General features: G+C 37.6%; 1 protein-coding gene across 1 annotated transcript; it reads left to right on the forward strand.

Annotated features, from left to right (window-relative positions):
• Nucleotides 1-1925: 1925 nt before the first annotated feature.
• Nucleotides 1926-47963, forward strand: Dthd1 (death domain containing 1). The gene is made up of 10 exons (XM_042678364.1): nt 1926-2196; nt 3984-4596; nt 8053-8383; nt 11111-11290; nt 12316-12566; nt 17428-17592; nt 20191-20480; nt 26178-26422; nt 42772-42829; nt 47329-47963. The coding sequence occupies exons 1-10, from the start codon at nt 1926-1928 to the stop codon at nt 47646-47648; spliced, it is 2724 nt and encodes a 907-aa protein (XP_042534298.1). The 3' UTR covers nt 47649-47963.
• The last annotated feature ends 24126 nt before the right edge of the window (nt 47964-72089 follow it).

Consider the following 72089-nt stretch of genomic DNA (forward strand, 5'->3'; position numbering starts at 1 on the left):
AACTTTTCCTTTCTGGATCCCACTGTGTAATTGTACACATCCATTCCTCTGGCCATATCATTACCTAGGATGAAATGGCTCTCCCTTGTATTCTCTTGCTCAAATCCTGTTCCTCTTAGAGCTTCAAACCTAAATATCTCCTAACCCATTAATGAGACTGAAGTTTTTTTCTCTTCTTAAGGCTTTCATGGTTCTCTTTTTAGACTTCTTTTCTAGTTCTCAATAGTTTAAGCTGTATGCTAATGGTCTGTTCATTCATCTGTGTTTTTTGGAAGCTTTAAAACACCCCACCCTAGCCCATAAATAGTGCCAGTCCCACAGTGAAAGCTATAGAAAAATTTTAGGATTGGCATGGAATTAAAGCCATATGCAGATTATTTTTGAAAATTACACATATGTTTCAGGAGTCAGAGAACGTAACAGAATAAAATGAGATCAGAAGTTTTGAAAATAGAGTAAGACTTTAAATACTAAAAAAAATGTGTTCCTTCATGTGATAATGATTCATATTTCAAAAGAAATACCATTTTCAGGGACAGAACTTCCCTGAAAAACAAGGTCTTTGGTAGTGGAATCCTTACAACATTCTGGAGCCACCAGTGCTTTCTTTGCCTTTCGGATTCTCTGTACCAGAAGCAGCATGCGCACTTTGTAGGCCTGTAGCATTCATTCTCTCTTCCACATTCACTAGGCTTATTTTTCCTACTGTGTTCCAGGTGTAGTCCTTAGAGCTCCGGTGCTTAAGAGGAGATCATGTGCTGCCCATGGAAAGGAGGCATTGCAGCTCCCCTTCAGAAAGCTCTCATTTCTTTCCATGACCTCGGTGGGAACATGAGCCTCTCTGGAATGTACAGCCGTGTGTGTGTGTGTGTGTGTGTGTGTGTGTGTGTGTGTGGTGTGTATTCCCCCTTCTTGGAAGCAGAGAATTGGATAGGAGAAAGCAGGCTATCTGCTACACTACCCCAGGTTGCCTCTGTGTCTCAATCCTTCAATGGCTGCACTTTCAGTGTGCTCACCGAGCAGGCAGCAATGGCGAGAGCTTGCTCTATCTGAATTTTAATTAGATGTGGTAAAAACTCCTTGCCAGTTCACAGAAAGCCACTCTTCAGGTTTGCTTTCTTTTAGTGAAGGGCATTTTACCCAATTAGAGGGAAATTATCAAAGCATAAAGAGGCCAAGTTCCTATCTTTGTCTTACTACAGATTTACCACAGAAGAAAGTATTAATTATATTCACTGAACAATAGGCGCTGTCCCTGTGGAGGAAGCTTTTCTCTTTTAACTCTTTATTATCAAAACATGATGGTTTGTATAGACTGATTAGAGTGAATTGTGAAGGCCCAATATGTAACCATATCCAGATTGAATAATTATGAATTGTACAGCCTGATTTATTTATGTGTATTCCCTTCTAATATGCTCAGATTATTTTGAAGCAAACCAGACACCATATTTTTTCTTGTATGATTATTTGAAGTATGTATATAGGAATTCTGTTAGCAATATTATAAGCACAATTTATATCTACTTAATATATTACTCAATCTACTTGAAATCCATACTTTGATGCTTCAAAACTTAAAAATCATTTGGTCTTCAGTAGTACATAGAATATGTAAAAAAAAAAAAAAAAAGATAAAAACATACATAGAGTATTGGATTGTGTGAACTAGTTCTACCCCTGAGATTAATCTGTTCTGTACACAATAGCTCTCAGGGTTCAGAAATGCCCCTCCTTCGGTCACCTAGTAACGTTTCCCTGGTCAACAACAAGCTGAATAAACTTTTACGTTGCATGAAAGTGCTTAGCTAGCTGACTTGGGTCATCTCCTAGATTTTAGGAGAAATAACCATTGCCAGGTTTGAATTTGCTAAACTTTTGAGGTTCTGCTGACAGGAAAGAAGCTTATAATTTGGGAGCATACAATGGGTACAGAAGATCTAGGTTCAGGTAAACTAGGCCACATATTGAAGCAGATTTGGAAACAAAACCACATGCTCAAACAGGCGCTCCTGGGTGATGATCTTCATGAGAGGGTTGGTGGGGCCACTTGGGTAACCACGGTGGTCTTTTTGGGTCAAGAGCTCAATGAAGCCCTTTGCCAACTGTTGGAACACACCGCAGGGACCCTGCGCTCAACCTGCCAACAGCTGCATGCTCTGCTTGACAAAGAAAATCAATGTTTCTGGAGACAAGGCAAGTATTTGCTTATTTATTTGACTTATTCTTTTTCTGAGAAATATCGATTGGAACAGTATCTGTGAGGGATAATGAGCATACAAGCATGGCTAGGATCAAATCTCTGTTTACAAAGGGGCTAACCGTGTGGCAGAGGAAATAAGATTATACAAATACAAGGGACTTGGAAGTCAGTCCCATCAGATACGCACAAACGAAATGCTTTTGGCTTGGGAGAGTCCCATTTTTAAGGCAAGACATTTAGAATTCTGCTAGAACCAAATACAACACTTACACTAAAGCTGATAGCATTAATTGGATTTATGCAACTGGAAATTTGGGAGTCGTCAGGTACTATTAAGCTCAAAGACAGGCAAATACAGGCCTGGTGTAGGCAGAGCATGCAGTTTCTCTATTTTGGAGGAGCATATTCTATCTCTAGTGTCATTTGAGCCTAGACCTATTAATTACAAATGCACTGGGAAGACTGGATAGGCTGGAATAGAAAGTTGGATCCCTTCCACACTGAAGGGAGGGAGAGCAAATTCTTGGGAGTAGATCCAGTTATAGATGCTGGAAAATGCAGGAAGTCAGGAAGAACATGGTATCTGATGAATATGATCCAGCACTTTGAAATCTAGCTAAAGTAAAACTCTGTCAGAGTAAGTGGGAAGGTCCTATCAATCAGGAATCCAGGGTAGATAATATTAAGAAATTTGAACTAGAAGACAAATAGCATGCATCAGAAAAATATGTCATCAGCTCCAGCTTACAACCAAGACTCCAGTCTCTGGGGAGAATTAAATAGGGAGCTAGGCAACATGTCAAGATGAGAACTCAGCTTTCAGAAAAAAAGAGTTCAAAACAAAGTAGGGTCTCAGGTATAATACAAATGGTAAGTTGCCAGAACTGAAACAAAAAAAAATGAACAGACTAGGAAAAGGAGAGATTGGTGATAATGTATGGAGCCTTAAAACACAAATTCCTTAGTCCAGACTGACCAAAAGGTTAGGGAGAAATTAAGCCCACAAGATGTCATCCGATGACACTAGTTGTGAGAAGAGAGATGTACAAAAAGAACCTGATATGAAATGAGGATGTAAGACATTATCAGATCCTGATGAGAGTTTATATTGCAGTGAAGAAACTTGACTTGACTTAGTTGTCCTTGAGTAACCATTACAGGATCTAGCTAGAGAATGGCATGATAAGAGCTACTGTGAAAGACTAATTTAAAATTATTTGATGATCACAAGTCCTTAGGAGGCATAGCATAAACTGAATTTAATTCTTACAACACCAAACTACTTCCTTCCCCAAATACAGCACGAACGAACATCTGTAGAAGTAAGGTAGCTGCAACTTTTCCTGCTAACCAAGCCTTTTCTGGAGTCTAGCTTATTTTAGGCCCAAATTTCTAAACAGATATCATATAATACCTATAAAGGCCAAGGAATAACTCAAAATTATACACATGAGGACTTAATGGAGATACTGGGTTCCATTTTTATCGAAGAGAATGGTGTCATAATGTTTGGTTTCAAAATTCAAAGTCTTTTTACAAATAAGAAGGATCAAATTTGCTTTTTTGAGACAACTACATGTAAAAGTAGTTTATTTCAAATTTGAAGTATTAGAATGCATAAAATATAAAATGCATAAAGTATAAAATGTTTTTCCTTCAGGAAGTTGACCTAAATGCCCAGTGGAGCTTTTGTAGGTTTCTAAGATTATCATGCTCTACCCTATCAGTATAGAAGCATAATTTGGCTTGTATTTATATATTTATTTATCTGTGTGTCTAGAAATTATTGCTTTCATAGACAGCCTCATGAAAATGAATGAATATTTGGGGAACACTTCAATGCTTCTAAAGAAAGAAGAAAAAGAGTTGTGTAATTTATGCAGCATGCATGATGAACATACTCCACAGCAGACAATATCGGCCATTCAAGACACCAAAGCAACAGACATTACTGCAAGAGGGGAACTAAATGTCATAGAAACAGCTAGTGTTTCTCCTACAAATGAAGAGGAAAGTCACGACACAAACCAGGTCCAGTTAAAAGAAAATAAAACACATGTAAATTCTGAATTAGTGGAAAAAGAATACAATGCATCATTGAGTGGAAATGTAATAGGTCAAGGGGAGTCACAGAACCCAGTGTTCCCAGATAATGCAGAGAGCAGAGACGATAAACAAATAGAACACGTGGCTGCTGAGAGCACAAATGGCAACAAGGAAGAGATTCATGACATAATCCAGACAACAGAAAGAGAAATTCAAAAGACTTCAGAAAGCCAAAGAGAAGAGATGACCACACGCTCAACAACATGCGATATCTCCAGTAATTATGTGACTCATCTTCCCAGTGACTCAGAAAGTCTAAAGCAAAAAAATAACATGATGGAAAAGGAGTAAGTTAATACAAAGTGAAAAGTGCTTATTGATGCTTCCTTATAAGTGTGTTTCTGTAGTTCATAAATGTTTTAGCCTATTCAGGCTGCTATCACAAAATACCATAAACTTGGGGTGGGGGTAGCTTCTAAGTAATTGAAACTTATTTTTCACAGTGCTGGAAGCTGAGAAGACTAATGTTAAGGCACTGGCAGATTCCATGCCTGGTAAGGCTTCCTAGTCTCCTACATAGGGGAAGACATGCAAAAGCTCCCTTTATACTCTTATAAATGGCAGTAATCTCATGCATAAGGACTCCACCCTTATGACCTAATCACCTCCCCAAAAAGCCTCACTCCCTAATATTCCCTACTACCAGTAAGATCTTCACACAAATTTTGGTAGAATGCGAACATTCATCCCACACCAGTGAACATAGCATTTGTATCTGAGCAATATTTTGTATTTCCATGTCACATCTCCAAGAGATTTTGAAATCAGTCATTCATATGGCTGTTATTACTAATATTTTATTTCTCCCAGTTTTAGAAAACAAGTATATTTAATTAGTTCTCCATGCTTTAGGAAGTTCTTGAAGTGTATCTGTTTGAGTGCTATTTTTTAAATTATCCAGAGGTCTGAAAAAGTGTCTATAGGTTGGGCTATGGAACAAAGGGTCTTTCAAAACACAGAAGTTGAAAAGAAAGGCATACTTCCTGAATTATGTTCTTCTATAAGGTGATATTGATTCTTTGTTTGTCCAGATAAAATTACACATTCCCAAATGTTTTCAAAGACAAATGTAATATCCTTGGAAGGCAATGAGGAAGAGTCTGGAAAAATCTTGTTTGGGGAAGTCAAAGAGATAATTTTCATTTTTAGCCTCACTTTCTTTTGGGGGGAAATAATACATATGCTTTCTGGGAGCTTTTGGTGAGGTCAAATGAGAATATCACAGAAGGCGCAAGCACTATGCAGGTGTTTATGCCCAACTAAGTGTGGGTGTCTTAGTTTATTTCACCCTAAACAACCCCCAATTTCCATGTCCCCCACTCACTGCTTTTCTTCACTTACCTCTCTCCCTTTATTTTAGCAATGATGTGATGAAGGTTTCTCAGGAAGATATGAACACCATTTCCATTTCCGGGACAACATCACTGAACGTGATCTTTACATGTGCTTTTGCTCTCACCAGCCGTTGTTATTTGTGCTACATGGAGAGATTGGGCTGGTTTAGCTGGGATGTCTCTGAAAGCAGAGAATCTAACACATGCATGCTGTGGATGAGTCTTTAAACACATGAAAGACCTGCATAACTAGTCACAATTACTGGTCCTGCAAAACAACTGCTAATGTAGTCAGTGTTCCCCATTGAAACTTCATAGCCTCATATTCAACATGACTCAAAACATCAGCTTGTGAGTCACTGTATAAACCACTCCCTCTAACACCTCTTTTAGGTGTTTCCTGGCTAACAATTTCCTCTTTTTGCAGCATCCAAACCAAAATGTGCTTGGTTTGCAGATTTAAGGCCTATTGTTCACTCCAGGCTAGGAAGCCATCATGCCACATAAAAGGTGTCTGTTGTAAACAAAACTCTGCTCAGAAATGGTTGTGGTTCTCCTATGGGTAACTTTCCAAAAGAGCCTTATGTTCTTTCTCAAAGCTATCCTAGTGCAAACAAACAAAAGGAGGGGGAAGACTAGAATAAATCAACATAGGCTAGATACATTTGGTGAGGACTAGGAAAAAGTGGAGTCATGAGTCTCCTAGAACTCGTTTATCTGTCATTTGGGAACAACCTTGTGAAGAAGGATGCGTTAAGATGGTCACCAGGACACAGGCGAGGCGTTCTTCATTACACAAGTTGTTCTTGGATCACAGTGTCCTCTACTGAACAATGTTTCTCATATTTTGAATTTCTACAATTATTACTAGAGAACACTCAAGCAGACCAATGTGTCGGCTTATTTTCTACTGGTAACAACTTTATGAGTTCAGTGTTATTTGTATAAATGAATAGCCCTCTTTATAGTTTCAGTGTTTTTAACGATTCCTATGCTAAAGTGGCACTTTGAAATTTTATTTACAAATGGTTGAAAACAGCTAAAACCCAATTCGAGTTGGGTACGAGTAAGAAAATAACATTGTCTATCATATACATTTTGTGTTTCGGCAACATTACATATATTTCAGTCATTTCCCTGATGTGCAATGATAAATGACAGGATGTGAAGATATACAAGTTGGTAATTTTAATGGAGAAATCTAAATGAGCAGTCATCTTATGCTGATGTAGTAGTACTAGATGTTAAGTGTTTTATCCTGAACAGTCCTCACAAATTACATAGTAACTATTAGTTTCAATTTGTACTGGGTCAACTAACAGGTACTTTGGATCTAACACTTGAGGAGATACAGCACTTGAGAGTATGAGTTTGTATGAATTTTCATATTAATGACAGATGGTACCAGTTATTAGTTTAAAATTTTAACAAGTTAAATTTTCTAAGCCTCAGTTTCCTTGTCTATAAAATGGTGTCAAAACAATGCCTGCTTGATATGAGAGTTGTAAAAACAATTAAAATTATGTGGTCGTAAAACCCGGCCTACAGAAAGCATTAAAACATCAGCTATTCTAAAAATAAGTGTCTTTGGTTAAACAGTGAGAAAATGATTGATTTCTAAAGAGGGCTAAGGATAAAAAATAAGCTTAGGATTAATTGTCAATCCTCAATATTTTTGCACCTTTCTGAATTTTTCAAATCAACAAATAAAAAATCCCCAAACATTGCATTTGATATTGTGTTAGAGTTCCAATATGTCATATTTGGTGATGTCCTCTCCTCCCAATTTAGCAACTTTCTTCAATTTTTTTATTTTGTTTATCAATAAGCATGAGAAATCCTTAAATTCTTGATTGTAGAGTGAATAATAAGTAATATAAACAATAATAGTAACAACAGTAATAGCTATATCTCATGTAATTAATATTGAGACTGCCTTTTATGTGCTAGGTACACCTTTTTGTCATTAACTATTACAGTTCATTTAGCTCCTATGAAGTAGATTCTGTGCTCATGTGTACGTGTGAGCATGCAAACGTGCACATCAGTGCTGAGGCTTAAACTCAGGGCCTCATGCTCTCATATGTTTTTCATTGGAGCTCTACCACTTGAGCCACAGCTCCACTTTAAGCTTTTTACTGGTTAGGGATTTTCTGCCTGGGATGGCTTCAGACCTCCATCCTCAAATCTCAGCCTCTTAAGGAACTGCAATTACAGGCCACTTTACCATTGAGGGAACAGAGTCCTGGAGAGATTAAGTATCTCTCTCAAAGAGCATAGGGTTGAGTAGTAGGAAAACAAAGGTTCACACAAGTCTAGTGTTCTTGAGCCTATTCTTTTCTGCATTTAGCTATGAGAAGTATATGAATAACATAATTGGTCAAATAATACTCTACTTTCATTTTGCAGGTATTACGACGTGCTGGGTGAAGGAACTGACCCTCAAGTGTCTTGTTACATTACAGCACCTTCGTATGCCCTTCAACAACTAGAATGCCGGATAGCTAACAACATGAGTTCTTTAATAGTGAGTGATAATGAAGAGTTGCTCAGCAATGTCATTACTGTTGAATGCTCAGACAAGGAAATGAGAATTCCATTCCCAATATGCATTGCCATCCCTTTTACTGCACGCTACAGAGGAAATTACAGAGACATCTTGGTGAAAGTGTCTGACAAAAACCTCCAATCAAGTTACCTAATGCCCAATCCACTGGAAGGAATGAGAGGAAGTTACAAGGTCAGAGAATCGTTGGCTATATCTCTAATTGTTGTTTGGCTCTTCCAAATAGTACTCAGCCCAGGAGATTGTAAGAATGACATAATTGCTTCATGGGATTAAAAAAAAAATAACAGGATGATTGATCTGTGCCAAGATACCCATACTTTTTTCCACCTGTAAAGATGACAGAGCAGAAATTATTTGATAAAGATAGAAAGGGAAAATTTGAGAGTCTAGAACCAGCAAGTGTTACAATGCAACCTAAACATGTAATCAAAATCATGGCTTCATTGGCTTCATGAATTGACTAGCTCTCTAGTAATGTAAAGGTGGCTCGGTGGTAGAGTGCTTGCCTTCCATGCATAAAGCCCTGGGTTCAATTCTTCAGCACCACATAAGCAGAAAAAGCTGGAAGTGGGGCTGTGGCTCAACTGGTAGAGCTCTAGCACTGAGCTGAAGAGCTGAGGGACAGTGCCCAGGCCCTGAGTTCAGGCCCCACAACAAACAACAACAACAACAACAAAAATCTGGAAACTATCATGTTGGAATTTAAGAATGTTAGAATCTCTGGATAATAGATAATAAATTTTCTTACCATTCATAGACTGGAAATTTCTGTGAAAAATGAAACATTGTGTATGTGTGTGTATGTGTGTATGTGCATTCCACAAATGAAATTCAGACTCTATATAGAAGATATTATTATGGTAGTTAGGATAAGGGCAGTGGAGAAGTTCTGATATCTGGTTCCTATATTTTCTTACTATGTGAACCTGCTTAAGAAATTTTACCACTTGAGCCACACCTCTGCACACTGTTGTGCCACATTCTTGCTTTAGTTATTTTTGGGTCAGGGTTTTACACTTTCTGTCTGGGTTAGGCCCAGATCATGATCTTCCTTCCTGCACTTCCTGTGTAGCTAGGGTAACAGGCGTGCACTACCCCATCTTTAACAAGCTTATTGTTTGAGAAGGAATCTCACTTTTTTTTTTTTTTTGCCTTAGCTGATTTTAAAACTACAATCCTGATTTGTCTCGCAAATTGCAAGGGCGAATGACTACTATCTCAAATTCTCATTATTTTTCCCCTCTGGAAAATAAATATAATAATTTTTACCTGATAAGGTTTTAGGGATCAAATTGACAAACACTTAAGAAGATAAATAGAAGCCTATGGAACCAGTTGTCACTGAATTGTCATTTTCATGATAGACTACTAGAATAACTCTGAGGCTCTCTATGGTCACAAATTCATGTTTTAAGAAAAGAATATGTGCTATTATTAAATTAAATATCATAGAGTTGTTTGGGGGACTAACATTTGTTGTTCTTCTGTGGGCTACTTAACTTAGTTTTAACCAATTAAAATATGACTTTTTCAGCATATGTAAGTTTTCCCTCTTGCATGAGGATGGCAGAAAATGAATAAAAAAAAAGATTATATAGTTGAATAAATGAGCTAAGACTGTCCTAATTACATATTCCAATCTATAAGCTAATATAGCTAGTTTTATCTAGCAAGTCTGCAGGTATAAAAGTCTGGTCAACACAGTCTTTGATTTGGCTTTTTAATTTTGGCCTGTTGGTGTTATTGCCACAGTAAAAGTAAGAATTTTCACAGCACATGTGCTTTTCACAAAATAGTTTTGTAAGATGTTTGTAAGTGGATAGATAATCAAAGCAAAAGAAAAATTAAGAGGATGGTCTATTGTAAAAAGAAAAAAAAGCATGGCTGTTTCCTTTTATAGAAGTCTTAGGGCTGTTTTCTCTAATTTTAGCCTAAGAAAAATTTGAATCTGGATTCCTTCCAGATTTTTATGTGGTCTTATGACATTTGAAATTCTAATTTTAAAAGCCCATTTTGTTTCCTAGTATCTGCCAACTGTGGTCTCAATATATGGCAAACACTAGTGGCTCCCAGGAGACCTTTCCTACTCCCCACTCCTTTCCCTCTGGCCAATGAAGAACTTTCATCATTCTCTGAATTTTCCCAGCCACAGATGTATGTGGTGATATTGTGAAATCTCCTCCTTAGTCAGCTTTCAAATGACAGATTTGTTTTCCATTGTGATTGACCCTGAAATGTCTGTGTTTGTGCATACGTGAATTTCCATCCGTGCTAGGGTGGAGTCCGCCTGTGTTTGGGGAAGCATGAATAGACCAAATAGCTTCTAAGTCTGCCTCCTAATTGTAATTAAGCTTTGCAGATTATATGAGTGAATCGTTTATGTGCACAGTTCACTTTTGTGTGATTAAAAATGGCTTGAATATATGCCTGCATGTATGATTATACATCTGAATGTCACTATATAAAAAAGAAACACAAATGTATCTGTGCCGGCATCTGCTTCCACTGCCCTAAGATGGATTCATTTTAGCATCCTGAAAGAGTAAGCTGTTACAGGAACAATTTTTTTCAATGTTCAGGTGCTAGTGCTAAATCATGAGTACCTATAGCATGATATTAAATTTCTTAGAATTTCCTAAATTAGACTTAAATATTCTGCATATATACCTGCATTTCAATTCCATGCTCGCAAAAGGAGTCTAGGATTCCCAAAGCAATTAATATTCACATAAACAATGGATATGTTTACCATTAGACTTATATACTTGTAGGGATTAGAGAGTTGAAACAATTTCTCTTTCATTCTGTTGTGCAGCCCATATTGCATGATGTAATATGCATAGCATGCATTTTCCTAAAGGTATTGTAGCTTGTTTTAATATCTTTTTCTATATACAGGGAACTTGTGCTGTAGTGAAAGCTTACAAGTTGGGTATATTTTCTGTGGTGTCTTGTTTAAAGAAAGAGTCATTCACAGTGACAAAGAAAGGCCTTACTCTGAAGTCAAGCCTGGATTCCCGAATCTCCTTTAGCTACCCTGCAGGAGTGTTCAGCTCACCAGTGCTTGTACAATTAAAGGTAAAAATTTAGAAAATCAATTTGTTCCTAGATTCTGCAGGTCACTGAAGCTAGGGTTCCAAAGGCTGGCGATGTCGCAGATGTTTTATATAACAGTAAATAAAAGCTTCTCTTGCATTTGTGGTAGGTCAACATAGGGTGAGCTCAGAGATGAAGTCATGATTTTGAGCATACTGAATCTCACTGCAAAATAATTCCTTGCTTTATTTGAACAGTTTCCAGTTGATCTTTCTTATAGGTCGATTTATGGTATGTATTGACATACACATATGTTGAGAATCTATGAAACAACTGATGATAGCATTCATGTACTTTGAATCCCAGAGAATGACAGAAGGTAATCAATTAAAATATTCACTGCTCTGCCTTATCAGTTATATTTAATTATGAAAATTAATATTTTTGGAGTAAGAATTTAACCTATTCAAATACTGTTTCCAAAGTGTGTAATGGGATGTCATTGTACATTTTAGAAGATTTATTTCCTCTAATAATATCTTTCACACTTCAACATTTCTAAGTGTTTTTTCTCTCTGGTTCTCCTAGCTATTGCTATCATAAATGGCACGTTAAGAGGAAAGAATAGGGAAAAATATATTAGATATACTATATTCGTAAATATTTTCCATGAACTTGAAAATTTTGGAATTATGGTAGTTACTTTTTGTTAATCATTGTTCTTATGTGAAAGAAAATGTGCAAATACAGTCTTGTTTTTCTAGTTTCTAAAGAACACTTGATCTAACAATAGATCTAATTAGAAGTTATATAAAATGTCTCTTGTGCTTTCTAGGTCATTTCATTGCTTACAGTTCAGTATTGTTTGGTTATTTATAACATCAGACAGAACCAGATTTCAGAATGACTTGTATGACGGGTCTCAAATATGGTGCCTTAGATAAATAATATAATTTTCAGCTAATGATGTACAGAGAAATATATAAGCAAAGTTCTATAAAATTTTCAAAATTGACTTATGATATGCAAATATTTTTCTACTAAACATCTTTTTCTTCTTTGTATAGATCCAACCAGTTGACCCATCTCTGCTGGTATATTTAAAAACACAGCAAGATTCTTCCTATTCAGTATTGTCCACAAGCCCTCTGATTCATGCTCTACACCCTTCAAACCATCCTTTTCAGAAGCCAGTCACTGTACTCCTACCTTGTACTCCACATCTTGATAAGAAGAGTCTTGGATTAGAGGAAGATCATGAAAGAAAAGCTAGTGCCACAGCAAACAAACTCACACCAACACCTTTACATTTCCATCGGTGGGTATGAACTTACCTACTCTTGTTAATTGAGTTAATGGTAACCAAAGAAACATATCTGGTTAAAAATGGTATTCGTGTGGCTTAAAGTATCAGTACTAAAACTGCATAAAATGTACTTAATTTAGGAATAAAATACTAATGACGAACCAAAGGGAGTAATTTTAATCTAATGGACTAACAAATTGTTCTTAGAAATAAGATGAAATAACAAATATAAGAATTAATCCTTTTGATATGGTTAGTTATTTTTCTTTTTCTTCTTCTTCTTTTTTTTTTTTTTTGGTCATGGGGCTTGAACTCTGGGCCTGGGCACTGTCCCTCAGCTCTTCAGCTCAAGGCAAGTGCTCTACCACGTGAGCCACAGTGCCACTTCTGGTTTTCTGGTGGTTTATTGGAGATAAGAGTCTCACAGACTTTCCTTCCAGGGCTAGCTTTGAACCATGATCTCAGCCTCCTGAATAGCTAGGATTAAAGGTGTGAACCACCTGGCCCAGCTTGATTAGTTATTTTTATACTTAAAAAGGATTTTAATTTCTTTACTTAATGTTAATTTTAATTTCTAGACTTAAAAGAATTTAATTACTTAAGAAGGTTCTGTTTTTGTAAGAAATTGAAACAAATTTAAATTTGAATTTATAGTTACCTTATTGGTGGATCCATTCTTCTTTCAATTTTAATTATTAAACAAAATCACCAATAAACCAAATTTACATTTTAGATTTTTCAGACATAAGCAAAATTAGAAATAAAATGTTAAGGACAAATAGAACTTATAAAATACATATGACATTAACAATAAGGACTTTAACTTCTATCCTTTCGTTTAAGATTTGTTTTCATTTATAATACTGAAAGCAGGAAAAGACCTTTCTATTCATTAACTCTAAAGGGATTTTTTCCTGTATAACCAGACTTAGAAACAACCATGGATACTTAATTGAATAGCCTCTGTTAAATGAGATATTGCTATATACCAGGTTCATTTTTTATAATATTACATGCAATATGATTGCCATGATTTTATCAGTGAGAAGACTTAAACTCAATGACAGTAAAACTTATATAAGTGCCTATCCCTAATGAGTGGTGCACTCTTGTCCCAAACTCAAAAATCTCTGTAATTATCATTTTCAAGGTTTGCAGTTAAGAGGCTTAAAATGATATGTGGATTATTTCTTCTTTCCTGATATTTGCAGTTTAAGAAACTGGCAACAGTAGGATGTTGGGTTATGGCTTGAGAATGTAAATCAAGCTTTCTCTAGTGAAAAAATAGCTAAAAGAGAACTAGACATATATAAGCATTATCCAATTATATGTATGCTTTTGCTATAAACAATTATATGTGTGCTTTTGCTATAAACATCATACATGCACATATTCTAGCCAACAATTTAATTAATCCATACTCCATATATTTGGCATAAATATTTTGGAATTCTCAACTCAAATTATTTTGAGTTCTCGATTAGTAGTCTAATAAATTGAGACTTATTTGCTCCCCAAAATACCACTTAAAGTACCTATACCATGATTATTTATGCAGTAAAACAGTCCTAAAAACAGATTCTGCCCTACAATTAATTATCAGACTTATATGTATATAATTTATATATAAACATATAGGTTTATGCATATTATGTATTTATATATGCACATATATAATCTGTATTTATACCATACATATCATATATATATATATATATTAAGATTCCTTGATAATTGTAATTCCAAATACTCTAAGTGCTGTAATTGGAATAAGTTCATTATGTTTAGTGTGTATTATTGACCTTCCCATTACTATAACTTTGATTACTTTAATCTTCTTGATGGTACTGAGGTTTGAATTCAGGGTCCTCAGCTTGCTAGGCAGATGATCTATCATTTCAGCCATGGACAAAGTGGTAGCATAAACAAGGAGGTACCTGTGTGCATCAAGAAGAACAAAATATGGGACTGTTCTAGCATTGTGGGTATTTCTCTGGGAAAATGACTATATATGAATTTGGGGTCCAGGATGAGAGTATTAATGAATGTAGTGTGTCATTGGAAGCTCAAACTTAGTATATAACAATGGTATTACACCTAAGCAGAAGAGTGAAGAGAGAGTTTTCTATTTCCTCTCTACACCTGGAAACACTACTGTTGAAATAGTGGCAAATGCTGGCCAACACCACCAATGGAGTAATATGGTATCAGATCCAGAGGGCTGCTCAGATTGAACCATCAGTCAGGCAAACTCCAGCAGTGGATGCGAGAATAGGGACCATGCATGGAGAGGGACTTCTTAGATAATGCAGTGTGGGAAGGTTGTAGCAGGGACTAATAACACGCTGGATTGTGTAAAGTACCAACATTCACAAGCCCATAACCCAACAAGCATAACTGAATCAGGAAAGAACATTTTCTCAGTTGTGTAATGAGAATGAACGCCCTTTGAATTGATATTCAAATGTCTCTACATTGGCAAACAGTGTTAAATTTAGGGTGCATAATTTGACACAGTATATGGTCCCCACTTTACAAACCAAATTAAAAACTCTGCAGGAAAAAAAGGCAACTGGAAATTCATCAGACTATTATAGTCTTTGGCTCTAGGCAATTTGACTTCTTATACTTTGTTTTTCTCCAATCTACATTTCTATTTTAAAATAGCACTATTGTCAATGTGAATAACTTAATGGGATGATTTTTAATTTTTGGAATGCAGCAATGCCATTTAGAATCAGTAGTTTAATGACTAAATTATAGTTTTCTGAAAAAAATGTTAATCCTAATGTTAACGACATTTATATGTAAATGTCTATGCATTATGCATACCACAAAGAAAAACGTCCTGAAAGTAAAATATGGGAATTTTGATGATATGATTGCATGCCAAATTATGGAGCACATTAATTTTATACAGATAAAGTTAGAGAAATATTTTAACCAGTATGTGAACAGAGAATGATACTTTTCAAGCAAAATTTGACCACTCCTGAATTGACTTTTTTTTTCTTGGTCCCAGTACCCCTGAGGTTTGAACTCACCGCCTAAGTGCTATCCCTGAGCTGTTTTTATTTGCTCACGGCTAGCCACTTGAGCCAAAGCTCCACTTCAGCTTTTTGGTGGTTAATTGGAGATCAAAGTGTCTCAAGGACTTTTCCTGTCCAGGCTGATTTCAATCTGTGATCCTCAGAGGTTAGTCTTCTGAGTAGTTAGAATTATAGTCATGAGCCCCTGATGCCTGGCTTGACGAGACAATTTTTTTTTTAAAAAATCAAGATTGCTGTAATTTGAAGAACTTCCATGACATAATAATATTGTCATATTGGACTCCTAACAATTTAATTTCTAAACAACACTAGTTGTCAAAGTTTCTCAATAATACATTTAAAGGGCCTAAGTTGGATGAAATGTTTCAGGCATACTATGAAATTATTTGGTTTGATATTAAACTCTAAATTTGATTTTTATATCATTAAGAACTCCTTAAAAGTGACAGAGAAGAAAACAAAAAAGTTAAGCAAAAAAATTGGATTCTTTGGTTCAGGTAAATAGAAAATCCAGCATCTATTTACCTGTAGAAATATCTTTAAATCAGAAAGAATCTATCTTTTCTTCCTTATCTGATTTCTCTGACATGTTTACCCTTGTGTGAGTAATATGGCTATACTACATCTTCACATCTTCAAGTTCAATAGAAAAGAGGAAGGCTCTCTGCCTTATACATATGAATAAACACCAAGGGCTTGAATCTCAGTCCAAATCTATTAGAAATCTATAAGGGAATATTTCACGGACCCCCAAAAAGAAGCAGTGTAGATCGGGCTATGAGATGATATTTGGTCTCCTGAATTTCAAGGGCATCTAACAACAGCCTTTATACCCCACAATATCTTATGGCATCAAAGTAGGGTGCTTCTTACATGTTCTGCCTCCAGGACTAAAGAAGGTAGAACAACCTTGACTTGGTTGTTGTCATGGTCACAGAGGAAAGAACTTTAGTTGATCCGTGAGGAATTGAATGCCTTAAAGGTACATATCTTTCATGAATTCCTAACTCATCCATCAGAACTAGTCACACAGTCCTACTCAGCCATAAGGGTCAGGGCGTCCATCACTATGATGTAGTCAGAACAATAGGATATTGGATATTTTGGTGAACAGCACTAATGGATACCAGATGACTGGAGTCACTATTCAAGTTCAGTTTCTATTTTTCCCCAGATCTGTGAGTAGCAATCACATTATATTTGAAAGACTATAAGTTGCCACTAAAATAAAAAAGGCTGTTAACAGAAAAAGTGAATAACTATTAGAAAACAAAACATTACAAATGATTGTCAGTTTCTAGTAAATGACCAAGATTCTGATTCAGCATGAGTATATCTCTATCTCTATCTATCTATCTATCTATCTATCTATCTATCTATCTATCTATCTATCTTTTATCTATCTATCTAGTTATCTATCTATCTGTCTGTCTGTCTGTCTGTCTGTCTGTGTGTCTGTCTGTCAGTCTGCCTGTGTCATAAACTAACTTTCAAAAGTTAATTTTACCCTATCAGTGTTAATAACCCAACAACCACACATTAAATGCCAGTATTTTTGCTTCACTTCCTGAACACATAGCTTCTTTCCCCAAATTACTCTATAGCTTCCTTCAGGTACTATACCTTATATTGTAATATGGTAAAGCTCTATTACCCAGTTTGTGCTTCTATAGGCAAAAGAAGCCAGTATTGCTTAGCTGAAATAATTACAAGCACATATTATATACTTAATGAATTGGTTATTGGAAAGTGCCTAATTCAAAAAAAGGGTGCAATATGCTATGTACATTTTTATCTGTTTCTTTTCCCTTACCCCTTTGTAGGACCAAAAGTGCTTCTGTCAGAAAACCTGGGAATAATGCCTGTGAAACCTTGAGGTTACTGGGATTTAGAAGTCGGGACAGTTGTTGGTTTGGATTTGATGATGTTGTGGTGAGAACCACCCAGAATGGCTTGGTTTCATTCGAACTCTGTGAACATTTAGAGAGGTAAGACAACAGTAAACACTCAGAGTTTTTTTCCTGATAACCCGTAGTTGATGCCTAGAGCTGAAATCACATGATTTCATTTTTGTTCCTCAACTAAGAATATATATTGTCTCTTAGGATATACTTAAAATGCAAGCCACAATTGATGTCAATAGGCCATTTATAAGTTTGCACGTGATAGTTTAACAAGTATTTTTGGAAAGCACTAGTAATGTAGACTTATTTTTACATGCTATTTTCTAACTCCAAAAAATAGTTTTAGAATAGCACCTTCCTTTTTGAAATTCCATGAGGATAGTAATTAGCTGTTTATATTATGCTCATCTCATAACTTTGTATATCTAAAGTGAATTTGTTATTTCAGTAGCCTCATTTTGCTTTCTCATTTCCATGTTTTCTAGACAGCCCATTATGAAGAGAGTTTTCAGGTTTGCGAGGAGTAGACACGCATGAAGACAGGCAATCACATGTCTAAAGATAGCCTTCATTTTGAAATGAAAATGTTGCCTCTATTAGTATTTTGATCAAGTTCTGCAGAAACTTAAGTCTGAGATGAGACTTAAGTGATTTTATCAAGAGTGGCTGCCCAGGTGGATGTGGAAGGCAACAAAAGAAACAAATAAAGTCAGGGAAGAAGATAGGAAAGTTCTGATTTGGGCTGAAGCTTTTCCCCAACTTGGTACCTCAGGGGAGCTCTGAAGTACCAGATGGGATAGTGTGGATTAAGACCTCCTCTAAGAGAACCTGCCCCTGGCCCCGGGGGGTGCGGGGGTGGAGGGGAGGAGGTGGTAGAAGTCTCTATTAATTTGCTAGAGCTATTTTAACAAAATATCACAAACTGAGTGGCTTGACAAAATAAATGTATTCTTTCACAGTTCTGCACACCGGAACCTCAAAGCAGGGTGTGAATGAGCTATGCTGCTCCTAGGAACTGTGAAGGGAGGACATGTAACAGCATCTCTTTGGTTAGTAGATGGGCACTATGTTCAGATGCTGTTCTCACTGTATGGATTCCTTCAGGTTGAAAGTCCCCCATTGTATGACACTAGTCTTAATCAATTTGAGCCCACTCTAATGACCTTGACTCAATGTCATCACCTTGGTTAACACCCTCTCTCCATATAACTTTACATTTTAAGTTACAGGGGGTTAGCATTTTAGGATATGAGTTTGGTGACGGGATGTCATTCAGCCCATAGCAAGATCCATCATAAAAATCCTTACCATACAGAGGTACAGATGAATATTTCAGTCCACATTTAATTATGGTATGTATTCTGAATCCCACTGGATATAAATGGATTCTCATGAACATCTTTCTCTTCTGTCATTTTTTTTTGGTTGGTTGCGGGGCTTGAACTCTAGGCCTAAATGCTGTCCCTCAGCTCTTCAGCTCAAGGTGAGCACACTACCACTTGAGCCACATCACCATTTCTGGTTTTCTGAGTGGTTTATTGGAGATATGAGTCTCACTTTCCTGGCCTGGCTGGCTTTGAACCTTGATCCTCAGATCTCAGCTTCCTGAGTAGCTAGGATTTCAGGTGTGAGCCACCAGCACCCCGCTCTTCTGTCATTTTTTAAGTAGTACTTTAGTGATGCTAGTTAAAATAAGCAGAGCCAAGCTCTGATTAATGATTGAATAATAGAAACCTCGTAACTGTGTGACCATCATAGTGAAGTCATATCAACCTATGTACATCATGTTATTGTATTTAGTCATTGTAATTGCAATTACATGAACTATACAACTTGCAGGTGGGATGGGGGACAGGAGGGGAAAACTGGGAGAGAATGAGGAAATGGGTGACAGTGTTGAAAAGGAAATGTACTCATTACCTGACTTATGTGACTGAAACCCCTCTGTACATCACCTTTACAAGAAAATTTTAATTAAAAATAAAACAATTGCAAATGAATTATAAGTAACAATTACAAGCTGAGAATCCTTTTGTATCTAAACCTATCCAATCACAGAAAAGGTACAGAAAAAAATGCACAAGACTAAATAAATAATACACCAAAGAGGGTACTTCCCACAAATGGTGTTTCTAGGATTACATGTTAACAACAAAAAAAATGGGCTGACGTATTTCTAGAGCTGAGCCCAGACTATGTGATTAGTTTAAGAATGTCTTTCAGAATTTAGTTTGATCTGAGCTGGTTTTATAATGGCCAAGCATGTCACCAATGCTTTTCATGAATATAAATCCAAGCTGGTCATCAGTATACTGTCTTTGAAAGAAAGCTTGAGGCCAGACACCAATGAGTCATGCCTATAATCCTTGCTACTCACTAGGCTGAGATCTAAGGATCACAGTTCAAAGCCAGCCTGGGCAATAAAGTTGGTGAGATTCTTGTCTCTAGTAAACTACTCAGAAAAAGCAGAGAAGTTGGTGCTATGGCTCAGGTGGTAGACTCTAGACTTGAGCATAACAAGGCTTAGGGACAGCACCTAGGCCTTGAGTTCAAGCCCCAGGACTGTCAAAAAACAAAAACAAAGCTTGGAAGATGATGACTCTTTGCTTGGGCATGACTAGCAATCAACAATATTTCTGAGGCAGCATTCCCCTCAGATCTTGCTTCTTTCCTTCCCTGCAGGTTTATTGTGCTTCACCTCTCTTCTATTGTGGACAATAGCTACTTGGTTTCTTTTGTGAAGTCGTTAGAGGAAGCCTCTCTCAGCACCACTGCCTGTGTGGTACTGTCTCACCAGAAGGACAGGCCACGTAGAATAGTCATTTTGGTGGTGCCTTTTAAAGATTTAAACTGCACACTTAAGAACTTGCGCCTGGAAGGGTTCGGGGGACTTTCAGAGTCATCTCGCCATTTCCAAGTAAGAGAAGGAGAACAACTGCTCCTAAGGTTTACTGGAAACATATTTGGTTCGAGTAAGTATGAAGACATCTCTTTTGTTTCCTATGACCCTGTGGGCTAGAAGCCACCCACTTTAGAAGGAGTTCCTGAAACTTGTGTCACTGAAGGAATCTTTGACTTAGAGAATGAAGAAGAAACTTCAGGGAAAAAATAGGAAGTGAAAAAGATACATTAATGATATCTTAATTTCATTCCCTACAGTCTCTCTCTTTTTTCCCCATATTGTGTGGATATATACTGTCCTCTGGGAAAGTAGTGAGTGATGTTCTTTTAGAATGGTCTCCATGATCACACCCTGAGTTGAAGCTAAGGAAATCCCTTTCCAGTTTAATGTACAAGCCATCTATGTGTTCCTTGATTCCATTCTTAGCCCCATGGGTATATTAAGCAGAAACATACAATATGTGCATATATCAGATAATTCCTGACTTGCAATATTTGACATAAAATTTTAACCTTTCTTTTCTCTTCTTTCCTTCTTTCTTTATTTCTTTCTCTTTCTTTTTCCTTCTCTCTCTCTCTCTTTCTTCCTTCTGTGGTAGGGTTTGAACTTGAGAATTTTCACCTGCTAGACAAGTTCTCTACAACTTGAAACTTACTCTCATCCTTTTTTTTGCCTCATTTATATTTTTCAGAAAAATGGAAATCTTATTTTACCCCACCCCTTACTCCGGGGGCCAACCTCAGACAATAATCCTCCTGTCTCTGCCTCTAGTGTGGCTGGGCTTATATGACAATACTCAAGGATGCAGTCAGGATAATGGCTATGACACATGATAGAAGGAAGTGGGAGATGATAGAGCATAGATGAGGTATGGGAGATACAAGAAGAGAGTTAAAGACAAAGTAAAGGAAGGTAAAGAACAAGCAGAAGTGCTGGGAAAGTGGCTTAGTGGTAAAGTGCTTGCCTAGCATTCTTTTTTTTTCCTTTAGTGATAATTATTTTTAATTTATTTTATTGTAAAGATGCTGTACAGAGGAATTACAGTTACATGAATAAGGCAATGAGTACATTACCTGTCAATCATTGTTACCCCTTCCTTTCCTTGTTGTCATCCCACTATCCCTTCCCTCCCCCACCTCCCACACTCCTCCCCACCCCATCCCCTACCCCTCACCTCCTCCTGAAGTTGTAAAGTGCATTTCCAATATACAGTCCAGTGGATATCCTTGTTGCAATGGGTCATCCTATGTCCTGGTTTCAGCGTTTTGTTATTCCCCTTCCCCTCCCCAGATTAGTCAAATGTATATATGAGATGCAGGGTACCAAAACCAAGTACAGTGACAACGGGGATATGCCATAGGGAAAAGAACATACAAAGCAAACAACAACAAAAAATAAAATCACATGGTACATTTAAAACAATAACAATGAAGTCAGACTTCTTGTGTCCCTATCTTGGGGTTCATTTCACTTAGCATCATCTTATATGGTCATTTGTACAAGGTTCTTGAGCTTTTCAGCTCATCTGACAAAATTATCCTATATGTATACTAATTATTGCAAATAAGGGAAACCAAATTTGTTTGTTAGGAAGTGGAAAGACTTACCTAGCATTCTTGAAGCCCTGGGTTCAATTCCTCAGTACCACATATACAGAAAAAGCCAGAAGTGGCGCTGTGACTCAAGTGTGTGCTAGCCTTCAGGGATGGTGTCCAGGCCCTGAGTTCAAGCCCCAGGATTGGGGGGAAAAAAAGAACACGGAGAAAAAGAGATGGTAGGAGGGAGAGCAAAGAAGTTACTATTAGAGCATTTCTTTGTCTTTGAGTTCTTTCCCTCTCTAATTCCTTTTCTGAGGTGGTATAGGAGGAAAAATTAATGGAGGAAAAATTAATGAATGGGTTTTATGGGGGTTTTTGGCCCAAGAGCCTGCTTCACACTTGACTTTGTATGTATGCATGCATGTATGTATGTATGTATGTATGTATGTATGTATGTATGTATATGTGTGTGCATGTGTGTGTGTTTGTATGTGTACTATTAAATTTAACAGCTATTTTCTCTCTGATTTAGGAAATAACTCAAAATCCCAGTGGCTCAAGGTTGCTTAAAGGAGACAATGAGGATTGAAACCAATATTAGTCATTTTTATATTATCACAGTAATAAGTGAGATCCATAGTATCTCATTTTGAAACATATCATCCACTTTCAAATACAGGGTCTCAGTTATCTGAGCCCCTGACAGGATTTAATGAGGATGTCAGAGAAGGAAGAGGGAAGGGAAAGGAAGGAAGGCAAGGAAGGAAGGGTGGAAGAGATTCCCTTCCTACTTGGCTTCTGGAGCAGAAAACACAGTGTCTATCTTGGGGAAATCTCTCTGATGATAGAATCAAAAACCAGAAGTGCCCTACCCAAACAAATGATGCAAATGATTTTCCTGTAATACTTTGAACAGCAGCTGTGTTTACCTACTGCCCTAAACAAGAGCCAGTTACTGTTCTTCTAATAGACAGTGGAACTGAGTGTACCATTGTCTCTCATGGAGATGAGGAGCCCAGGCTAAATTAAGACTGCCTGACGACAGATGGCATATGTGTTCAATTCCCATGGAAGGTGTAGAGAAGAGATCATTTTCACTTAAAGAAAGTCAGGCAGGATGCCCAGATTCTTTCTACTTTGCTTTTTCTAGAGACCAATGCTCAGACCTAGAGTCCTCTCTACTTAAGAAGAACAAGACTTAGAAAAAAATAACACTGTTCTTCCGTCAGAGCCTGGGACAGTCTCTATGAATCTCGAGGAGAGGAAGCCTGAAGTTCTATGCAAGGTTCTCTTTCCATTTCTTCTATCTCCGTTCCTCCCCTCTACTTCCAATTCTCTTGTGCTCTTATCTTCAGATACCTTAATGATCATGTTGAGAGAAAGCCTTCCCTCTGCTTGTGCTTGGGTCATACCTTATTCTGTTACAGACTGGCACTGTTCCTTTTTTGCTCCTTACCACAGATGCAGTTTTTTACTTGTTCATTTAATCGTAGGTTCACCATTAGTGTTTCTGCCTACAGTCTTGTGAGTAGAAATAACCGTGACTTACTTCTCCTCTGATATGTCAGTAAAATTGAAAACTCCAGTAGCACAATTTCTTTATACTAATTATCTCTTTTTTCCAGGGACCAGGGATCCTCAATTATATAATGTCACTTTTTAGCAGCAATAAAACTACAGTTTTAAAATGTATATATCGTTTTCTGTTTATAACAGTGATATCATGTTATTTCTTACTTGTAAGTCATCAATGATTAATTCTTATTGTGTATGTCAATGTGACTTTTAGATCTACATTTTAGATATTATTTTTTTTAAATTGGCAATAAGAGGTTTATAAAGTCTGTATTTGGATGTAAATATGACATTGTTTCAATTCTTGTTTTCTATCTATAAACTATTCCTTATAAGACTGTGTGTCTGGCAGGGAATACCTTTTTAAGAAAAGGGAGAAGTTTAATACCAAATAAAATTTATTAGAATAAAAGTCTTAATCTCTCTCTCTTGCATGCAAGTACATGTGTGCATACACAAGAAAGAAACACACACACACACACACACACACACACACACACACACCACCACCACACCACACCACACTGTTCTTTCCTCTCACTGGGCAAAACAAAAAGTTTTCATGAGAGTTAGAATTAGATAATCAATTTTACAATATCCTACCGAAGCAGAAGTAAGTTTTAATCAAATAATAAAGCTTCATAATGACATTTCTTTTTAAATAATTCAACATTCATATTATTCGCTGTCATTGCTATCATTTTTGTAGCATTTAATATGTAGCAGACCCCATGACAATCATTTCATTTTGGTTGGCATTCTTAAGAGATGAAAGTTATTTATCTTGATTTATGATAAATAAGGTAAGATTTCAAAAAGCTATTAAGTATGAAAGAACCAGATAAATATTACAGTATAGACAAATGATAGACAATGGGTGTGAATCCAGACCTTTATTGAACATAGATTACTGTATTCTACATTATTGCTTCTCTTTCCTTTCCTTTCCCTTCCTCCGTCCCTCCCTTCCTCTCCCTCTCCCTCTGTCTCTGTCGCTCTCTCTGTCTCTCTGTCTCTCTCTCTCTGTCTCTCTCTTTTTCTCTGTCTGTCTGTCTCTCTCACTGCTTCTGAGGCTTGAATTCTGGGCCTAGGTGCAATCCTTGACCTCCTTTTACCCAAAGCTAGCACTCTACCACTTGAACCACAGCTCTACTTCAGGATTTTTCTGTGATAACTTGGAAATAGGAATCTCTAGATCTTTCCTGTCTGGGCTGTCTTCAAATCATGATCCTCAGATCTCAGCCTCCTGAGTAGCTAGGGTTACAGGCATGAGCCACCAGTGCATAATTAAGGAATAATATAGATATATCTGTTTTAGAAAACAGTGATGCTTTTTCTACTGTTGTAATACCAGGGCAAAAGATCCTGTCATAAAGTTCATTTTTCAACATAGTGTCTTGTACACCTCATTGTTGCAATGGGTCAACCTGTATCACTATTTAAACAATTTGTTTTTTCCCTTCCCCTCCCCAAATTATACCAACATCAAACACAATGAAAACAGGTTATACCGTGGGGGAGGGGGGTGGTGGTGCGGGTGAGCGTAGTTGAGGAGGTGGGAGAGAAGCAAAGCAATAGTAGGGGAAAAACAAAGGAGGAGCAACAATGCTTGATAAATGTACTCATTACCTCTCTCATGTAACTGTAACCCCTCTGTACAGTATTTTCACAATAAAAAACTTGTTTTAAAAGAAGATCCTGTCATAGGAAGAACTGCAGAGATGAAAGCTTGTTTTTACAAAGGCTTCAGTATTTTCAGTAATGAATTGAAAACATCCCTCTATGTATCATTGTTTAAGGAGCTATCCACCACATTTTCTTAGGAATTTTTTTTTCCCAGTCCTGAGGCTTGAACTCAGGACCTGGGCACTGTCTCTGAGCCTCTTTTGCTCAAGGCTAACACTCTACCACTTGAGCCACAGTGCCACTTCTGACTTTTTCTGTGTATGTGGTACTGAGGAATTGAACCCAGGGTTTCATGCATGCTTACTCTACCACTAAGCCCCATTCTCAGCCCTTTCTTAGTTATTTGACATGGAAGTTTGAGAACAGCTCCAGCCATTTCTGCTGCAGTGGAAAAATGTTTTTTTTTTTTTTCTGGGCTATTCAAAAGGGTAGCCACTAGACTACTGTAGCTACTGGGCATTGTCAACTGTGGTTAAAGTGACTGAGGAATTGGCCTTTCAGTACTATTTAAATTTAATGAGTTTTCATTGAAACTTTAATATCCATGTGTTATAGGAGAGTTCAGTATTAGTGTGCCCTGTGAGCTCCTGATAATGTACAACATGATATTAGCAATTAGGAGAATGAGAAAAACATCATTACCAAAGGGTGAAGATAGTTTCTAAGTGTTGAAAAAGGTGAATGTTTTCAGTGGTTTCTTCTGGTACCAGAACAGAGAAAGAAAAGAATATCAAACCCTTTAGAAGGAGAGCACATGGCTCAGTTAAAGCTGAGGTGAGAAATCTTCCTAGTTCTCTGCCGTCTTAGCTCACTGCTGCTTTGTCAAGGTAGGTGAGGATAATGGATACCTGACATTCACTCAAAAAACTGAAGTAATCCTGCTTTGAATCCTTATTTTTAGACTAACATATATCAAAGGAAACATGGTATACTTCAATGGTAACAAATGTGTTTTTGCCTCTATTTAGGCAATGGGGGAGATTATGGAAAAGAATTCAAACTTATTTTTCACTTACAAAGAAGACCCAGGCTGGAACTCCAAATCAAAGAGGTGGATGCATTTGGGAACTACAGCTGTCCTCATTACAAGGGCACCATTGTAGTTTACAAAGTACCTAGAGAAAAGATAGTCCCCGACTTGGACCCATCTCCTGTACTTCAGGGAGACTATTGTCAGTTGCCGATCTGCAAATTACCACTGAGATTGCCAAAGGTGAGTGATTGTACTTTCCAGATTACCTCATTTTGTTCATTTTTTTTCTTTCTCCACAATAGTCACCTGTCGTTGCTAATTGATATATAAAGTCAGGAGCTTAGGTAATAATAAATTGAATAAGGAGCCTTTTGAGCCAATTTTAGAATGGCAGAGCATATATTAGGCCATCTTCTTCAGTTCACATTAGTTTTTATAATGAGAGCAATTTCAATTGATCTGTTCCACACAGTATGTTGTGAATAACTGTAAAAATACTGTCATTCCTTTTCTGTAGCTAAATCTGAATGAATGAAAACATGTTGGTGGAAGTATTGAATGCTTTTCAGAACATAGGAAAAAATCATATTGAATATCAACTCTTCTCATTGATCCTTAATAAATCCTGTGGGCTTGTTTTATGAGCTGATACTCCTATGGAATAACCTTACTTACAATCAGAAAGTAGTTTTAAAGTACTGTCTCAAACAATTAAACATAAAAATTAGCATATTTTATTGCTATATATAAAATTTCTATCCAGGATTTATCTCAACTTTATTCTTAATGAGAAATATAACACAAATCCTTTTGGTATTACCTAGGACAAACAAACATCTTATTCTTTAAAGAAATATAAAATTATTTTGCAAGCTTTTACTTTTTGTGTTGTAAGTAGAAAAAACATGTTTTTTAATACATAAATTTTGTGCTGATTTTAAGTAAATCAATAATATGTTATTAATAAAAGATCATTTGAGCTTCTGAAATAGGAAATGTATATACTAGGCATTATGATAAATACAGTTTTAGAGAATAATTTATAGTTTAATTCTGCATTTTTAGGAATGGTAGTTATTGTCCACATGGGACTATCAATAAATGTTAATAACATAATGGATTGAAATGAAATATAATATGCAGTGTCAGATTCTCACAGATTTTAAAAAATGGTAGAAATATATACAAACATATATATATATATATATACACATATACATTTATATATCTACAGATATATTTGTTTACATTGATTGCCTAGTAATACCTTAGTTTATACCTTAGTCATATTAGGTGAAATAAAGTTATTAACATTAATTTTGTTTGTTATTTAGCTTTATGTGACTAGTAGAATATTATAGGGCTCTTAATTATGTTTCTGTAGAGTAGTATTCTTCTAAATGAGTTTATAGCCCAGAAATTCATGTAAAACATGTACACAAAATTACAATTTTAAATAATAACTGATTTGACCAATGGTCTAAACAATATAATAATAGTGTTCAGAGGAGGGAAGTGGCTGTTCTAGAAGCTAAAACAACAGAAGTTTTGTGATGAATACAATATTTTTATCTGAACTTTGTAAGTTGGTAGGAATTTGGCCATTAAAAATGAAGGGAACAAAAAGCAAGTTAGGGTGAGGAAATGGAATGTGTTTGATTGCAATGACAGACATAGTTTCCCAGAAATTCATACTTCATATAAAAGCCCTTATAGTAATTATTTAATATGCCAAAGTTCTTTCATACTTTCGTAACATCAAATACTCACAAAAAATTCACTGAGTCATTATTACTATTCTCATTTCATAAGAAACTGAGACAAAGCCCTGTACCTAAGTGGCAAAGCTACAAATCAAACCTAGGAAATATTATTCCCATGTACTTAACAATAGCTCCTTAGCTGATAAAAGCTCTGATCTTGGAGGAAATAAGGTAGAGCTGAGGTATTCTTGCTGCCTTGTGAATCTTATGGAAAATACATATATATGAATTTTCTAATGGTAAAGTAGAAATATTTAGCAAATAATGTTCTATGGATACTGACCAATCAAAGTGGCTTTACTACATTGGAACAGACTTCTAGGGAAGTTCTTTACTTGCTGGCTTGAGGAGATCCAGGACTTCCTGCAAATCATGCATAGGTAGCATACTGAGTATGGCCCAAAGTGTACAACCACTATCGGCTGTGTTTCTCTGCTCTTAATTTTCATCTTGTCTCCTTTACTTCATATCTTCTCCTTCTCTTCTCTTAGAGTTTTTGTAGTTTACGTATTTATTCCGTTTCATTTTTCAAGTTACACTTAATGATTTTACATATTGACTGGAAATGTGCTCAGTGGTAGTGTACATGCTTAGCATGATGAAAGCCCTGAATACAATAATCAACATTGATAAAATAATTCTCTGTATCTTTGGGTGGATTTCACTGTTTCTATGCACATAGACGATAAACAAATTAATTTCATGTCTACCACCTGAAGAATTTATTTCAAAACAGATAAAAGATGTTAATATTCTTCCATGCTGATTCTTTATCATTCAAGTTTTTCTCATATTACTTGTTGTCTTTGTTCATATTTTTTTATTCTTATCCCCTGTTTCTTTAAAAGTTATTATTTTTGCTTTATTTGTTTTTCTGCCAGTCCAGGGCACTGGCCTTCAGCATTTTTGCTCAAAGCTAGCACTTGAGCCACAGCTCCACTTCCTGCTTTTTTGTGGTGCTTAGTTAGAGATAAAGAATCTAGTGGATTTTCCTGTACAGGCTGGCTTTGAACCATGATCCTTAGATCTCAGACTCCTGAGTAGCTAGGATTCTGGGCATGAACTATCAATACCTAGCTAAAAGTCACTTTTTAATCTATTACCCTCTTTTGATTTATTTTTGGCCATTCATCCTTAATTGAAACAATTACCAAACACAGAGCCTGGCCCATAGTAGGCATGTTAAGTATGTGTGACTGGATGAAAGAAGGTAGATCTATAGCCTTCATTAATTTGAGAACCATTGATGAAAAGGAATATTTTTATTTGCTTAGATCAGTGATTTGGTAGCTCGTTGACCAAACTGATCTATCAGGAGAAATAGCTGAGGATCAACATGAAGATTTGAAATGGAGAAGTACACATCAGGCCTACTCTCTAGGTGGTTTAATTGAGAACATTTTTTCCCCCCAGAGAGCTCTATGTTATTCTGCTCTAGTGTGATTAGAGGGAGACAAATTAGGGGCTGCTGTAGTTCCCTAGTAGGTTCTCTAGTAAGGTAAGATTCCCTTTTTATTCCTTTTCCTTATGTATGGTGTCACCTAGAGCTCTCCTCAAGGGCGTGAGCTCTCCATCTGAGGAGGGCCATGCTGGTGCTCACCTTGCTGTGCTCAAATTTCTAGTGCAGTGCCAGGGGGCTGATAGGTCCTTCCGGTTGTTTGTGAGCATGTGAGAGAGGAAATTTCAGCAAGCCTTAAAACTGTCAATTCTTGAAACAAGATTGGCTTGTTGGACATTTTAACCCCCTGCTATGTTTTCTGGTTTACTCGGTTGGCAATGTGTCATGTGTACTTTCCTATTTTCCCCCATGGGTTGCACGGGGCTTTCCAGGTTCACTCTCAAACCCTGTGTCATGCTTAAGGCCTTCACAAGTAAGTTCCTTGGGATTGAGAAAGAATGTGTGGTAGGAAATGCTTTTCCTCTTTTCTAAGTAACATACTTAAATGGGAATTGAAACCATGACTTTTTTTTGTCAGTTGTGGGGCTTGAACTCTGGGCCTGGACATTGTCCCTCATCTCTTCAGCTCAAGGCTAGTGCCTGACCACTTAAATCACATTGCCACTTCCAGTTTTCTGGTGGTTAATTGGAGATGAATCTCATATACTTCCCTGCTTGGTCTGGCTTTGAACTGATATCCTCAGATCTCAGCCTCCTGAGTAGCTAGGATTTCAGGCATGAGCTAATGATGGCCGGCACCATGACCTTTCTTTTTTGTCAGACTGTGAGAATAAAGTCCAGAACTACAAAACTCTATTTAAGCAGAGTTGAAATGGGCTTTTTTTTCAGGAAACACAAGTAGCTTTATTAGAATCTTTTGATATTAATGAACATGGCATTATTTGAAAATGTATACATGTAATTTATGTGAGGTTATTTATCAAAATTAAAGTGTATATATACAAGGCAAACAGTAAATAATGTTTGAAGAATAAATGTTATTGTTTATCTTTTCTGGAAATAGAAAGCATATTAGTGTTAAACATTAGATAAAGTAAACTCAATTTAAAAACATTTTTAAATAGTATCACTTTAAGTAATACTTGTGTTTAACTCCCTTTTCCCCAGGAGGGCAATCACTGTATTGGGAGAAGTCTAAAGAGTTTAATGGGTAGATAGGAGCTAAATATGTCTTATTTCTTTAAGTTCATTGAATATTTTTGAATGCATAATTGAACGCACAGAAGAAACTTGTGAAACAACTATCTCAAAGATAAAACTGTGGATATTCAGAAGTTAATGTGTATAGTATAAACATATAAAGAGAAACATATTCACACACAAATAATTTCAAGCTGTAACATTACTTTACTACTTCTAATTCCCAACAAATATGAAGATACTTTCACTTCATGCTTGAGGATCTCAGTGTTTTTTAATACTAATATTTTAATTCATTCAACAAACACATATTTTTTCCTATTTCCATTTCTTTCTTCCATTGTCTTTTTGAAGTCTGTCTCCCAATCAATTGGCAGACTTACACTTAAAGCCATCAGTGAAATCGTGCCGGCTATCCCTACAATGATTTAATGACACTCAAAAGTATAGCCTTCACTCAACCATAGATGCTTTGCTCCAAGAACGACAGTAGAGGCCTCATGTTATGCATGGTACCGAGACTTATGTATGATATTTTCTCTTAAACATAACCTTTCATTATGGTTAATTTATAAATTAGGTCTAGTAAGATATTAACAACCATATCCCACAATGAAATAAAACAATGATCATATGCTGCAATAAAAACATGCTGCCGCTTGAAGTGTTATGAGTCATTTATTTCTGGGAACTCTCATTGAGTATTTTTGAACCACAGTTGACCATGCATAACTGAACACACAGAGAACACCACAATGCCACAGAGAAAGGGGGACTGCTGCACTAGATGCTATGTGAAGTGTGAAGGTGATCACCATTGACTCTGCTTCCTACCTTCTACCCCCCTCTTTTCCCCTTCCCCTCCTCTCCCTTCCTCACGTATCCAGCTCTAACTGCAGTGATCATCTTTCTGTTTTTTTAAAGGTTCCACACACACTTTTGCTTTAGATTTTTGGCGTAAGTGATTCCCTCAGCCTAAAATGTCCCTTTATCAGGTCACCTGTATTTTTGACATTGTCACTTCCTTCGATCCTTTTCTGAACTTTTATTTTCTCTGCAAAGCCTATGTTGCATCTGTTTAATATGCGGTATACTTCTGTTTATTATTCTGATACTCTAGATCCTATTCAACTTATCCATCTTTCTTTTCCTCCAAGGTGTTGATATCTTCTAACACGTATTTCCTCATGAATTATATTTGCCATAGAAATGGCTTCTACCCCACAATTAGAATGGATGCTTCATGAAGTCAGGGAACTTGGTCCTGTTCTTTTCACGGCCAATCAGATCTCAAGTACTCAGGGCAGAACTTTGTCTTTTAGAATCTTTGTAATTATTTGATGCATGAATGAGTTCATAAACAGACTTTGCATTTTAAGTGACATAAAAGAAAAGAGTGAAATGAGAAGTGACAAGTAAGGAAATAAATTAGTATCAGTGGATGGAAAATGTTGGTGTGTGTGTGCACATGTGTATATGTATATGCATATATGAATGCGTATATGTGCACAAGCATGTGTGCCAATACTGGGGCTTGACCTCAAAGCCTTGTGCTCTTGCTTGGCTTTTTTACTCAAAGATGAAACTCTACCATTTGAGCCATACCTCTATTTTTTTGCTGTATAATTGCAGATAAGAGTCTCGGGGGCTTTTTGCATGGCCTGGCTTTGAGCCATAATCCTCAGATTTGAGCCTCCTAAGTAGATAGCATTACAAGAGTGAGCCACCAACACCCAGCTATGAGGCATGTTTTTGAGGTAGAATAGCCAGGGAGGGAACTTCTGCAATCAGAAGAAACCAGAAGTTTATCTGCTTGTATGACCAAGAAAGCATCATCATCAGGAGGAAAGCAGAGGGTACTTAGACTCTGTGAAGGGCAGGAACTTCAGGTCAAGGCCTTGAAGAACCATAGCTAGGATGCAGTGAGGAATTGTGGAATGGTAATGTGGCTTGAAAGATAGGGAGAGTCCTGGTTGTATTTTATAGCCAAGACTCTTCTGAAATTGTTCAAGTCATTATCTGTGAAAATATATGGCGTCATAGAATATTTTGGTTCTAATTCATTCAAAAACCTCTTACTTATCCCTATTTTTGACATATAATGCTATTCATAAATGTTAAAGAAATTCAGATTGAGCAAATGGAGTCATATTCAATGTACATTATGAAAAAAATTGAATTATGTAACTTGTAGGTAGGGATGGAAGGGAAAAAAACAAATTCATTCATACTGGGTACAGTTGTACATTTGGAAGAAAGCAAGTTTCAGAAAAAAAGATTGCCAAAAATTTTTAGGTGGAAGAAAGTAGGATGAATGTTTTATGTGTAAGGAGTTCTGAAATCAGGTTAGACAGGTGCCTGTCTTACTTTTGGGTGATTGGTGTCAGCTTGAGTTGTGAGGAGCTGTTATTCTATATACTTCCTCAGAAGGTTTGCTCTGAGCAAAAGAACACTTGAGATCTGCTGATTGGAGTTGATTTGAGGCTGGAATTTCCCGGTAATACCTAAAGTACAGATTTATGTAAGCCAGCTGTTGACCCAAGCTTTGTTAGTCTAAACTTCCTTTTTTTTTTTTTTTAAAGAAACTGAACTCATGACATGCCATTTCTAGTAAATAATGGTGCTGTTTCAACATTTGATTCTTTACCACGTGGACTGATATTTAGTGTGAGCAAGAGAGTATGTTCACGCCAGTGTAGGGGTCCATTTGTCACGTTCACTACTTTCTCAAATTTGTATGCTATCATTTCCATCATCCTGGGAGTCATGTGTTTTCCTAGTGACATGAACTATTAAAGTACTCTTGACCAATTTTAAAAAAATCTGAGGTATCATAAGCATTCATTTACAATCACAGGTTCTGCCATACTTAAATTTTTCAACTGTAATAATTTCCCAAAATTGGATTAGAGTTCAAAAGCAAAATGGAATTTATTTGCCTATGGATAGCTATTGGGAAAATAGATTAGAAAAGGCATATGGATTTTTAAATCCCTATTTTAAAAAAATCAAGGGTGTTTATTTTTGTGCTTGCAATTATTGTTTTTGTGTACTTCTGGGAGCTTATTTTTTTAACTCAAAATCATACTGTTCAAACTAGAGTTAATTTTGGTAACAGGTCCATCGCTTTATAATTTTACAGATAAAAATTATTGAAATCTTAGCAAGAAAAGCTATTGGGCTACCCATAATCTGTAAACTTTTTGTTTGTTTGTTTGTTTTTGGTAAACTTTCTCACTTGGTTTGACTGTCTTTGACATAATGATCTCTGCAGTGCCATTGGTCATTAAACCATCAGAGTAACGTCAGAGAAAGATAGTTGTGGCCATGTCACTGAATGAGGATGAAGGAAAGAGGAAGAAAGCTAATTTAGTCAGAAACAGGAATCTGTAATCTTTTCTTAGAAAATGCTTTTCCCACCAAGTTGATCAGAAGATATATTTTTCCCTTTTCATTCCCTACCCATTTCTTCTTCATTTCCCCCTCCCTGTTATTTTTTTTTTCAGTTGGTCATGGGGCTTGAACTCTGGGCCTGAGCTCTGTCCCACAGCTCTTCAGCTCAAGGCTAACGCTTTACCACTTGAGCCACGGCACCATTTTTGTTTTTCTGGTGGTTTATTGGAGATAAGAGTTTCACAGCCTTTCCTGCGTGGGCTGACCTGTGATCCTCAGATCTCAGCCTCTTGAGTAGCTAGGCTTACAGGCATGAGCCACTGGTACCCAGCTTCTCCCGGTTCTTTATTTTCCTCTCATTTCCTATTTCTCTTTCCCTTCCTTCTTCCCTCTCACACTACTCTTCCCTCTTCCTTCTTTAACTTCTCTCTATCAAAAAGGAGGGTTTATCTGCTCAGAAAGCAGAAAAACTAACTCAGGAATGAAGAACTAAGTTTTCGTGTGTCTTCTATAATTATTCAGAAATGGAAGAATGTATATTCTTCCCTGTTTGGAAAACATTTGATAATTTAAAAAGGAATTGATATTTTTGATTGTATACTCTAATGTAATAGGCTTTACTGTTATAGATGAGTAAACAATTGTTTATGAATTCAATCAGTTTTCATATATTTCACCTATCTTTGATTTTCTTTTGAAAAGAGATCAGTCCACCTGTCAGTTAGTAAACATTAAGTACCTAATAAATACAAAATTGTTTTGAAGGATTAGAAGTGTAATAGTAATAGATGTTAGAATCCTAGCCTCTTAAGGGAATTAAATCCAGTTAAGAAAATTAAACCTTAAAATACACAGAACAGGTTGAGATAACTAATAATGAAGTACCACGGTGTGGCAATATCTGAAGACAGGAACTGATGATTGCCAGTGAACTCCTGAGATGGCATGTACCAGCGCCTTTCGGATAAAGAGGTATTTCCTGTAGGCTGTGCTGACTCAAGGCTGCCTCAGAGAGCAAGGAAGGCAACCACATTATGTTAACACTGAAAGAGGAAGAGTCAGTGCGTTCCAACAAGGGGGATGGCCTGAACAGAAGCCTTGAACTGGATGAGCATTGGATCTATTTTCAGAAAGCATTATAAATAAAGCTGAGGCTTGTATGTAAGATCTGGATAAGTCATATTGAAAATGATGTGAGAAAAGATTCTGAAGGAGCTTTGGAAAACGTGGTTTAGGTCAACCAAATGTCTGTCAAAACTTATCAAAAGGGTATGACTGATTGTAAGATGTAGAGACTAGATGTCAGAGATTCAAGCCAGATATGCTTAGTTTACCAAAGCAAATAAATCACCCATTCACTAGTATTGTTTGGAATGAGCATGACCATAATTGAGGATAGAGCAGTAGGTATCTATTTTATACATAAATTGGTCTTTTATACGAAAAATAATGGGAGCCATTGGAAGTTTTTCACCAGAGGAATATGACTAAATGCTGTTTGCAGTGTCACTATGACAGCTGATAAAAATAAATTAGAAGAAGATGAGTCTTGCAACACTACATGAAAGAACAAATTAAGTAGTCCATGGAAAAGATAGTCGAGGCAGGCTGTCAGATCATGGAAATAAGATGTTGGAAGTAATGAAAATTTCTACGGTGTTATGAGTTTGATTTGTTTATTTTCTTTAAAAATTATCAGCACCTTTCATGTAGATACATTTTTTGAGTCCAATGTATCTGCTATTACTGGAATTACTTGAAATTCTAAATAATAATAGTAAGAAGAAGAATAGTAATAATATTGTGCTTGAACTCTGGGCCTAGGCTCTGTCCCAGAGCTCGAGGCTACTGTTCTACCACTTGAGCCATAGTGCCATTTACAGTTTTTCTGAGTAGTTTATTGGAGATAAGAGTGTCACAGACTTTCCTGCCTGGTTGGCTTTGAACCGCGACCCTCAGATCTCAGCCTCCTGAGTAGCTAGGATTACAGGCAAGAAGCACCAGCACCTGGCTCAAATAATGATTTTTAACTAAACATTTATGAAGTGCTGGCCTGTTTGAAGTGTTTTAAATATATTTTCGCATTGTTCTCATTGTAGAACATGTGGTGTATTTATTGCTTTGCCCATTTGTTTGATAATAAATGAAATCAGTGGCAACTGATTCAGAAATAAGATTTCTCTATTCTAGACTGATTCTGATTAAGTTTTCTTCACTTTCTTTGTATGTACTCCACATGTGTTTTCTGAATCCTTTCGATTCTTGCTCAGTTAATATGTGCAGCCATCGTTGGTGCACCTTCCTTCCATCTATCACAGAAGCTTTGATTCTTTGGGATTTTTCTGAATTAATTCATCTGGTTACTAGGATCCTAACGCTCATTTCATGAATGAATTTATCAAGCCCTCTAAAGGTGTTGATCTCTTCCTTCTGTCATAATCAGATAGAAGCCTTACAAAAATAATGATTCCCCATGGGACAAGCATTTAGAAAATAATGAAGAAGCAGTGATAAAGCAGGATGCATAAAAATTCCATAGGCTTAAAGAATGATTTAAACTACAAAGACATAGATCTACATGGATCCCATGACAGGAAGGATCCTGCTTTCAGTGTGGGACTCAATCGCTAGATTTTATCTGTAGGAAATTCTCTGTTAGCCCTCCATACTCTGAACTTGATTCTTACTATTCCACATTAATTTCTCTATGTGTTCATGTAGATCTGCAGACTCTTCATGAGGAGTTGCTTCCTGTCATTGTGAGGGCCAGACATTTTTGCCTCATGTTCCAGGAAGTTCTATACTGGCTGTGTGATTATTATGGTGCCCATAAGAGCAACAACAGTATAGTGGATGCTGAGAGTGCTCTTTAAATTTCTTTATTTAAAAATAGTTTTGTGTCTATGTGAGTTCTTGAATATGCACACAAAATTATGATATATAACAAACCTATGTGGATCTGTCTCCCATCAATTTCTGCCATCGCTGTCTTATCTGAGAACCTTGTTTCTTTTTGATGGAATTTTCTTTTAGCAAATCACAGATAAGCTATCATATTAACTATCAATAAATATCATGGAACACATTTCTAAAAGAGAAAGACTAAGAATGAGACAAATATCTTTTCCCTCATGAGCAATAACTACCTAATATCATCTACTACCCAGTCTATAATTTGTATTCAACCACTGACTCAATTTCTTTATTTCCAGGTTATTTAATTTTGAAAAGAATCCAAAGAGACCCAGACAATGCATATGGTTTAAGTGTGGCTCTGTGTAAACCTCCGTTGAATTCTCAATATATAACATGTTCTTTTTGTTGTTGTTGTTGGTGGTGGTGGTGGTGGAACTTGAACTCAGGGCCTGGGCACAGTCCCTGAACTTTTTTGCTCAAGGCTAGTGCTCTACCATTTTGAGCCACAGTTTCATTTTGTAGGCCAGGTACTTTTTTAAAATTGTCACTGTAAAGGTGATGTATGGAGGAGGTACAGTTGCCTAAGTCAGGTAATGAGTGCATTTATTTTTGAACAGTGTCACCTCTTCCCTCATTCTCTCCCAGTTTTCCCTCCTGACCCCCTTCTCAAGAAGATGTATAGTTCATTTTCAACATACTGTGTAGTGAGTATCACTGCTGCATTTGTTTACCCTTTGTCCGACCATTTCTGTACTCCTCCTTTCCCTCCCCCAAACAGATAAACTTACAAACAAGACAAAAGGCATCAAAACATAAAACAATGACAAAGGACAAAATAACCCACAAACGAAAAAACAAAAAGACAAAAGCAAAATTACAAAAATCCTCTTCTTTTCATTTCTTGGGGTTCATTTCCATAAACATCATTTGATATGATCATATGCACATAGTTGACAGGCATTATTTCCATCTACCCCCAATGCACACTGAAGGTGAGCCTACATCACCTTAGCTGCCCAGCAAGAGTGTTCAGGAAGAGTTTCAATGGTATGCCTCAGCTTGAAAGGTGTCTCACGAGTAGAATGTACTACAGAATACTTTGTGTCATTGTTTCCATTTCTTTCTATTCTCCTGACACACTATAATCCTGTGGCACAATCTACCTGCCATTTTTTCCCACTGTGTCAAGTTGCCTTTCAGATCCTTTGCTTCTTCAACATATTTGGCAAATCTAGATTTTTTTTCTCAAAGAGCCAGTTGGGAAGGATGATTACAGCTTCTGTTATTGTGCTTATAAATCTACAAGAAAATAAACTGAGTAGTAAGCAAGGGGTTACAAATAAATTAACTGAAGTGTAAAGGACTTGAGACAGAGTGCAAATAGTATATTCTTTAAAAAGTCTAAGTCAAAGCCCCACAAATGAAGTACTAGTTAATGAGTACTTGCAAGAGGGGAGGATGGGGTCAAGGGAAGAGGAACAGAAGAGTGAAGCAGAGCAGGGAAGACAATGCAGGCAAGAATTCATTGTTCATACCACAGAATTGAAAAATATGAGGGAAGGGGTGGGACGGGGAGTGGGTGTGTGAAGATGTTGAAGTGCTGACACCGATCCAGATGCACTGTATTCAGAAACTGCGTCAGCGAACGGCAATGCTTTTGAACTACTACTTAAAGATAATAAAAATATCTTTTTAAAAAAAAATGAGAAAGATTCAGAATAAAACCTTGAATGGTGCCTTCCCTGTTAACTTGGAACATTTGCCAGGACCGGAATCAGAAACAAGCTTCCCGAGTCATCTGTTTTGAATGCTTTGATGCTTCTGAACAACCTAATCTGTGTGTCTGTTCTGTTCAGTGACTGCAGTTTTTACTTCATGTTCATGACAGTCATCACCTTATCAGGACAGCTGCCACTTTCTCTGGGTTAGGTTATGGGTTCCAGTCCATTGCTTTTTGATGATGACATCACTCAGATGTCCTTAAAATTCGATGTAAAGTTTCTTTCTTCTGGTACTGGTGTTTAAAATCAAGGGCCTTTAACTTAATAGGCTTGTTTAGTTGCTCTCAGCTACTGCTCTACCACTTGAGCCATGCCTCCAGCTTTGCTGTTTGATGGTAAATTAGAGATGGAGTTCTAGAGATTATTCTGTCTGGGCTTTCCTTGAACTGTGATCCTCCCTGTGTAGTTAGATTTACCAGTGTGAGCCTACAGAACTCAGCTTTTTGTGTGGTGTACTGGAAGACAAAATTACTTTTTATCTATGTTCACACTGAAGGTTGCCACTTCCTGCAAACAGAATAGGTTGCTCAGTTATAGCCCTTTATTCAGAATTTTAGAATTTTAGGTGCTGAATTTAATTTTTAGGACAATACATATATGAGTTTAAAATAAAAATAGATTCACATGGTAGACAGTTCTTCTCTTTTGTAATTCTTTGTCGGATCTTGTGAGTAGATCTCAGGTTGGTTTTAACATCTTTCTAACACTTACAAAGCTCACTTTTAAATAGATAATTGCTCCATGGTTTAGAATCTTGACTGGCAACAGAATTTAATAATAACACTATTTTTTGTTGTTTTTAATGTTTCTTTAAATTTATACCAGTGAAGTTTTTTTTGAAACAGTATTTTATAGGCAATAAATAGGAATTCTAAAGAAAAACTATTAAATAATACCTTGAACACATTGAGTATTTAAACTATGCCCTGTTCTAAGTTCTATTATATAATTCAGTGCCTTTTTTTAATGGAATCAAGAAATAAGTACTATTATTCTTTTTTTTTTCTTTTTGATAGTATATTATGGTTTGAACTCATGGCCTCATGCTTGACAAACAGATGCTCTACCACATAGGCCCCACTTTAAAAAAGAAAAAAATGCTAGCATACATTAGTTGTACAAAAGATTGTTGTGACATTTCCATACAATGTATCTCAACCAAATTCATCCTATATGTCACTCTCCTTTGTGCCCTACCCCTTCTAAAACTATTTTAACAGGTTTCATTGTTCCTGTTTTCATTGCTATGCATGTAAGATGGCTCATCTATTTTCACCTTCTCTGTTGCTTTAGTTACTCTTTGAATAAGGTCTTGCTTTTTTACCCGAATCAGATGTTCATGTTTATATTGCCTGCAGAGTTGGGATGACAAGCATGTACCATTGTGCCCAGCTTCTGGGTAGCTGGGATTACAGGTGTGATCCACCCTACTAGCTAATGTTTGTCTTTTAAATGAGAGGACTGAAAACCAGGGAATATTTAGCTTATCATCATAGTTGAATGAGTGGCATGATCAGGAGGTAACTTCTTTCCCTCCATCTAATATTGTCTCCAAGTCTAGAGAATTCATATACTTACATAGTGAATGTAGTATAATTAGAAATAAGTTATTTGAATTGTTACACATAGTAGTTTATGTTTCTAGTCAAATTATTTTATTTCTCTAAATTTCTTCTCTCATTTGTAAAATAGGCATAAAAATGACCTTATCTGGGAAAATAATTAGCGCACATATACATATTATATGACCATAGTTATATCCTATACTCTTTTAGGGCAATATATTAATTAATAAAAAATGTAGTAGCTGATATTGCTATTTGGTATCAATATTACTTATTTGTTTGGGACTTTAAATAGATGAGTTACTTCAATACAATTTTTGCCTAGTTCTAGTTATTGTGCCTTGAAGAAGTTTCAACTGTGGAATGAAAATTAGGAATGTCATCACACATCTCAGTCAGAACTGAGATACACTCTTGTTTTATTGGTAGTGATGTTGCACTCATAATTACAGCATGATTTGTGTTAGTCTTGATTTTTTGTATCAGATTACCTCTTTGACTGATCGTCTCTTTTTAATTGATACACAGTTGTATTAAATATCAATCACAGTTCTATGCAAGCCAGGCATTATAAAACTGAAAATACATTTTATGGTTATGGTACATTCAATAAAGAGCACTATGTTAAAAAAAAAAAAAAAAACTGAGCGGAGAAAGCCAGGATTTACATAGACTTTATTCATTGTTTCTGGGGGGAGGGAAATCCATGCTAAAAATACAAAGAAAAAACTAATTATATGTGCTTTGTTAGTTTATGGCTAATCATGCCACTTTCACTTCTAATTACAAAAGAAATTACTTACTTGCTAGGAAAAAAATCTGTGGCATGTTTGTGGAGGTGGAGGAAGTCTGAGATAGGACTGGATGAAGGAGTTATTGCCACAGATATTATAATAATTACCTGTGAAAATGTTTAGGTGCCCTGAGGTACATGACTAAGATGCATAGCATTTTTGTGTTATTACTGGTTGTATAAAACTGTTGTTTATGAGGCAGCCATGTTAAATGGTGCTAAAGTATTAGGGTATTACCAACAGCAAAAAAGTGTTTCTGCAGTCGCAGACTTCAAGACTGGAAAACAACAGAAATGAAAGGACAAACTTGACCATTTATTACTTCTGTATCTGCTAAATAAGAATAGCATTACTCTGGTTGCCTTTGGAGTTAGTGTTAGAATTAACTGCGGATGTTGGGGTCGCATAAGATTAGGGACACCAACTCAAAAGGAACTGGGCAAGGAGAAGTTTAATTCTGCAGAATGGTGTGCCATTGACCAAAAATCTGTCAAGCAAGCACACAGAGCAATCAGGCTGCTCCCTGGTTATCCTTCACCCTGCAGGCCCCGCCCCTCTGCTCACATTGGCTGAGCTCAGGTTGACAATCTGCAAAAAGATGAGGCATAAGTAACAGGATATAGTTATAATTCTAACAGGATGTCATAATTAAAGTGCCACAGGAAAAAGATGTATGTAAGTAAATTGTAATTAACCAGGGCCATGTCACTTGGCCAAAATAGGAACCCTTCAGAAAAGTTTCTCAGGATGATCAGAAAGGGAGCAAACTACTTTGACAGAAAAGAGGCTTTTCTCCCGTGAATGACCACCTGATTAAAATAGGATATTACTCTAGGATTCAAAGATACCATCCTATTTCATTATTTCTTCTTACAACAGAAACATACCATGATAAGCCAACCCACAATGGCGCTTGTGTCTGCTTCAGTGTTTTTTCTTCTTGCTGTCACTCACCACATGATTCTACAGAGATGATACGTTTAGTTAGGGCCAACACCATCCTAAGCTTCCTGGAAACATATAACAATGAGGATCAGGTCCTGCCCAACACTGAGCTTTTTGCAGACTAGAGCACTGTCAGAGACTAGATGTTCAGTAGTAGCCGAGTCCTGGCTACTGGGAGACGACATGGAATTTTCTGAAATTAGAAAGCCTCTGTGGAATCAACAATGAGAACTACTTTTTCCAAAACGTGTGTGAATAAGGAAAAGTTGGTGACTTCCATGGCATAATCATTAAGTGCTGAAAACTGACCTGAACTATTTCATTTTACTTCAGGGTATGTTACAACCTCTCTTCCTGTGTCCTTCCCACAATACTAGGTACTGAAGTACAGTTACATAGGAGGAATTAGTTTTTGTGTCTCTAAAGCAGCAGGGTATAACTAGAGGCTACAATAAAGCTTCTACATTATAGGATCCTTTTTAATTTTTATTGCCTTATTAGTGATAAAGCTCCATGCTTTTGGCCTAGAAATAGCTTGCTCTGTGTTAGCTGACATTAACAGTTTTAAATTTTAATTGGAAAAGGATTGTTCAGAGTTCATGAGAGTGTAATAATAATTCCTGAATATGTATTCTCAAATTTAAATTAGCTAGAGGATTGAGTTGGTATGATTTGTATTGTTTTAGGAAAATAATTGCTGAGCATGCACAAATATGCTATAATTCTGTAAGTATAAAATTCAGTAGTTTTCCAAAGGGGTGAAGGTGAGTGGAAGATCTCTCTGTATCGTGAATGATTTCTTCTGCTTAATCTTTGTTTCTTTTCTTCAACAGCATGAAAAACTTACCAATCGTCCACAGAGTACTAAAAGAATTTTTACAGATCCTACAGGTAAGAAAGTTGTGCTCTGTTCTCCTTAAAGTACTTCTCCCCCTCTCTCCCTCCCTCCCTCTCTGTCTTTGTCTCTGTCTCTGTGTGTGTGTGTGTGTGTGTGTGTGTGTGTGTGTGTGTGTGTATTGGGGCTTGAACTCAGGACCTAAGTCTGCCCATGAGATTTTTTTTTTCCTCAAGGCTAGTATTCTACCTCTTAAGCCATAGATCCACTTCTGGCTATTTTGGTGGTTAATTAGTGTTAAGAGTCTTAGTGATTTTCCTGCTCACGCTGGCTTTGGACCATGATCTTCACATCTCCGTCAGCCTCCTGAGTGGTTAGGATTATAGATGTGAGCCCGTGGTGCCCAGCCTCTTACATTATTTGAATGTGTAAATCCTTTTATAAAAAGAATAAAGTGGGGCTGGGAAGGTGGCTCAGTGGTAGAGCACTTGCCTTGCATGCATGAGGCCCTGGGTTCGATTCCTCAGCACCACATAAGCAAAAAGAAAAAAGCCGGAAGTGGCGCTGTGGCTCAAGTGGTAGAGCGCTAGCCTTGAGCTGAAGAGCTGAGGGACAGCGCCCAGGCCCAGAGTTCAGGCCCCACAATCGGACCCCCCCCCAAAAAAAAAGAATAAAGTGACTTTTCAACTAGTTTTAAGCTTATCAGTCTAATAAAAGAATTTCATTTGGGACATAATAAAAATATAAGCAAATAATCATTTTCAGTTTATGTATCTAATTACATTTGTATTGAAATCCACAAGAAATATAAACCTCAATAAATAATATTTTACTCACACCATAGGTAATTTCTTAGTTTAGTAAATATATGTTTATAGTTTGCTTTTTCAGAAATGTTGACTTTAATTTATAAATATTGAGGTATGATTAGTTCAAATCAACATTTGAGGTCAATAAATTTGCAATAGTGGGTACACTGATATGAAATTGATATGAAACCACAAAGTAAACATTTACTATTTGGTTGTGGTTGTACATAATTAAATAAATATGTGAGTATATAACAATGATGCATATTTCAGGGTAGGATTTGATCGTTTTTTCTACTTAGCCCCTAAAGTGATTTATTTTAGCTATCAATAGCGATGACTACAGTAACTTATTGCTCTTGGAAGTCATCTTGAGTGTCTTTGTACTGCTTTGCTTACCATGGATGGCAGAGACTCCATACTATGGGTGATACAAAATCAGAGGTTTTCCTTTGAATTTGTGCTGAGTATGTTCAGCCTTTACTGAACTACATTACAAATAAGACAGGAATAAAGCTTAGTAAAATGCATCTTTTCAATTATAGATGCTTTTTTTTTTCTGAGAAAGCACGTGATACAGAAAAGATAACACCAGCAAAACATCAAAGCTCAGCAATGTTAACAATGTTAAGTAGATGTTTAAAGGAAAAGACAATAACTAGCGTTTTCAACAATCACCAGAGATGGCAAAAATATAATGATCTTCTTAAAAGTCCCAAGTTGATAGCCTATGTCATGGGGGCTGCTACAACAAGGAGAATGGAGGGCTGGGAAGGTGGCTCAGTGGTAGAGCGCTTGCCTCACAAGCATGAGGCCCTGGGTTCGATTCCTCAGCACCACATAAACAAAAAGCCAGAAGTGGCACTGTGGCTCAAATGGTAGGGCGCTAGCCTTGAGATGAAGAGAGCAGTGCAGGGAGAGTGTCCAGGCCTGGAGTTCAAGCCCCACGACTGACCAAAAAAAAAAAAAGGAGAATGGATCCAAGGGCTGGTGGCTCACGTGTATAATGCTAGCTACTCATAAGTCTGAAATCTGAGGATAACAGTTCAAAGCCAGCCCAGGCAGGAAAGTGCATGAGACTCTTATCTCCAACTAATCTTAACAAGAAAATTCAAAGTGGAACTGTGGTTCAAGTGGTGGATCATTCCTAGCCTTGAGGTGAAAAAGTTCAGGAACAGTGCTCAGACCCTGTTTGAACCCAGGACTGGCAAAAAGTTTAGTTATTTTGAATAAGGTAAAATTATTACAATCTGCAAGTGACAAGAAATTTAGACAATGGAAGGAGTTGTTTTTTTTTTGTTTTTTTTTTTTTTGGGTCCGGTCGTGGTGCCTGAACTCTGGGCCTGGGCACTGTCCCTCAGCTCTTTTAGCTCAAGGCTAGCGCTCTACCACTTGAGCCACAGCGCCACTTCCAGCTTTTTTCTTTTTGCTTATGTGGTGCTGGGGAATCGAACCCAGGGCCTCATGCATGCAAGGCAAGCACTCTACCACTGAGCCACCTCCCCAGCTCCAGGAGTTTTTTGTTTTTAACAGAATACTGACAAGATTAAGTAAGCCTCAAACCTTCAGTTAATTGTACAGAAGACCAAAATGAGTCGAAGGTGAGAGCAAGGACATGAGTTAGAATCCCGATTCCAACCATATTCTAGCAAAGAATGAATAATAGTAGGGCCTGGGATAGTCAGCTTTCGGTCACTGAGACAAAATATCTGAGCTAATCAACTTAAAGAGAAAAAAGGCTTATTTTAGCTCACAGCTCCTGAGGTGTTTGTTCATGGTGACTTGGTCCTTTTGCTTTGAGGTTTGTTCAAAGATTGGTTCAAACAAAGAGGTTTATTTATCTCACAGGTACTCAGAAGCAAAGAGAGAAACAAAAAGTGACCAGGACCCTAATACCTCCCTAAGGGGCAAATCAATGACCTAACCACCTCCCATTAGGCTTCATCTCCTGAACAAACATGCTACTACCTGCAAATAGTGCCACAGGCCTATGAACATTGACCTTTGAGGACATTCAAGGTCCAAGCTGGTAGAGGATTGTGCTGAGCATACAGTGTATATTCAGATGGCATGTTTGCTTTCAGTTACATGAGTAAGGCAATGAGTCCATTTCTTGTCAAGCATTGTTACCCCCTCTCTTGTTGTTCCCCCACTATCCATCTTTCCCCTCCCCTGAAGTTGTAAAGTTCATTTCCAATATGCTGTCTTGTGGGTATCATTGTTGCAATGGGTCATCCTGTGTCCTTGTTTCAGTGTTTTGTGATTCCCCTTCCCCTCCCCTAATTAGACAAATGTATATAAAAGATGCAAGCTACTAAAATCAAGTACAGTGACAACAGGGGATATGTTCATCCCCAGATACATATCTATCTTTGATTATTGGACCTTATCCTTCATACAAACTTAATTCAGGTATCAGTTACTTAATTTGTAATTTCTGAAACTTAATTCTTTTAATTGTAGTATTATTTAATTATGCATTATAATTTCTTTAAGCTTTTCATTTTTCATTTTAATTTTTTTCTTTTTTTGTCTCTTCTCCTTTCTTTCTCTCTTTTTCCACCCTCTGAATTTAGGTCTTAGTTATCTTCCCTCTCTTCCTTTCTCTCCCTACAATGCCCTAATCTTATTTCCTCCTCACAATTCTCCTTATACCTATAGATTTCTGGTCCCCTTCTTTGATTTTCTTAGTTCATTGATCCTTAGTTGTCTGTTGTTGAACGAGATTGTATTGATATTCATTTTGACTCTGTCCAAAACTATAAAACTACAGGGCTCTGGATTGATGCTTGCCTTAAAATAGTGTTCTAGCTTGGAATTGGTTTTGCTTACTCTAGCTTTAATGAAAAGAAATAAGTTTTTGGACTTATATCTTTGACATAGAGGTTCTCAAAGGATGGTTGTCGACTCTTAGCATCAGTATCCTCTGGAAGCTTGTTAAAACTATCAAGTGTTGCTCCTTCCTCAATCCTTTTCAATTAGACTATAGATACGTGACCCAGCAACAATTCAATAGAGCCCAGTTAATTCTCAGGGACATAACATTTCAGGAACATCTCTATCTTCTGCAATGGCTGGCACCCTCAGAAGATGACCTCAGTAATGGTGAAGTAAGGAGGTTGAATCTAAGTAACTTCTTGAAGCCATCCTGATACCTCTTGCCGGATAGAGTGAATTCTCCACCCAGTGCTAGAAAGCCTAGATGAGAGAGAAGCCATTTATTGAATGCAGATACCTACCAAGTTCAAGGAAAACTGGGAGAGTTGTGCTTCAGAGAAATGCACATGTCATAGCCTTAGGAAACTTTTGCATGTTCTGATTCTGCCTTGATTACCTCCCTACATGGCTTGAATCACCTGACTCTGACTGGCCTTTAAGATTTCCCCTATATGGAAAGTCTGAGGGCATATCCTCTCTATGGAAGGGTGAGGCTTATCTTCCCTAGATGGAAAAGTTCTGCTGGTACCTGAGCTTTTACCTGAGTATGTCCATAAAAGGTCTGCTTTGGTCTCCCCCCAAGCATGTAGTTGCTGTCTTTAAAAGCTTAGTGTGGGCTTTATTTGGGGCTGCAGATCTTGGAGCCAGAAGTCCATCTACAGATGCTTGCCTTATTATCCCAATTAGACCTCTCAAAATGTGGCTGCTCTGTTTTCTCACTGCATAATAATGGCAGTGCTTCAAAGGCTCTTGGCTGTCTACCTGGGTAGTCCTGTATTCCTCCTAACACTGTTGCTCCTGCACTGCAGAGGCCCTTTGGAATAACTTGCTGCACTGGCTGGCAGAGGAGCTCTCTGAAGAAGGTCCCGAGGCCCTCACCCTGTCTCTCCCTGTGCGCCGCAGCACTGTGCAACTCATCAAACTCAAGCATCCTAATGATCTGACAGAACAGATCCATGAACTTCTTTGCTTCTGGAAAAGATCACTCCCAACAGCCACCGACAAACTCCGCCTTCTGGCTCGTCATCTGCGCAAGATGGGCAGGAGCGATCTTGCAGAAGAGCTCAAATTCAAGTGGGAAAACAAAGTGTTCACTGAGCTCCAGCCCTGGTTCGATCTGGTGACTTGAGTAGAAGGCAAGATGTTGCTCTTATGAATTTTAAAGATTCTTTCTGTCAATTTTTTCCTAAGCAATTTCTAAGTAAGATTGTTTGAAATGAGTCTGTTTGGTTCAGAGGCTATGGAAAGCACTAATCAGACAATTGAAGACATTCCTGCCCATGCGTGCAACTTCCTGGCTGAGTAACAAGCTTTCTTACTCTCATAGTGCCTAGCTTTGAGTTCAGCCATACTTTATTATTTGTACAGGAGACCTTGCCTCCTTGACATCATCTTTTGTTTCTTTACTTTTCATGCCAGTCCTGAGGCTTGAACTCAGGCCTTAGCCCAGTGCCTGAGTTTCTTTTTGCTCAGAGCTAATGCTGTACCACTTGAGCAGCAGCTCCACTTTAGGTTTTTTTTGATGAGAGACGCACGGACTTTCTTGCCAAAGTTGGCTTTGAACCATGTTCCTCAGATCTCAGTCTCCTGAGTAAGTAGGATGATAGGCCTGAACCACCAGCACATGGCCTCCTGTACATGTCAGTAGCCAAGGATGTTTCCTAAGTGTAGAGGAGGCTATTATTAAATAGACATATTGTAATTAATTTCAGCATTACTTGTTTTTGGAAATCTTTAAAGTAGAATGATGAAGGAGACGCTCTTTTATGTTTAGCTTTTTAATTCTACTTTATTCTGCTGAAATCCATCCATACTAGCCTTTGTTCCTTCTCATTATTGTATAGTAACTATTCCATTACCAGCACATACTAAAAATTACATATCTATTATATTGTAGTTGGGTATTTGAATAGATTTCATCTATCATAAACACTCCTATTGTGAACTTTTTGCTGTTGTTGTTGTTGGTTATGGGGCTTGAACTCAGGGCCTGGCCACTGTCCCCAATGAACATTCTTTACCTATCTTTTAGCAAATACACATACTCCTTATTTTCAGATACATACATAACAATGATAGTGTGCCACAATTAAGCTAACCTTGAATATTCAAGACAATGTAGCAATTAAGCCTTGGAAATCATTACCAGAGAGGTGTAGGAATGATCTTCTATTTTAAAGCTAACCTATGCACAGTGTCACACTAATAAATACCCATCACTGTCATCATTCTGTTAATTATTAAGCCCCCTGCTTTATAAGTGGAAGAGTTCAAACATATATATTTGGAATTGACAAACCGATAACATTAAATCATAGTCATCTTAATTAACTACTGAACTGTACTTGGAGTGTAAATGTCTGATTTGACTGAGTGACTGTTTTTAATGTAGCTTAAGAGTACACAAAATAAAATCACATTGCATTCTTCTGAAGTTTTTTAGCATAATGTATAATATATATCTTAATAAAGGAAGATAAGCTTCAAGAGCATCAGAATCTGCAGAATGGCAAAATTTTGTAGGCCAAGTTCTGCTTATCTAACCCACAATTTCTCAGTAGGATGCTATTGAAACTTTGAATAGATTTTTTTTCTTTAGAAATTACAGTTGTTAACTTAAAGTGGCTCAAGATCTGCTGGCCATTCAACACAGACCTCAGAACACCAATGCAGCCTTCAAAGGGCTGACAAGCAAGAGTCTTTCCATACAGGTCTGCACAGAAGGTTAGGGGAAAAGTGAGGGTGGTGACAACTATTTCACTCAACTTTTGACTTAAAGTAGGACATGAAAGAAAATTAAATAAGCTAAAGGAAATTTCAGAATTTACAAGTCTAGGAAGGCTCTTGGTTAACTGTTTCCACTGCTAGTAATATTTGTGAGAAATGTTAACCTGCTTAAGTCTGATGGCTTGTTCTAAAATGTTCTCAGTGAAGAGTTCTGAGCTGTGCTGTAGAATGAAAAGTTTCTCTGCTGTCCACTGTCCAGATTCAGGCTCCTTGAAGTTAGAAAGACTGTTTTATAGATGGAATGAAATATGACTGAGCAAGCCAGCCAAGAATTGCTTCTGTGCTGTGATCTCATCAGAATGTCCCTGTGTAATATGCATATTGTCACAGATATTACTTTAGTCCTCAGCTCACCACTTTCCCCAGACCCCTCCACTGGAAAGCTCTGCCCATACTTATTACCTACCATGTACATAATTTAATTATCTATTATGGATATTAGTTACAGTTTTGCAAGTGAATGTTTATTTCTGAGCAGTATTCAAGCACTAGTCTACTGGTCTTTTTTGTTTATTGATGGATCTCTATTACTTAGAACTCCTACACTCAATGAAAGTTTCATTCTTTTTTATTGTTATATTACAAATGGGTAAACTCCAACTTGGAATTCCATGATATCAGATAGAATTATAGCCTGTGTTATAACCAAGATGACTATTTTCATCTGGTCCAGCCTAGGTCATGTATTGAGACCTTGTCTGGAAAACAAAAGTAAAAGCCAAAACAAGGAAGGAAGGAAGAAGGGTAGGAAGAAAGGAAGGGAGGGAAGAATGGAGGAAGAAAGAGAGAGAGGGAGGGAGGAAAGAAAGAAGGAAATGTCTCTATTTTTTTTTTTGTCGGTCATGGAGTTTGAACTCCGGGCCTTGGCACTATCCCTGAGCTCCTCAGCTCAAGGTGAGCACTCTACCGCTTGAATCATAGCACCACTTCCAGTTTTCTGGTGGTTTATTAGAGATGAGTCTCACGGGGGCTGGGAAGGTGGCTCAGTGGTAGAGTGCTTGTCTTGCATGCATGAGGCCCTGGGTTTAATTCCTCAGCACCACGTAAGCAGAAAAAACTGAAAGTGGTGCTGTGGCTCAAGTGGTAAAGTGCTATCCTTGAGCTGAAGAGCGAAGGGACAGCCCCCAGGCCCAGAGTTCAGGCCCCACGCCCAACAAAAAAAAATAAATAAAAATAAATAAAACTAGTCTCACGGACTTTCCTGCCCAGGCTGGCTTTGAACCATGATCCTCGGGTCTCAGCCTCCTGAGTCGCTAGAATTACAGGTGTGAGCCACAGGCACCCGGCTCTATTTTCAATTGTATCCCTTGGCCAATCTGTAAGCTCCTCACTAGTCTTCTGTGTCCCATAACCTTGAGAATGTTTGTTTTTTAGGTTTCTGAATTATCAGGACTGGATTTATTGTTGCACCCTCTCCCAAATCTAATTCCTGTACTTTGGAACACTGTTACAATTGCTTATTTACTAGTGTTGTGGGAAACCAGCATGAGAACAGGGCCTTGAGTTTTGCCCATCAGCAAATTTATCCAGTATGGCACTGGATACATAATTCTTTATTGAATTAATATATGAGTTTTAAGTATTAACATGAACTTCCTTTCCTGTTCCATCTTTATTGCAAAAATAAATGTGGGGAGGTACCATGCTTGAAAAGATAATAACCCTCCCACCATTCACCAAGCTACAAAAATAATCAGACAAAGCCAGTTAACAAGAATCAATGTCCCCTCCCTCCCCCTCCCCTCAGAAAAACCACACTGAAGCCACAAAATGTCTCCTTCTCTGAGTGACTAATGCTTTCTTACACACTGCCAAACTTTGTTCTCCAAAGTCACACGAGGCTGCAACTTTGCTATTGGAAATCATATCAGTAAGAAAGAAATGTTCCTTTCTTGTCTGGAAGATTGAAGTCACTTGGAAATGCATTCTCAATTTACAACAGAGGTTTGGAGCCTTAGATAAAGAGTTTCTAGATACAATATTGCCCTTCTATCTTCACTTTAATGCCTCCTGGGAAAGAGGACTCTGGAGGCACTTTGCAGGGCAGACCTGAAGTTGACCCCTTTATACACAGCTCTGCTTTGAGTCTATTAAAAAGATAAGCTCCACCCAGCTCCCATGTATGAACACGACTCTGTCCTTGTGTTTGCTTAATGGACACCTGCTATTCTTCTGGCTACTAGAGTGCAGTCTCACTCACTAAAATGATTCAGGAAGCCCAAGTCTGTGGTGTTTCTGCTGTGTCCTGGGCAGCCCTCTCCTGCTGGCCAGCTGTGTGGTCCTCCTGCGTTCTCCTCAGTGTTTCATATAGCTGTCTATTAGACTCAGCAGGAGACGATGACAAGGACAGGGACTAGTTCTGAGAAACTGTGATTGAGTTAACCTGGGCTAGGTCCTGGGAATCAGCATTCCAAAGCTCCTCAAATGCAGCTAGCATTGAGAAGAGCTTTTTCTAATCGTATGGATCTGGAGAAACATAGAACATCTATTCCCATTCAGTTTCACCGGATTGAAGCTCGGGCCTTTAAGATGGGATCTTTGGCTTTGGATCTGAAGACCCTGTATGTGTAGTCATGGCCTTCAGTCAGGTTTCTGGCCGTGGAATTTAAAAGACATGTTCTCCTTTATATCCAGAACCCTGTCTTCATTGATTTTTTTTTTAAGTTTTGTGGCCAAGAAGAGAGGAACTTGAGATAGAGCAAGCTCTGTCCTGGGCTAACTATGAAGATTTTTCTCTTGAGACAGTTAGTTCACTAGAGGCAGTTTAACTGTTCACTTGACTAGGAAGGGTGGGAGCTGAAGCAGGGAACTGCAGCAGTCTCTCAGAAGAGACACTCTTCTTCCAGTCCACTTAGGAAATGAGAAGAAACTATGATCATTGCACACATGAGCTGATTGCACTAGGAGTTGATTGTTATACTTGAAGTAGGGAGGCTGAATCTGGTTGGCACCATCTTGGACCCAAGATGCATGATAGGGAGTTGAGTCTAACTGGTGCCCTCTTGTCTTCATGGGGGAGGAAGGGGAAGTCCCACCTCCGAGAGATGGGCGTGCCTGAATTCCTATAAGCAGGGGCAGAATCTTGGACAATAGATTACTAGGCCTGTCAGTCCTGTGCTTTGAACTCCCAAGACACTTGAGTTTCCTGTGACCCTGTCCCCTGACCCGGACCCTATTTAAGCCCTGACCAGTTCAGGCTTGGGAACACCATACCACCTGTCTTCATGTCCTGGTATTGTCTCCTGTCTCCTGGTGACCCACTTCGGCTTGCCATTGGAGCTGATCTGATTTGTTGCTATTGTTTTTCTGTTCTTTCTTTCTTCTTCGGCTCCCATAGCTCAGTTTTCTCACTGTTAAGTGTACTGGTGAGGCTGCAGGCCTTTATAAGAGGAGTCTGCCCGCATTTGCTGTCCTTCTAATAAAGAATCCTCATTCTACCTCTCAAAATATGGCTTCTCTGTTTTCTCACGGTATAACATACTTACCTACATCTTATGAATACTTTTGATTGTTTCACTGAAAAAGCATTCTCCATTGTATTTTCATATTAAAACCTTTGAAATATTCCTTTTAAAGTTTCTACATTTCTATATACGTTTTCTACATACACTGAAGGACTCAAACATTGGAAGCCTCCTTTACCTGAAAGACTCCTTTCCCTGTCAACCTGAAGTTTTACAGGCACTGTAAATGCTTACATATACCACAAGGGGGCACATCTGTCTCGTATAAAATTGAGAACCCATTCAGGACCTTAAAATCTCTACATAGTGAAAAATTTGTAGGATACTTAAAAAAATTAATCTATTATTGAGTAGATGATTCATATCTATGATATATATATATATATTCTACTAAATCCTGCACTTAAAATTTGAAATGCCAAAATACTATTTGTTAGGAAGAAATAAAATATGCAGAAATTTCTGCATGTGCAGAAATCTCCATGTTAGATTGTATTTTTGCTACCTTAATCAAAGCAATTCCAACGATGACACAATATAATAGTGATCATTGGAACCATGTGTATTTTCCAGTAATTAGCATTTGAAAAGATAAATTATTGAGAGTAGTACAAAGTAAATGCACTTTAAACTTGTTTCACTTTCCAATGAATGCTATTAATTGACCTGATTTTTAAAGAATTACATTCAATTTTTGAAGTATTCTCAACATGGATATTGGTATGGTTTCCCAATAAATGAAAGTGCTAACAGCTATACAACTAGATTTATGGGTTGGGATTATTGCTTACCAATGAGTTCTTTTTTCCCCAGAATATCATTGTTCATTGTAAGTGTATGATAATCTATTTCTAAAGCAGCCCATCTTAAAGAATATAAAGCAACATTACAGTCATAGTGACCAAAAAGCTCCTGAATGTAAAGCAACCCAAGTGAAAACAGTTGATGTTCAAGGATGGTTTCTAAAATGCAATGAATTATTGCATTGTTGTTGTGGGAGGATATATATTCCTACTCCACTGATGCATACTTGGTCATGTGATCTAAAGTACGCAATGATATAGGAGAGGCATATCCACATAGAAGCTTGAAGAGCTATATTGTGGGTCCACCATGTTTCTTTTTTCTCTTACTGCCTTACCAGCAATGTACTAGGGACTGATGGGTCTTCAGCTTGAGCCTTGGTGCCTAGGACATAGCCAGAGCCTAGTGGTAGCACATAGCAGGAAAATACATGAACCACTCATTATCCATATTGCTGTAAGAAAAAAGAAAAAAAAAACCCAATATATTGGCTGTCAAATCACCAAGTTTCAGTATTGTGAAATGAGTAGAGCCATGATATGTGTACATCCATTTGTTTGTACATTCCCTTAGTCACTTGTCCACTTACTCACAATTAAGTAAACAAATATTTAAGTGCTCATTTTTATAAGTCCAAAAATAAATTTATGTTTTTTTTTGAAGTTGTTGTTTGGTGTTAGTACTGAGGCTTGAACTCACTTGGCTCTTTCTGCTCTTTCCTATCACATGAGCCATACCTCCTAAATTTATGTTTCTACACCTTCATCGTTCTGATTTCAAACTTATTTTCTCTTCATATCCTAAGATCCTGCAGCAGACAGAAAGAAATTTTAATCACCAGGATTTCACACCCTGAAGTGATAAATACAGTAAAATTTCCACAAGATGAATAAAATTGGCTAAACATAAAAGATGATTCTAAATGAACTAGATCATCGTAGTAGATTTGACTTGATCCATTGGGGAAATCAGAGAGATTTGGAGGAGAGTCTAATGGAGGTATGAAGAGACCATTTGGCAAGGATCTGAGTGTAGGGTACAGATAGATTGACAAAAAACAAGGTATCATTTCAATACCCATGAGGAAATAGATTTTTGGCACTAGTTTGATAGAACTTGACCTTGTATCTTTTCCTATCCATAGCTTCAGATAATCACCTGATGCCATCACTTAAGCCTTCTGAGACTGGCCCTGAGCCAAAGAAGTAGTTAAATTATGTCAGACTTAGCACATATTGAGGTGCGTCAGGAAGTTTCTCCACATACTTTCCTGAAAGGTAGGGAAGTATGATGGAAGCTAGGAAAGTCTTATGGAAGAAGAAATAATGTCAAGTCAGTACAGAACAGGGTGAAAAAGCAAGGGTGAGAAATTATTATGCCATTGGATTGCTAAACTTTCTTCTGAATCTCAGAGCTCATAGTTGCCATTTTAATCCCCTTTTCTGCAAGATAATGCTCTGTGAATTATACTAATTTTTCCGTACACACTAGTTGTGTCATTTGTTGATTGTGAGTGGGAATTTGTAGCAGTTTTAATCCACCCATAGTAGATGACTTTGAGCATGAGGTATTTCCCCAGAGGCATGAGTCACTTAATTTAGATATTTCTGTTTATGAAAATCTACAGTGACGTCCCATTCTCTGGGGCAGTTAGACTAGACTTCTTCATTCTTTCTTTGATGTGAAACTCAGAAGTCTATTCAAAAGATTTTCCCATGTAGAGAATAGTAGGAATAAAAGTTTTCTCAATATTATAGTCTTTATCCATGCATATATTTTTACAAAACAACCTTTCCACTCTTACTTTTTTCCTCTATTTTTATTTTTGGTATTGGCCACATAGTTTTGGGACATTTCTTTTTATTTGGGCTGTTCTCATAACTTTAGTGAAAAGTTTTTAAAACAAAGAATTGACCTTAATATTCTATAGAAAATTTCATGCACAATTAAAAGATTTTTTTGTATGCCTAAATGTATCTATAGCCAAAGGTTGCTTTGCTAAAATGTATGGAAAATAAACAATGATTTCTTTAAGGAGATTCTTTTTTCATTTGATTTATTTATGCTAAATTTACTTAGTTGTTTGGAAAAGTTTGGAAAGTATGTTGAAAGAAGATTCCCAGAACACTGGTTTCAAAGTTTATGGCCACTTTAATGTTTTATTATTGATCATCCCAAGCTGTCACAGACATTACCTTATAATATTGAGATAAGCAGGTTAATCTCCTGATTTCTAGCATTCTTGATAAATCTACCCAGAGCTGGGAGAAAAGTAGTATTATGTTGCAGGATGATTTGAATCATTCAGTGATGGATGTCTATAAATCTCTCCTAAGGCTTTGGAGACCATGACTGCTGTGAATTAGTATGTGAAAATGTGAGATTATGTCATGATAGCTCTTGTGCTATTTACCCGGCCACCTCAAGTTGAAGTTCATTTGGTACCATGATGTGTTATCACTCTAATAAGGGGCCTTTTGGAAGTTTTAATATTAATGTATATAGGTTCTGTGGGCAAATCCAGACTCATGGACATGTTTCAGGTGGTAAGATGAGGAAGAGACCTTCCTGGGCTCTCTCAGTTTTAGCTACAAAGGTTATTACAGTCACCTGTTCATAAAGCTGCTATTTGGGAGCAATTTTTTCATATTGTTTCATGAAAAGCTCTTATGTGAAACAGTGAAACTCAAATTTAAGATCACATTGTGAGTAAAAGGCATTGCTGTGATTATTGCTGATGGGAAAAAGCAACAACAAATCAAATAAACTAATGTCACTTCTTTGTTATATTTAAATTTGTTTTCCATTGACACACAAACACATTAACAACAGTGACCTACTCACAGGGTACTGAGAGATATTTTGATATCCCTGTACATTGCATAACATTTAAATCAGGCAAAACAGATCTATCTCCTCAAATATTCATCATTTCTTCCTGGTGAAGTACTAAAAATCCTTTCTTCTAGCCTTTTGAATTATACAGCCTATTGACATTATCTATAGCCACTAAAAGTTTCATTTTGTAGCTTAGGATTTGTGGGGGAGGAATGTGTATGAAAAAAGGCCAGTGACTATCCTTCACAGTTACAGAATACTTCCCAGGTCACCTGGCAATGATCCCAGGCTGATTTCAGGGAATGTTCTGCTTCTGTTTTCATTAATCATGGGTACCATATAAGTGACCTCATCTGAGCTGATCCTAGTACCATAGTGTAGGAAGAAAGGCCATCCATTTTCTGTCTGTCATCTTTCCTACTTATTGCTGGCTGATTTCCAGCTCAAGAGAAGTGCTCAGGTTTTCAACACTTTTAGTTATAGGAAATATTTCTAGAGAAGAGACTGGTAGATTATTCATTGTGTTCACTTATTAGTTAGATTGTAGGTATCTAAGGATTAGACAAAAATGTGTCTATCCTGTATCTTTGGATCTTGGTACAAGTTTAGGAGATCACATTTCTTCTCACCATGTGTTGAGGACAAGCTGGCTCCAATATACAGAAGTTCTCTTCCATCTGTCCATCTCTGTCCAAGTTACCTGCTTCACTATTCAACTGTACTGAGTGCCAGGATAGAGAGAGGTGCGGCGTTTACTGCAGGCAACAATGAGCCTGAAATCCTTTCATATTAAGCTTGTATACATAGAGCAAGCATGACTCAAGTATGAGAATCTGCCAGGCAGATAAGGCAGGGAAAAGATTCCCCTCTGGAGTAATGGTTCTGTGCCAAGGGAGGGGGACACGGGGCATTAATGAGGTCTTACAGTAACTCAGATTAACTAAAAATGTCTAAGCAAAACTTAGCTTTCTACTTAGCTTGCTGTAGATCCTTCAGAAGTGCAATTATCAGAGACTGGGGGATACGGGGGCGGGGGGGGGGGGCGGGTATTGTCCCCCCTGTGCCACTCAGGCGGATTTTCTTTTTTGGCTTTGGCTATTTTTGAGACAGTCATACCTTTATGCCCAGGCTGACCTGGACTGTGAGCCTCCTATTTATGCTTTCCATGAGTATGATACATTTGTGTTGTACCACCAGTTTTATAGCAGTTGAGATGGAATTTCACATGGTTTTTGTTCAGGGTGGCCTCAAACTAAAATCCTCCTGATCTGTACCTACTAAATAACTAAGATTAGAGCCACCACACCAGCCAACTCCAATTCTTTGGAATTTACAAGTTAGTTAGTTGTACTGTTATGGGGAAAAGAGTCCACCACTCAGAGACAGCCTCATGTAAAAAAGATGACTTTATTGGGGAAGTGGATAGCTGACCGGCCAGGGACGCAATACAGACTCTGGAGCTGAAACTGCAACCCCGAACGGCCCACAAGCTAGGGTTTTTGAAGGCAAAATCCATGTGATCAAGCTTGGCACACACAGGTGGCCAACGGGATTGTAGCACACATACAAAGATTGCATATTTATGTCAGTGGTCAGTGGGGTTACAGTCCATCTCATAGTATCTGTTAGAATGAACCTATCATTCTGGTTTGAATTGGTGCATGAATTTGGGGGTCCCCACACAAAGCAGGAGGATATTCTCACTCGTGGGGGCAGACATAAGGCTGATCCTTCCTGTAAGGGCAAAGATGGCTGGGCTGTTTTACTATTGATAACCAAACAGTGCTCAGATCTGTCTGAGATCCTGTCTGGGCTATTGATAACCAAACAGGGCTACACATCATACAACCTTATCACAACAATCATAAGGGCTTTCCAAAAGTTTCCACATTTCCTGGGGTCTCAACAAACAGCATATTTCCTGACCCTGGGAGCTTGTGAGGAACCAGTATTTTGATTCTCAGGGGTTGGGGGTAAAGTGCTGGTATATTAAAAATAGAGTTAGTTTTGGCTCCCCCAAACGTACAGTAAAGACTTTTCCCACTCAGTCTCTCCTCCGAGGTAGGGTATTTGCCTAGTATATAATGCAAGATATTGGTCTCAATTCTTAGTAACACCACACACACACACACACACACACACACACACACACACACACACACACACACACACACACACACACACAGAGCAAGAGACAGAGAGAAAAGAAAATATTAAAAGTAAACTCCTAAATGTCAATGTTTTCATACAAATCGTTAAAGTACAAGAAACCTAACAGCGGTAGGTAGGGCACTAGAATAATGACTTCTATAGAAAGGAAAACATCTGAATTCCTGCTAAAGCCAAGCAAGTAAGGAGAGGAGTGAGCTCCACCTGAACTCTGACAGAAGCAGGAGATGGATTGTGATCCTCACTTTGCAGAAGGACACTCACTCTGTCTTCATTGTTTGTCTTAGCTGAAGTTTCTAGTTTGTTCATGAATCTGACAATTGCATGCCAAGACACACTGAAAACATATCCATCTCTTCTTGGGTCCTGAAAAGATGTTTTCTTGGCAGCTGGCAAGATAAGAGCCACCTGGGATAACGTTTGCATTATGCCCCACGATGACATATGCACAAACCTACCTTGCCCCGCTGTGAGCAGAATAGGAAAGTATAGCCTTATTCATTGGGTGGGAGAACAGGGTTTCCTCAGGACACTGCTCACAGGCAGGGGAAACATTCAACTGGACAGATCGGGACAATGGAGTCCATAAAGAGATTGACATTTTGAACATATGCTTAATTCAAAGAGACTTTAGAGAAAAACATAAGGATAGTAGTCCCCTTTTATCTATACTTACTGTTTCCCTGGATTCTTGAAAAAGAAGACAGTTACAACCACTAAAAGCACTAGGCTGTTTGTTTTCTTTTCCAAATCCGTGTCTTCTGAGTAGCTGGGAATAGAGCCACTGCAGCCAGTCAACATCTCCCTAATTCTTAGGAATTTATCCTTCCCAAGTAAGAGATTAACTAATAGTAATAAAGTAATTATTAAAATATGCTGAAATATCAATTATTTAAAACACAGAAGCTATTCTTTAAAAACATATATTTTCAGATAGCGATTGGCCTTGGGAAACTGAAACCACGGAAAGCAAATCCATGGGTAAGGAGAGAACATGGTGTCCATTGCTTTTGGACAACAATGTAGTTTCTTCAGTTGGTATTACTTCATTCATTCATTCATTCATTCATTCATTCATTTGGTAATTGTTTTCCATTGAGGTAGTTACTGAATACTGTCCAGTTGAAGATCAGATATTGTGCTGAATTCAGATACAATGACATAAAAAATGCCTTCCCTTAAGAAGCATCTTCACCCAGTCCCTCAGTCCCTCACTTTATAGTGTAGGGTATGTGCCCCACACAATCATGCACAACAATAACTACACCACAGGGTTCTGATGATACAGCAATAAATCAAACCAGAGAGGAGCATGTTTCTGACCCTGTTCTGGTGGAGTTTTCATTTCGCTAGTGAATTTCTGTGTGTTATCTGTGGCTTGTCGCTGGGGGAGGAGAGTCTGTGCTCCATCCTGTACTCTGATCTCTTCTCACTATAGAAAGAGAGGGAAGGGCTCTTCCCTAGCTAGGTGGAGAAAGTTAGCATCTGTGTAGGAACTGAGAATTAAATAGGATGACCAATCTGATACATGTTTACAGTATTTAGCCTAGTATGCCAGAAAAGGTACTAGGGCCAATGCGAAATTAAAAAAAAAAAAACTAGAGTATAATTATAAAAGTAATGAGAGATGTAGTAGTGAATATGTTTCCTTCATATTATTCATTATCTGGTTTATCAGTTCATTTCTTTCCAGGTGCTTTGTTTTCTATATCACATAACACTTCACAAGAGCCTTAAAAGACAGGATATAGTCCAGACCTCCTTCATCAGACTCTTTGGTCCTCTACTTTTTGACCACCATAGATATCTGAACAGGAAGTTGAAAGTTTCTTTTAGGGCTGGGAAGGTGGCTCAGTGGTAGAGCGCTTGCCTTGCATGCATGAGGCCCTGGGTTCAATTCCTCAGCACCACATAAGCAGAAAAAATAAGCCGGAAGTGGCACTGTGGCTCAAGTGGTAGAGCTCTAGCCTTGAAGTGAAGAGCTGAGGGACAGTGCCCAGGCCCAGAGTTCAGGCCTGCGACCGGACCAGAAAAAAAAAAAAATTCTTTTATATCATACCTGATAGAAGAGGCTAGACATTTTTTTTGGAAAAACTAAGCCAATATTTTTTCCTTTTGTTTTAAATTGGGAAAATCCATACAGAGAGGTTACAATTACATGAGCAAGGTAATAAGTACATTTTTTTATCAAGCATTGTTGCCTCCTACTTTGTTTCCCCTTCCCATCCCTTCCCATCTTCCTCCTCTCCATCCCCCCCATACTCCTGTCCCCCCACCACCCCCTCCTGCTCCAAAGTTGTAAAGTTGATTTTTCAACATCTTGTACATCTCATTGTTGCAATGGGTCAACCTGTATCCCTATTTAAACAATTTGTTTTTTCCCTTCCCCTCCACAAATTATACCAACATCAAATACAGTGAAAACAGGGGTTATATTGTGGGGGAGGGACATACAAAGCAACAAAGAAATATCTTATAAATATGTTAGAAACAAAAGCAAGAAAGAAAAAAATTGAGTCCTTATCTTGGGGTTCATTTGCCTAACATCAACTTATCTGACCATTTCTGCTTGTCTTAGGTATATACTAGTTATTGCAAATAAGGGAAACCATGTTTCTTTGGGCCTGGCTTATTTCACTTAATATAATTTTTCCCAAGTCTTTCCATTTCCTAACAAATGAGGCAATGTCATTCTTTCTGATGGAGGCATAGAAATTGTGTATATATACCACATTTTCTTGATCCATTCATCTACTGAGGAGCATCTGGGTTGGTTCCATATCTTACCTATGGTAAATAATGCTGCAAGAAACATAGTTGTGCTGGTAGCTTTAGTATGATCTTGTTTGTGATCCTTTGGGTAAATGCCCAAAAGTGGTATTGCTGGGTCATAGGGGAGCTCTATGTGGAGTCTAAATCCCCCAACAACAAATCCTCAAAGAAACAACTACCCAATAAATAAGTGGGCTAAGAGAAACTTCTCTGAAGAGGAAAGAAGGATGGCTAATAGACACATGAAGAAATGCTCAACCTCCCTAGCCATAAAAGAAACGCAAATCAAAACAACATTGAGATACCACTTCACCCCAGTTAGAATGACTATAATCAAGAACTCATTAATGACAGCAAAATTTAAATGTTGTAATTGGCTGCCACACTAAGAAGGTGGCACTGGGAGGAAGATAACAATGAATTACACAAGGCTGTTATGATTTTGGTGACTTTGACTTTTTTTTTTGCATTTTGAAGGAAAAGCTGCAAGGTTTGGTGTGTAATGGCTGAAATGAAAATCTCGTATTTGCAGTTGAAAAGAGAATGTTCTAGGGGAAGTTAGCATAGTCACTGTTCTCAAAAATATCAAAGACACTACTGGCCTTTTGTCATGCTACCTCCCTCCACTGGAATGCTAGCCTCCTTAAAAGGCCCCACACAAGTGAACCATTTTTCAAATGCTCCCTCCCTCTTTCATGGCTGTTCCAGCTCACAATGACCATCTCTCTAAATTCATTGTACTTCTTGACTTTTTTTTTTCTATTTAACCATTTGACTGTTTTTGTGATTTCTATAATTTATCAATTTACTAGGCAGCTTCTCCAAGTATACAACCACATGACCACCATCAATCATAGATACTTCAGTGTCATGGGTACCTCCTCCACACATTTCTTTTTTTTTTTTGTTGGTCATGGGGCTTGAGCTCTGGGCTTGGGTGCTGTCCCTCAGCTCTTCAGCTCAAGACAAGCACTCTACTCATTTTTCTAGCGGTTTATTGGAGCTAAGAGTCTCACAGACTTCCCTGCCTGGGCTGGCTTTGAAGTGCAATCCTCAGATCTCAGCCTCCTGAGTAGCTAGGATTACAGGTGTGAGCCACCTGCACTTGGCTCCTCCACACATTTCTGTATCCTTTATAATGACTTACCTAAGATCCAACCTGAAGGACTTCATGACCACAGGTAGATCAGGAACTATGCATTACATTTGCAGCAACTGTCTTTTGGAGCCTGCTAGAGCAGTAAGGAGACTTGTAGATACTCCGTTGGCCTCATATATCCTTCATCCAATTTCAACTTCTTTTATGAATAGTTTCTGGATCCACGTAATAGATACTTGTTGAAAAATTAAATAAATGAACAAGTGAATTGTGTCTTATTGGTGTCTTTTGGTGGTCCCAAAGATCTGGAGTATTTAGGATACATGGGGAGAGAAAATTATTGGAGAATGTTTATGTAGAAGACTTCTCTTTCAAAGACTTAGGGTGTCATCACTTAGATTTTATTTGAGATAATGTTTTGCCAGAGGTCTGTTGACAGAGAACAACATTCTCCTCTCTCTCCTTTAGCTTTTTCTAGCGCCTCACCCATGTCTTTACCAAGAAGAATGTGTTCCTAACAAATCATTATTTTTTTTCTTGGCTCTAAGCTACTTTAGAATTCCATTTTATTGTCCTGTTAGAGTGCTTGTTCTTTCTAAAATCTAATGTTGTAGTTACAGAAAATTCTAATAACAACATCTAAGCATTTGGTTTGTGCAAAGTACAAGTAATACAAAAACAGCCAAATTGATTGCACCTTCTTTGAAGTTCCAGAATGCCTGTGAGCCTGTTGACACATTTAAAAGTAATCATTATGAGAATAAATTACATGTGCCTTGGGAAGAAAATAAGCGCTTTGAGCTTACTAATTATTTGATCACTGTTTGCATGGGATTTTGGTATTTAGCTTATTTGTATAAGGAACAGTTGTTCTCCTAATATCAAACATAAAAATGCTTAAAATGATTATATAAACATAAAAGCAATGATTAACAAATATTGACTACTTCCATTTCATAATTATATGTGTTGTCAATTCTCATTTAAAAAAAAACATGATAACATGTTATCTTGTCACCATTGCAAAGATGAGGTAGAAGAATCAGGAAGTTAAGTAAGCCAAGAGAGTATATTGCAAAGGGGACATCAAATCCAGATATTTTGGCTATAGAACTCATATTCTTGACCTCTTTCTCAGAGTTTTGGTAGCAACATCTTGTTCCTTCTAGCTCAGAAGGGCTAATTGTTAATATTTTAGAAACTTTGTGAGCCAGTTGATATTACAATAGGGATGGTATCCAGAAAAATGGTCCACAGAAACAGTTTTTTTCAGTGCTTAAGTATCAAGAACCTCTGGACATGTTATTTTACCTGAGGAAAGTTACTCTGTAGCCATGGCTAAAGTGACATGATTAAAGTGAAGAACACTGAGGTGGAGACAGTCCATGGAAATGCATGGTTATGGTTATGGTTCCAATAGAAAGCTGAGGACTTTTGTGTTTCCTGGAGAGACCATTGGTAAACATGTAGGAGCACATCATGCATCTTAGCATTGTATTATGTCTAATCCTACTTTAAATAAGGTAACAAGTAACCTAAGAGAGATTCTGTTGTCCCTATAGAAATGTTTGTGATAATTAACATGTAAGCATATTTTTCAACTTTACAATTTATAGGACATTTTTATAATTTATTTAGGTAGAACCCTTAAATACATGGAGATCTACTTTATTATATACATCTGTCAAGATCCCCTATTCTTTCTGAGTTTTCCTTAGTTAATATATATCACTATATAGCTGAAATGTAGTATAGTAACTAAGGGTATGTATATTATTTAAGGAGAATAGTAAATCAGTTAATAACTGTCCATCCATCCATCCATCCATCCATCCATCCATCTATCCATCCATCCATGTATACACTCAAATTGTCTAGTAACTCTTCAATTTAACAAATACATGTTTAAGAAAGATTTCATTCTCAGTTCTGTATATTTGGCTGTCAGTGGAATAAACAAGCAAAAGCAATAACAACTTTGGGGTAATTTTAAGAGATATATTTTGCCCATGAAAGTTATTTGTGACTCTCAGGTCACTACAGGCTGTGACAAAGTCACTAAGCTTACCATACACATTTGCTGCTTCCCAACTTATTCATGTTCTTCCAAGTCACTTCCTTTTTGCCACTGCCTACTTAATATGTTTCAGGTGGAAATTCTAGAGCTCAAAAAAGTAATCACAAACGGGGATGGAGATGAGAAACTTTAGATGGTCCAGTTAGATTATTTGGCATGCTCTAATTAATTAGTGCTTTTTTGTGGGGCCTGAACTGGAGGCCTGGGTGCTGTCCCTCAGCTCTTCAGCTCAAAGATAGAGCTCTACCACTTGAGCCACAGCACCACTTCTGACTTTTTCTTGCTTATGTGATGCTGAGGAATTGAACCCAGGGCTTCATGCATGCAAGGCAAGCACTCTATCAGTGAGCCACTTTCCAAGCCCTAATGTTTATGTAAAATCTCAAGGGGTAAAGAATGAACTCATGCAAGACTTTGGATAAAAGGAAGCTATTGTGGGCATTGTCCTTACATATATAACATGAGGAGATGATATATTTGCAGAAAAGAAAAAGGAGCCTTATATCATGTACATGTTTAACCAGCAGATGTCACACGAAGTCCTATGCATGCATTTCTTTTCTGCTGTGTACCTGAAGAACAGTGTATGAAAGTAAGGGGAAGAATCTCACAGGATTCCAACACCAGTCCCTATTTTCACTCCTTTGTCTTCAAGAATAAATTGCAAGTTTTACAAAAAAAAAATTGGCTTATATTTTAACACATTCTGCAGGAAAAGAAGCCAAGTAATTAGACATTGTCAGGCTTGTGTCTTATTCTCGAATATTAAACCCTGTAATTTCTCCCCATTGAGTTCTAGCATTTGCTTTGTTTAATAAGTGCTCTATTTCAAAATGCATAGAGGGTAGGGTAAATTTAGAGCTCTCTTCACTGACATTGATTTTTCTTTCTTTGATAAATGGCCTAGGGTATTTTTAAAAAGGAAATCATAAAGATTTATTATTCCATGCCCTAGACGAAAGAAATGCTATTATTCCTCACTAAATCTGCTTATTATACACAAGGATTTGGTTACCCACTCCCACAGGAGAGGACATTCACAGCCTGATTTTGTGCTGTTGCTGTTTTGCTGGCATAATTTCTTAATTTCATGCTTATGTTGACATAGAAATTTTTCATATTGAATCCTGCTTTGTACATTTTACATCAATTAAAAAAAAATCCCAGAGGAAATAAGATGGCAGCCAAACAATAGGGAATCGCTGCAGGTCTCTCTAACCAGAGATTTGAGTTCCTAACATCCACTTCTCCCCATAAGATCAACAACAAATATGCAAGCAAGCAGAGAATCATGGGAACTGAAGGAGAAAACCCATAACTTCTACACATAAGGATGGAAAATCTAGAAAAGCTCTCCCTCATCCCCCTATCCTGACCCAGCAGTGCATGAAAGCTGCTGGGTGTCTGCCTTGGCTTCTGGGATCCATCACCAAACTGCAGCATCGGATGCTGGAAACTCCACAACGCCAGACCTGGAACGCGCAGACGACGGAGACAGTGACCAGTGGCAAGCCACCGCGACACCCAGACCTGGGGAAGTCCCATGGTGCCACCGACCAACCTGCAAACTGTGCTCCAGACCTGTGAGGGTGCCCGGGCACGCTGAGTGGTGGGAGCAGTCTGGAGCGGGCCAGCAGCTGGAGTGGCACAGTGGCCAGGTGACGGGAATGATCCAGCAGCAGGAGCAACCCCCAGGGCAGGAGTGGCTACAGCCAACTGGCAGGATGGGTCTGGCGTTGGGAGAGGCCCAGAGGCCTGGGGGGCGACAGGAGCCACCCAGTGCAGGTCCATCTCAAAGACCCGAATCTAGCCTTTCAGGTCTCCACCACAGACCTGACCCAGCTCCCTTACACTAGCTTGGGGATGAGCATGTGCACAGGTGGTTGCTGGTCCTGGGGACCCAGTGAGGGTTAGCCTACCCAGTGTGAGCTAGTCTAAGCCAAACGAGGGCTGCCACTAGTCAGATGCAAACAGGCCATGCTGGGGTCATGGCCCTGACAATCTCTGAACCCAAATGCCTAAATCACAAGAAAAGATTATTGTAAGATTCATAAGCAATCAAAACAAACTAAATCCAATATCCAACATCAATCCAGGGAAGGACTCCAGTGAGCATGAAGAAGAGATGGAAGACCAAAGAACCATTAAAGAGATGATGACAGGACTGCTCAACACACAATAAAAGAAGAGATGCAAAAACAACTTCGAGAGAACAAAGAAGAATGACAAAGAAAATCCAAGAAAGATACAGAGAGAATAATAGACATGCTTTACACCGCATTAAAAGATGAAATGAACACTATGAGAAGTGATCACGGAGCCATAAAAGGTTCAATTCCACAGTGCAAACCACGGTGGAATCCATAGGTAACAGAATAAGTGAACTGGAAAATAGAACTTCAAAAGTCAAGGATAAAACAGAGGAGCTAGAACAAAAAAGTCAAAAGTATGGGAAAAACACTCCGAATCTACCATAGAGAGTCCAGCAATTGACAGACTCAGCTAAGAAATCAAATCTATGCATAAGTGGGATTCATGAGGGGGAAGAATTTAATTGTAAAGGCATCAAAAATCTATTCAGTAAAATAATAACTGAGAACTTCTCCACTCTTAAGAGAAAAAATCTCACTTGCTTAACAGAAGCATACAGAACCCCCAGTAGACTGGATCCAAGAAGAAACACTTCTAGTCACATCATAGTAAAACCATTAGATGTGAATAGCAAGAAACTAATTTAAATGCTGCAAAATTAAAGAAGGAGTTATATTACAATGGAAAGAAAATCATAATTCACCTCTCCAAACAAACCCTCAATGCAAGGAGTACATGGAATGGTATAATCCAAACATGAAGATCAACAGCTGCCAGTCAAATCTGATCTACCTAGTGAAATTATCATTTACATTAGATGGTGAAACCAACACCTTCCATGACCAACAATTAAAGGGATTCATGGTTTCTAAACTAGCATTACAAAGAATTGTAAAGGAGGAAGACAATCTGAAGAAAACCATCAAAGTCAAAGAAACATATCAGACAAAAATCACTAGAGCATTTTAGCAAACACGAGAAGAGGAAAAAAAACCAAAATACAGAAAATCAAGAAAAATTTTTTCTAAGCCTTTCCATTTCCTAACAAATGGGGCAATGTCATTCTTTCTGATGGAGGCATATATATACCACATTTTCTTAATCCATTCATCTACTGAGGGGCATCTGGGTTGGTTCCAGATCTTAACTATAGTAAATAATGCTACAATAAACATAGTCGCGCTGGTAGCTTTAGTGTGGTCCTGTTTGTAAACATTTGGGTAAATGCCCAAAAGTGGGATTGCTGGGTTATAGGGGAGCTCTATGTGGAGTCTTTTGAGGAACCTCCATAGTACTTGGGAAAAATTACATTAAGTGAAGTAAGCCAGGCCCAAAGAAACATAGGTCCCATGGTTTCCCTTATTTGCAATATCTAGTATATGTCTGAGTCAAGCAGAAAAGGTCAGATAAGGTGATGTTAGGGAAATGAATCCTAAGATATGTATTCAAATGTTTTTTTCTTTCATGTGATTGTTTCTAACACATTTATAAGATTATTTCTTTGTTGCTATGTATGTCCCTCCCCCACAGTATAACCCCTGCTTTCACTGTATTTGATGACGGTATAATTTGTGGAGAGGAAGGGGAAAAACAAATCGTTTAAATGGGGATACAGGTAGACCCATTGCAACAATGAGATGTAAAAGTCATTATGTCGAAAAAGAACTTCACAACTTTGGTGCGGGGGAGGGGGGTGGGCGGGGAGGAGAATTGGGTGGTGGGGGGAGGATGGGAAAGGATGGGAAGGGGAAACAAAGGAGGAGGCTACAATGCTTGATAAGAAATGTACTCCTTATCTTGCCCATGTAATTGTAACCCCTCTGTACATTATTTTCACAATTAAAAAAAAGAAAATCAAGAAAATATCAGGAAACATGATACATCACTCTATAATAATCCTAAATATCAATGGATTCACTTCCCAAACAAAAGAAGAAGAAGAGCTGATTTGGATTAAAAATAAGATCCATCCATTGTTGGCATTCTGTTTTGGGTTAATTTTTATTGATTAAAGCTTCTACTAATTATGATATATGTCTTAATATATTAGTTGTATGTCACATTTTTTGAATAAATAAAAGCTATTAATCTCTGACCTTAGATTTAAAAATCAGATGCAGACATTTGCACAAAATGATATACTTTTAGATATAAGGAACTGTCATAAAGGCTGTCAAACTAACTTATAATAGAAAATAGCTCTGTTGCTATTGATATAGAAAAAAGGAAGCAGAGTCCCAAGCATAGACAAATAAAACCTACAAAGAGAAAAAATATTTATGCACAACTGCAAATATATTATAGCTATTGCATGTAGAAATTAGGGAATTTAAGAAGGCAGGCTTTGTTAGTCTCTCAGAAAGTAGTTGAAATCCCAAATTAGGCATTAGGAAACCAGGTTACTTTACTTCTCATAGCCACAGCCTTCAATGTGAAAAAGTTGAAGAAACACACACACACACACACACACACACACACTTTGTCCTTTGTCATCAGTTGTATCATTCATGTTTGTATCATCCATATATTTTTGCCAGTTTGCTATTACATTTTCTTTCCAGATTTCTAACCATTTTTTTTTTCTGGTGCTGTGCTCTGCTTGAGATGGCTGGGATTCTGAAAACTACCTTCTACCATTGTCAGCTGGTTTCTTATAAAGTTCTACCCATAGAATTTGCTCTGCTTCTTGCATTTACTATTTTGTAGTAATCTTTATACTGTCTGTAGGTGTTTCTGTTTAAATAATTCTCCATCCAATCATCTCCCTTGAAATACAAACATAGTTCTTATAGCCTGACTGATTACAATCAGGTAATTTGTGAACTGTCTTGTAAGTCTTGATGAAAAACTGTCCAAGTAATAAGAATATAGAATATATTCAACAGCAGGAAGATGCTGGGCTGACCAAAGTAAGCATCTGGACGTGATGTCAAAATGACAGGGGGGAGAATAACTTCATTTTTATTTCAACTGCAAAGGGAAATAAGTGGAACGAGAAGTATGACTTGATGTGTGAGTTGTTTGTTGTTTTTAAAATCCTGGTGACTGCTCTATGTAAATATAGGAGAAAGGATAAAAGCAAAAACAGAGGCTAGGTATGGTGGCTCCAGCCTGTATACCAGCTGCTTGGAAGGGGATATTGGGAGGATGGTAATCTAGGCTGGCCTGGTTAAAAACACTATACCCGGGCTGGGAAGTTGGCTCAGTGGTAGAGTGCTTGCCTTGCATGCCTGAGGCCCTGGGTTCAATTCCTCAGCACCATATAAGCAAAAAGAAAAAAGCCAGAAGTGGAGCTATGGCTCAAGTGGTAGAGCACTAGCCTTGAGCTGAAGAGCTGAGGGACAGCGCCCAGGCCCAGAGTTCAGGCCCCACAACTGGACCCAAAACAAAACAAACAAACAAACAAAAAAACACTATACCCTATTTCAAAAATAAAGCAAAAAGGGCTAGGAGTGTGGCACTAGTGGTAGAGCATGAGACTTCAAATTCAAACCTGAATGTCATCCACACACAGAACAATCCTCTTTGCCCACAGAAGCAAAACAAAAACAAAACACAGCCAAAAGCCAGACATGAATAGTGAACCAGTTATTCTCACCTGAGCCAGAGATGATGGCAGTTTTTTCTGGGATCAAGTCAATGATCATAGTAATAAGCATTCCAATTATGAATGTGTTTTCATGGTATAATAAACTGCTTTTATCCACAATCTGGATGTAGGATGAAAGACAAGAAATCAAAATGACTCCAAGTGTGTGATGTGTGTCATTTGAATATTAATGCTGCTGCTACCAAAGAAGAGATGTTCCTATGTGTTAGGGTGGGTATCAGATATTAGAAACTATGTTTGTAGCATGCTAACATTTGGGTGTCTATTAGGAACCCAGTGAGGTACTACGGAGTTGTGTTGTGGCTCTGGAGTTCAGGGAAAAGGTCTATATGTAAATATATGAGGAAGGATAAAAGCAAGACCAGAAGCTAGGTATGGTAGCTCTAGCCTGTATACCAGTGCTTGGAAGATGGAAATTGGGAGGATGGTAATCTAGGCTGACCTGGATGAAAACCCTATACCCTATTTCACAAGTAAAGCAAAAAGGGATACTTTTGGGGAGTATTTGGGAGAAGCAAACTCCAGATGATATCTAAAGCCAAGCCACTCTAGAAGTATAGGAATAACAATTTTTACAAAGAGGTCCACTATATGTCACTTTGTAGATATTGAGATGCGGAGAAAATATGGAAAGACTGAAGAGCATCAGGAATATAGAAGGATGCTAGAGTAAGGCCAGTGGTGAAATGGTTTCCACAGGAGACAGTGATAAATAGGGATAAAGGCTGCTAATAGGTCAACTGTGAGCAAAAGTAACTTTAGCAACCCAAAGGTCATTTGAGCCCTTCATTAAATAGCAAGTGCTATTTAGAGTCCTTTTAGAGTGGGTTTTAAAGGGAACGGAAATAGATAAATTGCAGCCAGAGTGTGGACAACTTGAAAGACCATTTTCTTTCCTTTTTTCTTTCATGAACATGGCAGGAGACAAATGAGTAGTAATTAAAATAGGATAGTGGGAAAAGTGGCTGAAGAACTTTTAAAAAAATATAGTGGAAAGGCAGCATATTTGTGAGTTCTTAGGAACCATTAGTAAGAGAGAAAAATTTGGATGATTTAGAAAATAGGTAAAATGGCTGGAGTAAAGTCTGCTGTAGTCAAACAAGAAAGGAATTTAGAGGCTACAAAGAGAGGTTGGCTTTTTAAATCTTGGACAATATGTCTTCAATGATAGAGTGCTTTTTGAGTGTATTTTTGAAATGGAAAACAGATTTGTGGTTTTCTCACCAAAACTTATTTTCTCATTGCTTTAGGAAAAAAATGTGACAGTCTTTACCAAACTTCCCTGTCTTCAGTGTTGAGCACAACCGGATTGTTTGCTTTTCCTTCCTTCCTTCCTTCTTTCTTTCTTTCTTTCTTTCTTTCTTTCTTTCTTTCTTTCTTTCTTTCTTTCTTTCTTTCTTTCTTTCTTTCTTTCTTTCTTTCTTCCTTTCTTTCTTTCTTCCTTTCCTTTTTCTTTTTTTTGTCAGTCATGGGACTTGAACTCTGGTCCTGAGCACTGTCCCTGAGCTCTTCAGCTCAAGGTTGGCACTCTACCATTTGAGCCACAGCACCACTTCTGGTTTTCTGAGTGGTTTATTGGAGATAAGAGTGTCATGGACTTTCCTGCCCATGCTGGCTTTGAACCATGGTCCTCATATATCAGCCTCTTGAGTAGCTAGAATTACAAGTGTGAGTCACTGGCATCCAGCTTATTTGCTTTTCTTATCTGTATTATCTTTTAGGATTTTCTCTGCCACGTCAAATTCTGAACACTTCTGATCTCTTTTGTACCTTGACCACAGAAAGCTTTTCCTTTTGTTCTTTGTTTCAAAGTCTTTGAACTTTGAACACACATGTGTGTCTGTGTGTATGTCTCTGTG

This window comes from Dipodomys spectabilis, unplaced genomic scaffold (genome assembly GCF_019054845.1).
Source record: "Dipodomys spectabilis isolate Male_0828 unplaced genomic scaffold, ASM1905484v1 ptg000043l, whole genome shotgun sequence".
NCBI lineage: Eukaryota > Metazoa > Chordata > Mammalia > Rodentia > Heteromyidae > Dipodomys > Dipodomys spectabilis.

Bases quoted from the DNA above. Each gene is read 5' to 3' on its own strand.
- Dthd1 (XM_042678364.1), top strand. From the start codon at position 1,926: ATGGGTACAGAAGATCTAGGTTCAGGTAAACTAGGCCACATATTGAAG. The intron at 8,384-11,110 runs GTCAGAGAATCG...TTCTATATACAG, and splicing joins GAATGAGAGGAAGTTACAAG to GGAACTTGTGCTGTAGTGAA. The intron at 42,830-47,328 runs GTAAGAAAGTTG...CCTGCACTGCAG, and splicing joins AATTTTTACAGATCCTACAG to AGGCCCTTTGGAATAACTTG.